The sequence below is a fragment of the Hibiscus syriacus genome, unplaced genomic scaffold (genome assembly GCF_006381635.1).
Source record: "Hibiscus syriacus cultivar Baekdansim isolate YM2019G1 unplaced genomic scaffold, ASM638163v2 tig00110013_pilon, whole genome shotgun sequence".
NCBI classification, from domain to species: Eukaryota; Viridiplantae; Streptophyta; class Magnoliopsida; order Malvales; family Malvaceae; genus Hibiscus; species Hibiscus syriacus.
This window is the reverse complement of record NW_024062563.1, coordinates 3109900-3181988: the sequence shown is the minus strand read 5'-3', so window position 1 is coordinate 3181988 and position 72089 is coordinate 3109900. Positions and strand designations below refer to the sequence as shown.

At 33.8% G+C, this 72089-nt stretch overlaps 2 protein-coding genes, 1 non-coding gene and 1 pseudogene across 3 annotated transcripts; 3 read left to right on the top strand and 1 right to left on the bottom strand.

The window, feature by feature from the left end:
• Nucleotides 1-108: 108 nt before the first annotated feature.
• LOC120212333 lies at nucleotides 109-1611 on the bottom strand (annotated as a pseudogene).
• Nucleotides 1612-18932: 17321 nt separating this feature from the next.
• Nucleotides 18933-20788, top strand: LOC120212543 (F-box protein SKIP2-like). The gene has a single exon (XM_039210817.1). The coding sequence runs from the start codon at nucleotides 19077-19079 to the stop codon at nucleotides 20715-20717; it is 1641 nt and encodes a 546-aa protein (XP_039066748.1). The 5' UTR covers nucleotides 18933-19076; the 3' UTR covers nucleotides 20718-20788.
• A 7962-nt stretch (nucleotides 20789-28750) lies between these two features.
• On the top strand, nucleotides 28751-60886 carry LOC120212542 (histone-lysine N-methyltransferase CLF-like). Its single transcript, XM_039210816.1, is given in 18 exon segments — nucleotides 28751-29029; nucleotides 29429-29530; nucleotides 29614-29930; nucleotides 30174-30234; nucleotides 30236-30336; nucleotides 30996-31080; nucleotides 31319-31468; nucleotides 31551-31598; nucleotides 31693-31764; nucleotides 31844-32538; nucleotides 32964-33117; nucleotides 47703-47926; nucleotides 48120-48251; nucleotides 59634-59730; nucleotides 59947-59994; nucleotides 60071-60199; nucleotides 60287-60364; nucleotides 60483-60886. Coding segments are annotated over 18 exon segments (2748 nt in total). The 5' UTR covers nucleotides 28751-28966; the 3' UTR covers nucleotides 60675-60886.
• Nucleotides 60887-62019: 1133 nt separating this feature from the next.
• Nucleotides 62020-62125, top strand: LOC120212623. The gene has a single exon (XR_005524722.1). It is a non-coding gene; the product is annotated as a small nucleolar RNA R71 (small nucleolar RNA).
• Nucleotides 62126-72089: the final 9964 nt, after the last annotated feature.

The window sequence follows — 72089 nt, the reverse complement described above, 5'->3', positions numbered from 1 at the left end:
ACATTAAGCTATGAAACACATTGATTGCAAATAAGAAAAATACATCCGCTAATGTGCAAAAGAACAAATTCTGAGTAACATGTTCGGTGCTACTAGTATTATGACAAGGAAAGATTAACGAGGGCTACTAAGCACATCGATGAACATACGATTTACCAAAGGTAGTCGCATTTTCTGATCCTTTGATCTACTTCTTTTGAACAGCAGCTGTGGTGATGACGTTGCAGTCCACAAATCACCCAAGTTACCCCAGTTAAACGATGCATCAAAAACACCATCAGTACTGCTTGATATTGATCCATGCTTGCGTTTTCCAACTTGTTCCGTTTGCTTTTGCCATCCAATAACTCGGAGATGAGCTCACAGCACACAGTTACTTCAGCCTGTTGAAAGAAAAGGCACAATTAACTAAAAGAAAATGAGTTCCAATGTACTCCATGCAAGGTAAATTGTTAACAAAATACGAACCTCTTTTGTCTTGAGTACTCGAATAATCTGTTTCATATATTCAAGGTAATGGCTTGGTTCAGTATCTTTAATGACATACAACATTGTTGCAGCAGCTAATATTGAAGGAACATAAAGCATGAACTTCGAATCTGGATCAAAATTGAATTGGAAAACCAATATCAGAGCTCAAGAAATGGTCAAACATTCTCAGTTTCCTTCTTGGAACAAGTAATCTGAAATATATATTTCACCTGCAATGAGAATGAGAAGTAGTTGTTCACAAACTGTGAAGGAATTTCCAATGCAATCCAAGCTCCTTGTTATGTGATCAAAGAAGGAAATTGGGGGTCAGTGGATTCATCCTCCATTGCAGAGTAGACAACACCAAAAGCTCCATTCTTTGTACAGTTTTTGAATCAAACACAAATTCTGCTTCCTCAACCTGAAAAAAAATCACAAAACCCCCCATCTTTTAGAACTCAAAAACTCAAATTTGTGAACAAAAAAATGGACTAGAATCAGACATTTTGACACATACTTGAAGATCTAAAAGAAGTGGCACTTGGAGTTCCTCGACCTTTCCCGCTAAAGACAAACAAGCAACAGCAGCTAATTGTCCCATCCATGGCTTGTCTTTTTGGAACTTAAAGCTTGAAATGAACCTATCAAAGTAATTCACTGCAAGAACTATGGTTAAAGCATTGAACCCATGGTGTGCTTTAACCTTGAAGATCCACTCCAAAGCTTCTTTACGAGCTGAAATCAAAGACTCATCTGAGTTAACATCAATGAAATAATGATGGGTTGTTTCTTTACACATTAAAGAGATTAACTCATCGTCTTCCAGAACAGATCATGTTCAATAAGAAACAAAGGTAAAAATGTCTCATTTTCAACTGTTTCAATTTCGCCACAAATTTGGCTTCCGTTTTCTTCACAACTGAGCCCCTCGAAAATCAACAATGGTGGAGTTTGAATCTGCTGAATCTCTTCTTCTTGCAGAGGCATAGCTTTTCAAAGATAAAGGAGATGAATTTTTGTTTCATTCCAACACCATACAAGACACAGCAAATCTAAATCTCATTATCTTCCCCTTTCTTTTCACTTGTTTCTGCAGTTTCTTCATACTATTGTAAGGGTTTTATCTGAGAAGCCTGTCAAGCTTGCCCCTTTCATCCCCTCCCAACTTCATTTTTCCTTCCTATATATTATCATTCTGTTTTTTTTTAAAAAAGAAAATCAGCTGAAAAATTAGATATCTCCTATATTTTTAGGGTAAGTTATTTAGTCATCCAATTATCACTTTTATTTTATTTTGATCATTTTTTAAAAGTTATCATTAATGTTATATTTTAGTTTTAATTTGATCACTTATGATTAAAAAAATAACGATGATGATGGCATGTCAATATTATAATATTACATCATCATTGAAAAAAAAAAAAATATCATGCTAGTAACTCTATTAATTTTTAACAGTAATTAACCAAAATAAAATCAAAATATAACGTAATATTAGTGATAATGTTCAAAAAATATAGTTGGATAACTAAATAGAAATCAAAATAATAGTTGAGTGACTAAATACATAGTTTATGCAAGTTTTTATAATTGTTTATATTTAATTTTAATTTTACTTTAATATTATAATTTTATTATATAATAACAATTTTTAGAGTTATTTTAGAAAGAAATGTATTTATATATTTTCAGTAATATATATAAAATGAATTGGCATCGGATACTCAATTTTCGGATGCTATACGAAAATTAATGTATCTACGAAAGCGTATAATGATTTTGCCAATTCTGTTACGTTCATCCCAAAACTGCTCTCACATCCGTAGTACTGGCCAACACGCGAATGATCATCCGGTCCACTGGCAGTTCCTGAGAGTAAAAACGACGCGCTGACTAGGGGGTAGGATTTTATCTTTTTAGATATTACGGAGGAATAAAACCGTTGACCGTCTAAAACAGGGATTTGTCTCGTTGGCTGTAATCTATCAACTTGGTCATATTTTGAAATTAATTCAATATATTTTAGCTTCCAATCATATAATTTTTTATATTGTAATATTAACAAATGATACACAGAAAATTATAATTTGATGATTTTTCATGTCAATTGCCTAATGACTAAATAGATTTAAAAAAATTGTTATTGTAATAATATCAATTCATTGTTGAAATTTAATCAATGATAAAACAAATAATATTTTACTTACTTTTTAAAGAAAATTTTAAAATATATCTTAATAAACATCAAAATTGTAATTCAATCTAAATGAAACGTATAGATATATAAATAAATATATATATATATATATATTAAATTAAAAAAATCAAAATAATAAAAAAATATTATAAGTATTGTTACTTGAAAAAATACCATGTGAAACTTAGTTTATTGTATACATATCGATATCAACAACTACAAAATTATATCAAACATGTTTCGTTGTTGATCCACCGATTTTCTTTTTTTATTTCCCTTATTTATTTTAAATCATCAAATTATAATTCAAAATGTGAAGTTATATGATTGGAGGATAATTTTCTATGTATTATTTGTTAATATTCAATATAAAAGATTTGAATTTATATGATTGGAGGATAAAATATATTGAATTAATTTCAAAATATGACCAATTTGATAGATTATGTAAGTAATATTGACTAAATGTGCAATTATACAAATTTTATTAGCTGACACGCCAATACTTCCGTTAATTGTTAACGACAAGTGGCTTGATTGAATGTATTTAAATAATTTAGTGACTTGATTGATAAACTTTCAAAAATGGTGGTCAAATGAAAAAGGCAATTATTAAGTGGTCACTGTTATAGTTTACCTAAAAAAGATAATAAAAAATAATATAATAAATATTAACTAATTTACCTTTAAATTTTTAACTAATTTATAATTATATGTTGAGAATTTAGAATTTTAAATTTTTATAAATTAAATTAATAGTGCTCATCGTTAGTGGTGTTCAACAGTGCTTGTCGAGCGTTGTAGAATTTTTCTAGTAATTATTATTAATTTTAAAAAATAAATGGTAATTCATAAAACAGTAAAATATTTATTATTACAGAAGTTGCAACTTATAATGTTAGAATTGTTTTGTTTTATTGTTACATAATAAAAACAGTTTGAAACAAATAATCTTAATGGTTGACAATTAAAAAAGGTGCAACCTACAATGATATACTTTTAAACATGTTTTGTCTTACTTTTGTATAATATAGAAGGTTCCAAACAAATAACGTAAACGGTTGATAATTAAAAAAGATGCTACCTATAAAGTTATACATATAAACATGTTTTTCCTTAGTTTTGCATAATAAAAATGGTTTCAAACATATAAACATATTTTTTTCTTACTTATAAACCCGTTTCTAGGGTTTTTTTTCATTTCATTTAGGGTTTTTGCATATTCGTTTTGATTTCTTTTTATTTAATCCTTCAAAGGATGTCATCATATTCCCCAAACTCAAAGGGAAGAAATTGTCCACAAAATTCTGCGATTATGGGAAGACAATTGTAATTCATACTTCCAGAAAAGGAGCAAGCAAAGGCCAACAGTTCTTTGGTTGCCCAAATTGGTTCTTGGTTAATTCTTCTTCATGGAATGATGAAATGTGACATTGCCCTGAATTTTTTATAATGGTTAATTCTTTGGTTGTATTTTTTAATGAATTTATTAAATGTGATGCAGGAAGATGGGTGTAGTTTCTTTTGTTGGGTTAATAAAGATGTTGTAGACAAATACAAGAAGGAAAATATTATCGAAGTTATGACAGAAAATGACATGTTAAAGGAGAATCGAGAGTTGAAGGTTGCTCAAGTATTGTTCAAATGTAAAAGAGATTGTTGTGTAAATGATGGTTCAACATTGTTGGAGCTCGAAGAGAAGTTAAGGAAGGCCAAGTGTGAAGCTTGTATGTACCAGTTTGTGATATTATGTTTATTGCTTTTGTTTTTGGTGTACTATTTTCCAGGATGTGTGTAATTGATATATTAGAATTGCCTAATAGTTGGATGGTTCTTAAATGTTTGAGTGTAGGTAAATTAAATTAAGGTAGTAGTGATATATTTCTCTTGTATTAGGATCAACTTTCATCTATGCATACTATGTTTCAAAATTTCATTATTCGTTAAACCAATCATCTGGTAAACTTGGGATTAATTTAAAAATGTATCGATACTGATCTAAGAAGTATTAATAATTTTTTAGGACAATGCATTACCTCAATAATTGAAATAAATTGTATCAGACTTATCATGAAACAGATCGATACCTATAAGTGAACTTAAATTGAAACAACTTATGTAATATACATGATTTTGCATCGTTCTCTTATTACGAGGAGATAAATTATTTAAGAAAGAAGTTTGAAATATAAAATATTGATACTTAATACTCTGTACATGAATATAATTTATCCAGACTTATACGCTTATAATCGACAATTGTTCTTGATTTTTGTGTACCATGTGCAACTTAAGTCTGATCTACGGTGAAACAAAATGAATGATGAGTGGAGGTGTGTCATTTGTCATATCAATGTCACCAACGACAAAACTTTGGCTGAAACCTTCCCTTGCATATTAAGAAAACAATAACACAACGACTGCAAGGCAAAAAACACTGAAGACGAAGAAACATTGCAAAAGATAAAGATGTATAATGATTTATGATTTATGAATGTATCCTTTTCTAATGGCATAATATATTGACACGAGTATGTATAACATTTGTGCTAGGTTTCGTGCCACTAGAGGAAGACCTCTTTATAAGAAGGTGTCACATTCATGCTACCAGAAGAGGATGGCTCGTGATAAGAAAGATGTGGCACACAATTGTAAGGCAAACATTGGCTTATGAATCAAGTTAGAACCACCTATTAAACTCCTTGGACTCAAGTTTATCATGCCACCAGAAGATGATACCTTATGGAATCCATACATAATAAGAAAGATCATAAGAGAAAATAGAGAAGCCAAAATTGAAGAGAAAATAGTTGTTAAGGAAAATTTAATTATGTTTGTTGTGAGAGAGGAAGGGAGGAAGAAAAATCGTATTTTATAGACTTTGGGTTACCCAGGAATCTATAGCCTTATAACTTAGCTAGTTTATATTACTTTTTCATAATGTATACGGTTTCAGCCTTTAACTTAACTAGTTGATAAAACAATAAGGTGCAACTTATAATGTTATCTAGGAAACCATGTTTGTTAGGAAACCATGTTTGTTTTACTTTTTCATAATATACATGGTTTCAACCTATAACTTAATTAGTTAACATAACAAAAAGGTGCAACATATAATGTTATCTAGGAAATCAGGTTTATTTTAAGTTTTTATAATATATATGGTTCTACCCTATAACTTAACCAGTTAACATAACACCAAGGCGCAACTGGTAACGTTAGTCAAGCAATCGAATTTTTTAATAGTTTATAATAATACAAGAGATCAGTTTGATCTTCTAAATATCAAAACTTAATGCACGGTGATCGATACTTTCCAATAATGTAGAAGTTTAAATTAAGTTTGAAGTTTAAAATATCGGTAATTATATGCGAAGTTCGATATTTTGGATTTAAGAATATTTTTTATATATACAGTATCGAAATATTTCATCATGAGGGTCAATACTTTTGTTTGAAAAATATTATTGACACCAGTTTGAAATTTTAAAAATCTATACATATGGTATTAGTTCTCAGGTGGTTTTCGTGAGAGACTTTTACATGCAAGCAAAAATTGATCACTTTTTAGCTTGCTTGTAAAACAACTCCGTTTTGAATCTGGACCCTTTATTTTTACTTCAATTTCATGGATGTTTAAATGGATTTTGACTGAAAGAGTAGTACTTTGATGAGCTAGGATTTCACCGTTCAATGGTTGAATAGGCTGTTTATTGATATTATTTCAGCCAATATGGATGGCCTTAAATTTTAAACCATGATGAGCATATTAGTTGGGTAGAGACTAAATGTGAAGCTCATAATTACAAAATGATATGATGCACAAATTTCTCATCAGTTTCTCTTATAGGTAATAAATCCCTTCTTTTTTCGATGTCATGTTCCTCGGTTTCCATTTGGCCCAAGCATTTTGATATGTGCATGGGCATGTTTATCCCTGCAAGCAAATTGGCATGTATATACTTCAATATGATGTGGTAGCGTAATGTAACAATGGTTCTTTCTTAAAATGACTTTCTCCATTGCATATATTTCTTGGAAAGAACATGATCTGAAAATGTTTGCGATATTTATCTAGTATTCTTGCTATTTCTGCTTTCATCTTTCGATTGGGTGTATTTCTTGCTTTCATGTCAGACTTTGCTTTTCTGTTCTAACAGATATCGAACTTCGTCTAGGTTCTTTTATATTTTATAAATAATTAATTTCGTATCCCTAAAATTTTATTATTTTATACTCTTAAATTTCTAGTATGTCTTTCAACAAATTCACACTCTAACCTATTGTAATTATATGATTATATAAGTGGGTGTATTTCTTGCTTTCATGTCAGACTTTGCTTTTCTGTTCTAACAGATATCGAACTTCGTCTAGTTTCTTTTATATTTTATAAATAATTTAATTTCGTATCCCTAAAATTTTATTATTTTATACTCTTAAATTTCTAGTATGTCTTTCAAAAAATTCACACACTAACCTATTGTAACTATATGATTATATAAGTTAATGTTGACATATTAATAGCTCGTATTATATAATCCGTGTATTGTTATAGGTTGTTATCATGTTTTATTTGATTTTCTTGTGTCATGTTCAAAGTTATCTAACCCATTGTTTATGTATATATAATAGGTTCATGATGCGTTTATAGGACAAAATCAACTTAAAGCTATGATGCAGATAATACAAAAAATCAACCACAGAGTCCACTATCTTAGGTGTAATTATTGTTTATTCTAGTTAACAATGTGAACATTATATTTTACGTTAATATAAATTTTGATTTATTATTTTGGATTTCAAGTTTCTTGTTATTGATTTCAAGTTTGTTTTCTGGATATCAAGTTAAGTGGATAATGTTACAGGTTAAATTTGGGTAACAAAAGAGTAGAAAACAACATTTGAAAAATTAGCTTTAATTCGCGGTGTTTATATAAAAAACGTCGCTAAATACATAGTCAATACCGTTGTGTTTGAAAAATGTCACTAAAGTTCTAGATCTTTTGCGGTGTTTATATAGAAAGCGTCACTATATACGTAGTCAATAACGACATTTTACATTCACAAACACCACTATATGACATAACATTTAGCGGTTTTTTTGGAACAAACGTCACTATATGTCAGAACATTTAGCGTCATTATCCTATGTATAGCATAATAATTCAGACTGATTATAAATATATTTTAGCCACAAGTAAGAGGAGGCTTCTTCCTCTTTTACACTCTTATCGCTCACAAATACATTGGTTATCCTTACATTCGACAACTATCTACCTAATTAAAAGATATAAATTTACAACGCCTAACAAATCAAATTTATTTCTATGAACAATTAAAATATTTATCGCATACGCTTAAAGTTTATAATAAATAGTAATTTGAACATCTAAAGTCACCCTAAAACCTAAACATACAACATTAAAATTTACATAATGTAGACAAATATCTAAATCAATACTCTAAATTTTGAACCCACCCCAACTTTGAGGATAGCCCAAGGGTGAAAAGAGCAGTGCTGTCCAGCAAAATCCCATTAGAAACTTTTAAAAACAAAACAATCTTCTTCTTTTTTCCCCTAACCAATTTTTGAGGATGTACAAGTTATATTTGTCGCAATATTCAGTTTCCACATAATAATGGTGCTCGTAACAAAATCGGTAGAAAAAATAATATTTTAGGTAGCGTTTTATCGGATATGTTAACAAAACTGATAAAACGCCCAATAATAATAAAACCGATAGAAATAATAATATTTTAAATACTTTTTACCTAAAATATTAAAAAACAATAACAAAATCAATATTATTTTTTTAACCGTATATTAAATTTATCGCATGTGATTCCTACTTTTTTTTTTTTTTACACCATATTATTTGAATGCCCAACAACTAACATCATTACAAACTCTTATGTAAGTTGTTCGCAATTTTGCATCTTTTGATTACAAGTCAACTTCTCTTTTTCTTGCTTTCTCCATCACTTCCCCCAAAGCTACATGCATGCTTGATGGCCCCCCTTTATGGATTTGGTGAGGTAGGGTCGGCTTTTAAATTCCATTTATTTTTAAGAATCTTCCTTTTTATTAGGGTTGAGGGGCAGGATTATTTGAATTTGAATCCCACACTTATTCTCATTTGTTAATGAGAATTTATGTAGAGTAAATAATTTATTATTATATTAATGGTTAGATAAAATAGATTTTAAATTGTTTATTAAAAATTATTTTTTCTCATATAAACAAATCAGATACCTACTTAACTAAAAAAACATTACAAACTTCACGAATCTTGTATTAAATCATTCAATTTCTTATTTTTTATCTTTATTTTCTGTCGTTGAATAAAACCCGAACATAGATGTGTTTCCCCTCATTCGAAAGGAGTTTGTCAAATGGAGACTCTAATTTTTAAGGATCCGTCAAAATTGAAGGTGATTTTTTTTATTTATGGTTTCTTCTTAATGCCTAATGAATGATAGTATCATGCAGGTTGAGTAAAAGTTAAAGAAGACAAGCGCCAGGCTTGAACAACAGTTAGCAATAGAGCAGATGACAAGGTTGAAGGCAAGTGGAGAGTTAAGACATGTTTGAAACCCATGGGAAGTTTTGAGGATTGGGATCGGGTGAAATGGAGGTTGAGTTCGGGTACGAGGGATTTTATAGGATGATTTAAATTTTTTAGGACCTAATAAGTGTCGACAACAACAGTGCCTGTAATGATCGATCGTAACAAGTGATGGTTGAAATATGAGTTGACATTTACATGATTTAAAAAATACTTAAAATTCACTTACACAATATAGAATTTTTTATTATTTTACACATATTTAGTACTGTTAGATGAATGAAAATAGATGATTGAGATTAACTTATATTTTTAGTGAATATCTTTTAATTTTCTAATGTTAATCTCAACTATCTATTTTAACTCATCCAACGATTTTAAATCTATGTAAAATTAAAACAACATTATGTAATAGGATTTCATATCTAAAAATAATAAAAGAAAATGAAGGTATTTTTATAGATTTACCCATTTATCTCACTTTTAACTAAAGAAGCTAGACATTTTGTTAAGCCCATTAGGATTAGGCAAGCAAAAGCACATAATATAGACTTAAAGCCCAATCAATCAACTTAGGAGGATAAACCTTAGCTCCTCAAAAGTCACTTCACACAGCTTTTTGATTATATTTTATAAACTTCAATCACATGTCATCGAAGAGTAATACATCCGAAATACAAGCTGGTGAGATTTGATGACCCATATTGTAACAAATTTAACGAGGGGACATATTAACTTATTTTTTATATATAAAATATTTTTACCTGTAGGTCAAAATTAAATACTCGCATAAATTCTTTTACATATAAAATAAATCCATTTCTATAGGGTGTAATTGTTAACGTGGTGGACCAAAAATTAATGTAATTATGTTGGAACTATGTATTACACTTGGGCAGGGGAACTTATGCTGTGCGACCTAAAAAGCGGTTAAAAACGGCGTGACTTATTAAATAAGTGATCGGTTAAAATTTAGAGCGGTTATGTTATATCATTTAACCAGAAATATTATTAAATACAATAATATATTAGGTAGCGCTTATATTGACCTATTTTCTAACTAAACAAGTATATTTAAACTGGTAACATTGTAAATTTACCTATTACATTATAATTATCGGTTTTGATATTTTTGGGATTAATACAATTTTAAATGTATCGACACTTTATGTGTGTACCTCGTTGTGCTTTCATTTTGGGGAAAAAGTATCGACACATATTTAAAGAGTGTCGATACATAATGTAAACCTATTTGCTAATTAACCAATATATTTTTACTGGTTACATTGTAAATTTGCCTGTTACATAATAATTATTGATTTCACTGTTTTTTGGATCGATACTTTTCATAAATGCATCGACACTTATGTGTGCACCAGTTTAAGTTCTTCAATCAACAGTTTCAATGACACAAAATCCTAACCAAAAAAATAAAACTAAAATTGACCTAACTTTATCCTATGGAGATAATAAGAGTATATTATAAGTTTGCGTTGAGAGATGTATGTTTCAGGGTTTTTATTATTTGAGAAACTGATAACATGGTGGGTTTCCCAATGTTATTCTTTTGTTACTGCAAAATTTTTGTTCTTTTCTTACTGGGTTTTGCTTAAAATATCCAGCTTTTTTGTATTAAAAAATGAAAATTCTGAAATAAAAATGACCACACAAGCACACTTTTTTACTATCGATTTTGTCATTTCGAGACCGATTTTGTCATATTTTTACTTGTTATATTGTTATGGATCGATACATTTTTCTAAAGTATCGACACTTTATTGGCGTTGTAACTTCTTTTCTTTTAAATTCCAAAAGTGTCGATACTTATAATAAAGTATCGACACTTTCAACATATCCGGTAACTCTTTACCGGTTTTGTCATTTCGAGACCGATTTTGTCATATTTTTACCTGTTATATTGTTATGGATCGATATATTTTTATTAAGTATCGACACTTTATTAGCACTATAACTTCTTCTTTTTTAAATTCCAAAAGTGTCGATACTTGTAATAAAGTATCGACACTATCAACATATCCGGTAGCGCTTTACCTGTTTTGTCATTTATTGTTAACTATTATGAGAATAGCAATGAATAACAAATAGGTTGTTATTTGGTTGTTAGGAAGGATATGCCAGCAAGGCATTCTGGTGTAACTGCTCCAGCCAAGAACATTCTAGCAGGTATTGTAAAATGCTATAAATGTGGTAATTGGAAATGAAGATGATGAGGCATTCTTTAAATCAAAGTTCAACATGGTATCAGTAGCCTTGAGGTCTGGAGAGTTTTGTTACAGTAGCTAATTCTTTGTTGGATTTTCTCGTCGTTTCTTTCTCGTGCCATGGCTGATAAGGAAACTTCATCGGCGGGACTTCAGAAAGTGTTCACCAACAAAAGACTTAGTGTAGTCTTGGATGAGCGTAACTTCTTGTTATGGAAGCAGCAAGTGCTTCTAGCTGTGAGGAGCCATAGACTCGAGAAGTTTCTTATCGGTACGGTCACTCCTCCACCGGAGACGGTGGTTTTAGAAGATGGGACTGTTGTTGAGAATGAAGCTTATGAAGTGTTTGTTGCCCAGGATAGTGCACTTGCTTCTTGGCTATTATCCACGATGTCACCCTCGATTCTACCGCACACGGTTGGCGCTGACACCGCTGCGCAAGTTTGGTCCACTGTTACCAAGTTCTTTGCAAGCAGTTCTACGACAACGATAATGATCCTGCATTATCGGTTGAAAGCTATAAAAAAAGGGGGAGCTGAGTATGCGTAACTTCATCACTCAGGTTAAAGAGTTGTGTGATGCTCTTGCGACTTGTGGAAGTCCGGTGTCCGAGTATGAACAAGTGGCGACGATCTTGAATGGATTGCCGTCCGAGTATCGTCCGTTTGTTGCTGTCATCACTGCCAGCAGGGAGCCGTTCACTCTAGATAGAGTAGTTTCAGTTTTGATTGATGCAGAAGTTCAACAACACGGTTTTGAGGGAGCTGACAGTTTCTCTATCAGTGCTAATATGGCAAAACTGACGGTGAATGATTCCTCAGGGTCGGAGTTGGTCAAAGCACCTGGGCAGAATCTGGGTTCCTGGTTTGTATCAGGGAGTCGTGGGTCGTGCTAAACCCCGGGTTCAATGCCAATTGTGTGGAAAAGTTGGCCATTTAGTGGACCGATGCTGGTATAGGTTTGACCAGAGCTTTCGTGGGATTTCTACTTTTCACAAGGCCATGGTACCGAATAATTCTCCATCTGCTAACGTGTGCACGGTTGCGTCTACTCATAGGTGTGGTTGTGTTCACCAAGGATCTTGGGATGGTACCGTTTCTACTATGATGGCTGAATGTGGTCAATATTCTAGCACTGGAGGTTCTGCGAGCTCTCGCCCGTCAGGAAAATGGGTTGTCGATTCCGGGGCTTCTCATCATGTAACCTCGGATGTGGCTAATGTTGTTGCGGGTGAAGAGTACACTGGCACGGGTAAGCTACTTGTGGGTAATGGTAATAGTTTATCGATATCTAAGGTCGGTCAATCTAGCTTGGTTACTTCTACTCGCTCTTTACGATTAAATGACTTGTTACTTGTTCCTAGTATATCCAAAAACTTGGTTTCCGTATCCAAACTTGCTCGTGATAATAAGGTATTTATTGAATTTCATGCTCATAGATGCGTGATTCCTGATGAGGACACGAAGGTGGTGTTGCTTGAAGGGCGAGAAAAAGATGGACTTTATGAGTTTAATTCTACTTTGTTTCATAATAATGTGCCGACTCAATGTAATGTTGTTCATGGCATAGTTGATTTTGGTTTATGGCATAAACGATTAGGCCACCCTTCCCGTGATACGTTACAACAAGTTTGTAAAGATTGTAATGTTGGTCTATCGTTGGTTAATGATGAAATTTGCACTGCTTGCCAAGTTGGGAAATCTCACTCTCTACCATTTTCTGCTTCTCAAACAGTATACAGAGAACAATTTCAGTTGGTTTATGTCGATCTTTGGGGACCACCTCATGTGGTCTCAAATGGATATCGATATTATATATCCTTTGTCGATGCTTATTCGAGGTTTACGTGGGTGTATCTGTTGAAGGAGAAGTCTCAAGCGTTGTATGCGTTTCGCTTGTTTCAACGCATGGTTTGTGTTCAGTTTGGCCGAGAGATTAAAGCAGTTCAAAGTGATTGGGGTGGTGAGTTTCGTCCATATACCAAGGCTCTTCAGGAGGATGGGGTACGGCACCGACTCACGTGTCCTCACACGTCTCAACAGAATGGTGTTGTTGAGAGAAAACATCGACATATCGTTGATACGGCACTAACGTTGCTTGCTCAAGCTTCATTACCCTTGAAATATTGGTCTTATGTCGTAACCACTGCGGTGTATCTCATTAATAGGCTACCTACGAAGGTTCTTCTCGGGACAACACCGTTTAATAAGTTGTTTGGTCGTCGCCCCAAGTATGAACACTTACGTGTCTTTGGTTGCAGATGTTTTCCATGCCTTCGTTCGTTTCAATCTCACAAATTTGAGTATCGATCACAAGCATATACTTTTCTTGGATATAGTGTTCAACATGAGGGTTATCTTTGTCTTGCACCTGGAGGTCGAATTTATATTTTTCGGCATTGCAGTTTGATGAGAGTGTTTTTCCTTTTGCAGGTCAAGCTACTGTTGTTCATCCATCTCCTACAAATAATTTACAACCGTCTGCCATTATTGATGTCGTTCATGGCATCGACAAGGTGCTAAATAATCAAGCAGTCTCATCGTGCTCAACGTTGCATCATTGTGAAAATGAATCATCTACTTCTCATACCAGTAGCTCATGTCATAGAGTGGACGAACCGATGAATTCTGCTGAGGTTGATGCTGAAGTTGCGTCCAGTGATAATGTGGATAGATCCGCGAGACACACAATCTCTCCTAGACAAACTGACGGTTCTGGTGATTTGCGTGTTCTTGAGCACTCCACTCTTGCTCCAGATTCGACTCTTCAAATATCTTCCCACAACAATAGTTCAAACATGGTTGTTTCATCTGATATTCCTGGTATTACTTCTCATCCCTCTTCTTCAAATGTTCATTCTATGGTTACGAGAAGTAAGGATGGGATCTTCAAACCCAAAGTCTTCTCGGTTCAATCCGTAATTGATGATGAAGAACCAGTTTCTATTGAACAAGCTTTACTGACCCCTGTGTGGAAAGATACTGTCATGGCTGAATATAATGCTCTAATTGGTAAGGGTACATGGCGGTTGGTGTCTCTACCTCCTGGTCGAACGACAATTGGATGTAAGTGGTTGTTCCGGATCAAGAAAAATGTTGATGGATCTGTTGCGAGGTATAAGGCTCGTTTAGTAGCGAAAGGATTCGCTCAAATTCCGGGACAAGATTTTAATGATACGTTCAGCCCAGTTATTAGACCTTCCACAGTAAAGATTGTTTTATCATTAGCTGTTATGAATGGTGGAAATTGCGACAAGTTGACGTGAATAATGCGTTTTCTTAATGGGGACTTACGAGAGGTGTTCATGGTGCAACCTCCCGGGTTTGAACAACTTGTGCTGATGGCAAACGACTTGTTTGCAAACTTGAAAAGGCGTTGTATGGGCTTAAACAAGCACCACGAAGTTGGTATGCGAAACTATATGTGATTTTCTTGGTCGAATTGGGTTTCATGGGACACAAGCTGATGCCTCCTTGTTCATTCGTTGCATAGGGAAGTCTTTCACCTATGTTCTCATTTATGTCGATGATATCATAGTTACGGGCAAGATGAGACTGACGTTGAAAGCGTTATATCGCAGTTTGAGTCAAGAATTCTCTCTAAAGATTTGGGGAGCTTAAACTATTTTTTGGACTTGAAGTTCAGCGGACGAATCATTCGCTTATTTTACGACAAAAGAAGTTTATTTTAGAATTGTTAGAACGTACTGGCATGCGTAATGCTCATCCAGTTCCAACACCGATGGTCGTATCTCCGAAGCTAAGTAAAGATGGAGGGAGTCCGTTACAAGATGTTCAACTATATAGGAGTGTTGTTGGAGCCCTTTTATATTTAAATCATACGCGACCCGACATTGCGTATAGTGTCAATCGTGTAGCTCAGTACATGCATGCGCCTTGTACTCAACATTGGGTGGCTGTGAAACGCATTTTGCGTTATTTGTGTGGGACACTTGATTATGGTCTAGTGTTTCAAAAGACAGGATTGGGTCTACACTTGGAAGCTTTTGCGGATGCCGATTGGGCAAGCAATGTTGATGATCGTCGTTCGATATATGGGTTTTGCGTTTTTCTTGGAGGTAATCTAGTGTATTGGGGTTCCAAGCGTCAACGGTCAATCTCTTGGTCGTCTATTGAGGCTGAATATCGTGCGTTAGCGGATGTTGTGGCTGATGTTGTTTGGATTCAAGCTTTGTTGACAGATATGGGAATTTCGCCATCAAGCACTCCCGTTATTTGGAGTGATAATACGAGTGTTATAGCGATGAGTGCCAATCCTGTTCTGCATTCTCGGTCGAAACATGTTGAATTAGACTTCCATTTCATTCGCGAGAAGGTTGCTGCCGATAAAGTTCGAGTTAATTACATTCCTTCTCGACATCAAAAAGCTGATGGATTCACCAAGTCTTTGTCTCATGCTTATTTCTCTTTGTTTTGCTGCAATCTTAAAATCAATTGTAAAGTTCTAGAGTCCATAGACAGTAGGGAGAATGTTAACTATTATGAGAATAGCAGTGAATAACAAATAGGTTGTTATTTGGTTGTTAGGAAGGATATGCCAGCAAGGCATTCTGGTGTAACTGCTCCAGCTAAGAACATTCTAGCAGGTATTGTAAAATGCTATAAATGTGGTAATTGGAAATGAAGATGATTAGGCATTCTTTAAATCAAAGTTCAACATTTATAGACCAGTTTTGTCATTTGTTTACCTATTATATTGTTATGGATCGATATATTTTTATAAAGTATTGACACTTTCAATATATCCGATAGAGGTTTACCTGTTTTGTCATTTATAGATCGGTTTTGTCATTTTTTACCTGTTATATTGTTATGGATCAATACATTTTTATATAGTATCGACACTTTCAATATATCTGGTAGTGCTTTACTTGTTTTGTCATTTATAGACCGATTTTGTCATTTTTTTACCTGTTATATTGTTATGGATCGATATATTTTTATAAAGTATCGACACTTTCAATATATCCGGTAGCGCTTTACCTGTTTTTCATTTATAGATCGGTTTTGTCATTTTTTTTACCTGTTATATTATTATGGATTAATATATTTTTATAAAGTATCGACACAAAACGACAAGCTAAGTTTGTCGGTTGTCAAATTTTTTAATATTTCTTCATGATTTCCACCTATTACATTATTATTACTCGATATTTCCGATAGCGCTAAATCAAATTTATCAAATATCTTTTAATATATCTAGTAACACCGTATATTAATAATATATTAATTTGTATTTCCTGAGACAACCCGGATAGTGAAAGTTCAAACGTTGAATCTCTAAGGTGGCCATAGGAGTTCACCGGTAAACGTGTTTGATGACTGTTTGAACAATATAGTTTCTAGACTTTGACCATGACTTGTAATTAATTTATTGTAATGTCCTACGAACAAATTGTCACAATCAACAAACTCTTTATAAAATAAGAATATATAATACATTATATAATTATATTTGAGGATTGAGTATAAATTTGAGTCCCAGGTACAAAAGCCTTTCTTTTTAACGTATTGGACCACGCTGTTTGACCATTGATTGCTTTTTTACCTCTGCTTTAGAATTCATTAGTAATAATTGTCGTAAATATACTTGCTTATATAAATAGTTTCTAGAGAGGGACAAAAAAGCAATCAATGGTCAAACAGCGTGGTCCAATACGTTAAAAAGAAAAATTAAGATAAAATTTAAAGGTACAAATTTAAATGGCAGAGGTGTACATGATTCGGCAGGCTGGATTATGATAGGTGACGAAATTAAGATAAAATTTAAAGGTACAAATTTAAATGGCAATAAATTGGAGATGATTCTTTAATTATTAAAATATTAATATAATTTTTTTAAAAAAAATAGAGGATTATAATTTAATTTACTTAAATTTAGAACTAATAACGATATAATTAATATTTAAACTAAAAAATAAATAATAATCTAAGAAAAATTTAACTAAAAAGTATGGACCGAAATTTATTAGTATTTATTTTATTGTGTGATCATTATGTTTATCACTATCATTTAATAAATTGATATCATACCATTCGCTTTGTTTATCTCAATTACAATAATGACATCATTCAATAATGAAATTCTACTATTATATCGCAACACTAAATATATGTTTTTTTGCCGTGGAAATTTGAAAATCTATACGGACTCTTCTAATATAATGAAAGGACAAAGAAAGGTTTTCATGTCATGCAATGTTTAATAATTTTGAAAATAAAGTTGTTATTTTCTTATTCATGTTAAATGATGACGTTAATGATAAATATGCTTAATTAAAACATATAAGAAAAGATTTGTGTTAAACAAGACAATCATGAGTATGGCAGTTTTGAGAAACATGACATGATTCAATTTCGTGAGTATAACGAATTTAAGAAGAAAAAGAGAGTTTAATTCATCACAAAGATTAACAACAAAAAAGATAGAATTGCCATTAATGTTCAGAATCATGTTGTGTATGATATTCCTTGTGGTGATAGAATCATGAACAAAACTGATACTTATGATGACCTTATCAATGTGAGGTTAAGGTATTTCGTACATCCAAATTTGGATAAGGTTTAAATTCAATTGCGAGTTGATAATCATTATTGAAGATTACCCTTTATGGGATTCAAGAAAGAGTTAAAGGACGTGTGTGATAGAATCATGAACAAAACTGATACTTATGATGACCTTATCAATGTGAGGTTAAGGTATTTCGTACATCCAAATTTGGATAAGGTTTAAATTCAATTGCGAGTTGATAATCATTATTGAAGATTACCCTTTATGGGGATTCAAGAAAGAGTTAAAGGACGTGTTCTTAATGTAAATCTATTAGTCAAGGTGAAGAATTAATCTTTTATTGAGTTTGAGTGTTTCATTGAATTTGAGATGTCTTAAATTTCTTACACTTTCAAAATTAGTGTTAATATGGGGATTATTAGAATTTAGCCGAAATTTGATCTAACTCAAATTAACTTAGAAAAGTAAAAAACCTCTTATAATTTAAAATAGGAAGACCTAGTTTAAGAAGATACACTTAATGTTGTTTTTATTAATGCTGTGTGGAAACGCTTGTGCCTTGCTAGTTTTGTTGTTTTAGCAGGCTTCACGGAGTTCATTTGGAACCCACGCTTCTTGTAAAATAGTCAACTTGTATTTACTTAGGGTAAAGAATTTTTGAAATTTTAGGAAGAAGGTGGATTTATAAAATTTTAGATTACAAAATAGATTTTCAATAGAGGATATGAGAACCAATCAGTGAAGATTATAATAATGGACTCGTTCAAACTTTACATGATGCAGCTGCCAGTTTTTGAGCTATCAATCGTAACAATTGAAAGTTAAATTGAAAAAGTAAGAAAAACGAGAAACAAAAATGACATGCGATGTAGTTTACCCTTAAAATAACGGGGACAAGCATACCCTTTGACGGGGCAAAATTCATGACCGTACATTTCAACCCTTGTTCTTTTTGCCTTATAATTTCTTATCTCGATGAACACTTTCCCGAAAACCTAAACTTTGGTTTTTCAGAGAAAACGGTCCAAAGAAAAGAGGTCATTCCGGGTTCCTTTCTCTACCAGTGGCGCGTATACTGCACCCGCCAGAATGGGCCAATCTCCTTCCGCCTCTTTAGACAGGGAAAACTCCTTCACCGATCTCTTTGGCTTTTCTTCTTCTTCTGGTTTTGTTTCCAGCGACGGATTTTCCGATGAGTTCGTGGCGAATAGGGATTACACCGCTGGGATTCCCGACGAGTGTTTAGCTTATGTTTTTCAATTCCTCGGTCCTGGCGATCGGAACCGTTGTTCGCTCGTCTGCAAGCGGTGGCTATGCGTTGACGGTTGGAGCCGCCTCCGTTTGTCTCTCAACGCCCAATCAGAGATCGTCTTCTCTTTGCCGTCTCTCTTTACGCGATTCGATTCCGTAACGAAACTCACTCTGCGCTGTAGCCGTAAATCGATCAGCTTAAAGGATGACGCTTTGGAGATGATCTCAATCCGTTGCCAAAACCTTGAACGGTTAAAGCTCCGCGGCTGCCGCGAAATCAGCGATGAAGGAATGTTGGCCCTTGCTAAGAATTCTAAGAATCTGAGGAAGCTTTCTTGCGGTTCTTGTATGTTCGGCGCCAAAGCTTTGAACGCCGTCCTTGATTACTGCACGAATTTAGAAGAGTTGTCGGTGAAAAGGCTCAGAGGAATCCATGGCGAAGCTGAGGCGATCGGGCCAGGCGCGGCGGCGGCTTCTTCACTGAAAACGATTTGCTTGAAAGAGCTTGTTAACGGTCAGTCCTTTGAACCACTTGTTGTTGGAGCTAAAAACCTTACATCTTTGAAAATCATTCATTGTTTAGGTGATTGGGACAGAGTCCTTCAATTAATTGGGAATCGAAATCGATACCAAAAAGAAAATCTCTATGTTAATAACAATGAAAGCAATGGTAACAGTAATCCTTTGATGGAAATTCACCTTGAGAGGCTTCAAGTAAGTGATATAGGCCTATCTGCTATTTCCAAATGCACCAAAATTGAGAATTTGCATATTGTGAAAACCCCGGAGTGTTCGAATTTTGGGCTTGTTTGTGTAGCTGAGCATTGTAAGTTATTAAAGAAGCTTCATGTTGATGGATGGAGGACTAATAGGATTGGAGATGAGGGTTTGGCTGCTGTAGCCAAACACTGTCCTAATTTAGAAGAACTCGTTTTGGTTGGTGTTAATGCCACTTATTTGAGCTTGGAAGCCATTGCTTCTAATTGTTCAAAACTCGAGAGATTAGCACTTTGTGGAAGCGAGACTATCGGTAATACTGAGATTGCATGCATTGCAGCAAAATGTAAGGCTCTAAAGAAACTTTGCATCAAGGGATGTCCTATATCGAATATCGCCATTGAAGCACTGGGCTCCGGTTGTCCCAGTTTGATGAAAATCAAGTTGAGGAAATGTAGAGGAGTGAGTTGCGAGGCCGGTGAATGGTTGCGTGATCAAAGGGGATCACTAGTGGTCAATATGGATGCTTGTGAGGTAGATGGTGGTTTCGAAGCTAGTGTCAGCAACAGTGGAATTCATGAAGTTGGGCTGGATTATCAGCAGACGGTTGGTCAAGTAACTGGTGCAGATGCTTCGACGAGCAGCAATGGCAGGTTAGCATTGTTAATGTCCAAGTTTGGGGTTTTTGCTAGTAGGAATTTAGTGGCATGCACATTTAGAAGATGGTCTAACGGCGACGATAGTTTCAATAGCAACTTGTGAATGATCTTTTAAAGAGTTGGAACAATACTCTTTTTCTCTGATCATATTGCGACCTTGTAAGTTTGTGAGATTATCATTTTTTTTAATGCATTAGTTGTATTGTATCTCCCCTTTCTTTTCTGAATTTGGAATTCTTTAACAGTGTGTATTGTATTTTATCCCCACTTTTAAATGCTACTTTGCCCCAAAAATAGTACTAATAAATAGGGAGTATGAAGTCAACTACCAATTGATGGCCACAAAGATGGAACGTTAGCTTCTTTAACAAGGTATTACAATGATTTTTTTTATTAATTTAGGGTGATTATAAGGTAATATATATTCAGAATTTTCTTAATCAATTGACAATGAACATATACACACGCTCTATAGATGCAATAGCTCGAACACGTGACCTTTGGTCGTTCTTATAACATCCTCCAGATTGGATGCATTTCATTCTTACCCAACTTTACCAAGACCTCAACAGCTAAAGAATGATGCAGTTTAATTATGCTAAATATTTATCAAATCCCTACAGAGTCTCTACTAATATAATTCCAGCGAGTTTAGTGCACATTGCACAAGTAGATAAAATGGTTTAATTTTGAGGAAAAATTATTTGATATAAGCCTGTTAAATTTAGGGTTGAGAGGTTTTATTTAGAGTTTAGAGATTTTATTTAAGGTTTAAGTTATAGAGGTCCAAGCTTAGAATGTATATTTTAGAGTTTAGAGTTTTAAGAATTAAGATTGTGTAGCCTGCGTATTAAATAATAACCCCAGGTTTAAAAATATCAAAAGTCTGTTTATTTCAAAATTTAAAATATAGTCATTATATTTTATTTTTAATTAATCATCCATATTATTATTTTTTATTTGAAAATTTTAGTAACTCTCATAATTTCTATTTAATTTTAGTGTCATTTGGCGGTTATAGGTATAGAAAATTCGAAATTTTCTTTTTATTTATCTTTAAAAGTAAAATTTTCATTAAGTATGAATGTAGTTGTTTTAGAGTGATGAACCTTTAGGTAACATTCTGGCATTAACCATTGAACGTAAAAATGTTACTTTATGTGCGCTATAATCAAATACGTATGGCTTAAATCTTACATACTTTACACGTGTTTGGTGATAATAAATAATATTATTCTTTTTAAATGTTTTGAGTTTGAACAATTATATTTACAAGATGTGTGATCATTGTCAAATGATTAAGAAAATTACAAATAATACTATCACCTTAAACTATTAAAATAATAAATAAATCATGTTACATGAAATTGCTATAATTAATTATATAGTGATTTGAATGTAAAAAATTTATAATTATCAAATCTGTATACTAGCTCTTGAAACTTTACAAAACTACTATATTAAAGAAAAAGCATAGGATATGTAGGACATTTTACAATGATCTAATAACCTTTTTTTTCTATAGCAACTTCATCAAAGGAATGTATTAGGGTTTGTTTGTTTCACACGAAATATTTTCCTCACTTTTTGGTGTTCGCTTCACGAAAAATAAATTGGTCTATGTAAAACGTTTTTTGGTCAACATATTCTCTTTGTATTTGTTGGAAAATAACTTATGGTCTCACTTTCTGTAAGTTCTTTTTCTTAACTTTTCAATTCAAAGCATAAATATTCAAAATAATATTATTTTATGTATTTAATGTTGATATAATATTTTAATACCATTTTAATAAAAAATATTAATTATTAAAAAATATTAATTAATATTTTTAATATTATAATAATATACTCAATTATATTATTATAATACATGATATTATATTCTTATTTTAATAATATATTATAAAGTATAAATAAATTTATATTATTTATGAATTTCATAAAAGAGATGTTTTTATTAATAATGAATAATATATTTCATTTATTTAATATTAATATAATAATCTAGTAATATTTTAATAAAAATACTTCAAATGTTTTTATTAATAATTTAAAAATATAATATAATATTTTTATTTCAATAGAATATTTTAATTTTAATATTTTTATTTATAAATTTATAAAAATAATATTTTAATAATAATATTGACATATAATATTGAATAAATTAGTATAATATTTAAATAATAATAATATTAAATTTTTATAATAAATAATATTTTTATTATATTTAACATTTATAATAAATAATTTTTTAAAAAAAATTATCAACTAACGGAAAATGGTTGTAAAACGTTTGTATAAATAATTTTATAAAAAACATTTTCCAAAAAATAATTTCAGTTAAACAAACAAATCCTTAGTGACTAATTATATACGTACCTTTTATTAATGTTAACTTTAGAGAAGAAATTAATGATTATATTAGTGACGAATTCTATATGTATACGCAAGTGCTAATTAAACTGTAAGTTCCAATTAAGCCCAGTAATTGTCTTTGGCTATCAGTAATAGTCCCTCTAGCTCAGTCGTTGTCTTCTTTTTTTAGAGAGGAAACAAGGCAAGGTCATCAATGGACTAGACATTTAGCGACCTTCTTTCATTAAACTATCTCAATCACCACCAATTGCCTTTTCCACGAATGCTTCTAAAACATATTTCCAGCGATAACTTTTTAATTGTGTCACTATGTAGAGGTGTGTTACACACGTCGTCGCTAGAAATTATACGTATCAACCAATCATGCAATCGAATTTCTCAAGTTTTACCTCAATTGTTTTCGTTATAAAATTTTGCTTTATTTAAATCCTTTGGTAAGAAAATAAATAAATACGTACATTATTTTGTTAATGTTTCATTAGTTTTATTAATTAAAAATTAATATATTTTTAGATATTTAAAAATTAAACTCGTAAATTTAAAAAAAAATTCAAACCTTCCAAATTATATTAATCTTGTTAGAATGTCAAGGATATAATTTCCAATTAGGGCTGTAAATGAGACGAGACAGATCGCGAGCTACTCGAGATTGACTCGATCAAAGCTCGATAAATACTCGGATCGAATGGACTCGACTCGAGCTCGAGCTCGACTCGAGTTCTTAACGAGCCGAAACGAGCTACTCGATATTCGACTCGAAAAGCTCGTGAGCAGCTCGAAAATATAATATATTAAGATTTTAATTTTTTAGAAATAAATTATTAATAATATTAATATTTATGTATTGATTTTTTATAAAAAAATACAGTAAGATTTCTTGTATTTAAGGTTCATGTTCGAGTTTGAGTTTGAGGCTTCAATCGAGTTAAGTTTAATAATTTTTTTTTTCATTTCGAGCCTTTTCGAGCTGCTCACGAGCTTCAATTTATGATTTCGAGTTCGAGTCGAGCTTGAAAATTTTAAGCTCGCGAGTTTTCGAGTCGAGTCGATCTTCATTTCAAAGTTTTCGAGTCGAGTCGAGCTCAGCAATACTCGAGCTCGACTCGGCTCGTTTACACCCCTATTCCCAATATGTTAAAAAATCAGTAGAATTAACGGCACATTGGCAGAAAGATTGAAATAAAATGATACTATAATTTAAGTATTGATGTAAAATATTTTAAAAAATTAAAATTAATTTAGAATACAATTATAGTTTAGAAACTGATATAAAATATTTTAAAATTAAAAAAATAATTTAAAATATAATTATAATTTGAGAATATCATATATAATTGCAATTACATATATAAAAGTTTGATAATGACTTCAAAAGTTTGCTGATATGATGCATATAATAAAAGAAATTTATATTATACTTTTTATTTTCTTTATTAATTTTATCAAATAATTTAATATGATATTTCGTTATGCAACTTACACATGTAGTATAAATAAAATAAAAAATAATGTAGCACTAAATTTATATTTACACCGATGTAAGTGGAAAAAAATATAGCACTTAACACATACTTATATCGGTGTAAGTATGTACGTCTCCAAATATTTTGATACCTAAAAACAAAAATATAATTATATTGACGTAAATATGTTTATGTATTTTAAAAGAAATAAAGAAATAAATATTAAATTACTTTTGTTAAAATATATAAAATTTATAAATAATAAAAAATAATATTTTTATAAACTCTCATGCAAATATTTGAACATTAATATTGAGAATTTAACTTGTTAACAAAGAAAATACATCTCAAGGACAATTTAATAAAATATACATTTTTTTATCTTATATTCTTTCAACCAAATATAGTGATCTTATGTTTATGTCAAACAAATCAAACAAGATAATACAATATTCTTAATAACGTGTTAAGTAACGTAACATTATGATAATTTCATTTCTAATGATAATCTTCTATTTCGTGAACCAAATGACCTTCTAGAGATCTTTGATTAAAGTAATTACATCTACGAGTATGTATACGTCATTAATGGTTAATAAATATTTTAATCAGATACTACTTTATTATCACACAAGATTATTTCAAAAAGTTGCTAGTAATGAATTGTTTTTATTTTGTTATATATTATTAATATATAGATTTTTAAAATATATATATATATATATATATATATATATTGATAAATAATTCCATTCTATCTTATGTAAAAATTAACTTTGATAAAAAAATTGTATATTTTTTTAGAAAATGATTTACGATCTGATTTTTTGAAAAATGTATTTTTTTTTTCCGTTTTTTTGGTGTTTGTTTCACAGAAAACAAGTTTGTTAATATAAAACATTTTGTTGGTCAATAAAATTCTTTTTGTATTTTCTGAAAAATAACTTGTTGTCTGATTTTTTGCATGAGTAACTAAATTTCAATATATATTTGAAAGTTCAATAATTAAATTAAATTTTTTAGAGTTTAGTAACTATAATAGTTAGGAATAGTCAAGATGTCTAATCCCGACGGATTCTGATTTTATCCGATTCTATAAGGGCAATTTTTGTTTTGTTTTGAAATTTTGGGTTTGGGGTGGAGTAGGTTATGAGGTATATAATTTCGGGACGGACGGCACTGGTCTAAGGTGAAAAAAATTCGACCCCACTCTACCCAATATATATTATTAATTTATCTTTATATATATAATATTTAAAATTTAAAATTTTATTTTTATATTATTTAATTATATTATTTAATTATTAAAAATAAAAATTATTATAAAATATTTTATTTTAATAATTTAAAATATAATAAATAATTATAAAATATATTATTTTAAAATATTAATATATTCAAGTCGGATTGGGTCGAGTAGGAGTCAGGGCATAAAAAATGTTAAAATTTATCAGGGCATGATAGGTCGTGTTAGGTAATATACTTTTGGATAGAGTTCGGGCGGCCAAAAACCCGATGAGTCCGTCTTATACCATCCCTTAATATAGTTGAATTATGAATGATATAATTTATTCTAAAGATAAATAAAATCTGACGTGATGTCTTATAATTAATTTATTTTAAATTATCTTTATTTTTTTAAATAAAATAAATAATGTCTTTTTAGTAATTTAGAAAGATTATAATATAATTTTTTTCATAACTATTGATAATATATGTATACTGTTCAAACACATAATTGTTTGAACATAAAATTTCTAAAAGAGTCATTTTATTTAATAATTGATACTATTTGATAAATTTAAAATTTAACCAAATATTCAATTGATAAGTTTAAAATGAATAATTTCTATAAACGTTAGATACTCTAATAATCCACAGAAAAGAACTTTAAACACTGAAGTTGAAAAACGAGTCATTATTGACGGCAAATGATCCATAAGCCACTATTGATATAAAGACCTGCACAAGCAGAAACAAGATCCCTTAATTCAATCCACCCACCTCTCCCCTTCATAGCTTTAGCTAACTCTTAAACCCAGCCGCTTGATTCATTTACTTTCAGCTTTTTGTACAGAGAGAGAAAGAAAGAGCTTTTTAGCTTCTTGTACAGAGAGAGAAAGAAAGAGCTTTTTAGCTCTCTCTCTCTCTCATCAATTGTTATTCTTTCTTCTTCTTCTTTGGCTATTGAGAGAAGATGGTGATCATGATTGTTTTTTGTTCTTGAATTATGTATTGTTTTGGTTGACTGAATCCAACGACGGAGATGACAAACGAGTCGGATCCATGTCGAATTCGAGTTCATCAGGTGTAGTGATCGAGGATGGATCCGAAGAAGAAAAGGGGGAGAGAGTTAAAACTACTTTGAACAAGAAACAAAACATGATTTTTGGTTTTATCGTGAAGAAGAGTCCATGGAAAGCGCCGGTAACCCGGCAGTTGTTACCTCTCGAAGAAGCAGACCCGGAAATGGGGAGCGCCACTTCGGGCGGAACCGAACCGGGGTTCCCTCGGGCTCACTGGGTGTTTGTCAAATTCTGTCAATCGGAGTCCCATATCTCAGACGAAAAATCCGTTGAATCTTCACGCCCGATGAAGAAAAGCCGGCGAGGACCGACAGAAATGCAAGAAAATGAAGAAAATAGTGAACCGACAGAAGATCATACGCAAACAAAGTAGGGAAAATGATCTAAAAAATATTGGAAATATGAATGGTCACACCATTTTATTATTTTTGTCCAACCAAAATCAATCAGCAGACATGGGCTATAAATGCGAGGGGACTTGTCATCTTCATCATTGCTTTCTGAAAGAAATTTATATAAATCTATCAAGTGGCCCGGTAAATATGTGAGACAATCACATTAACTGGTCGTTTGATTTTTTTTATCGGTGTTTGACATTATTATTAATGGAAAATCACATAGGAATAACCCGATTCATCAAATTACTCAAAAGAATTCATACACTTGACTCTTACCAGCCATGGGAGTGCATGATGGGTTATCGGATGAGCCGAATATCATTGCCAACACTGATATGTAATATTTTTGATCGGCATTCGACTGTTGTTTCCAGTTCCGAAAACCTTAATCACTGCCAACGCTACGTATCAGATGATGGTGCTGACATTTGAACAAACAGGTCAGTTTGCAATAAACCGGGTTCCGTTTTGCCAAAAGTTCTCTATTGAACCAAGGGCATCAGAGTTCTACTTCTCAGAGAAGATTGATTACTTGAAGCACAAAGTGCAACCCTCATTTGTGAAAGAACGTAGAGCGATCAAAGTAAGCGCTACAAGCTTTCTTTAGCTACATTTCTCGAACGTTCATACGCCACTTGGTATTGGAAGTTATGGGCTATCTCTCATCTACAACTAATAATTTCATTCGATTCGGTTGCAGAGACATTACGAAAAGTTCAAGATTCGAATTAACGCTTTAGTTGCAAAAGCTCATCAAACACCTCAAGAAAAATGGACAATGCAAGATGAAACTCCTTGGCCTGGAAACAACGCGAGTGATCACCTTGGCATGATTCAGGATTTCTTAATAAAATCATATGTAATTTAAAATTATAATATATTTTTATTTAAAACATGTTTTTGTTCCTATGTAACTTTATAAATTTATCATTTTTCAAATTTTAGAAGTTCATTTTTTTAATATAAAATCCTACCTCAGTCCCTAGATATAACGATACCCGTGACATTAAAGGAAATGAACTTCCTCAACTGATTTTATATCTTTAGAGAGAAGCTATCCGAATACAAACACCACAAAAAAAGCCATTAAAAATTTAGACAATGATCTTTGGCCCATCTCATAACCCATCCATGCACTGCATATGTGGTTCAACTCCAATTTTCTTTATATTTTTTCATAAATAACCACATCAAAAGTTTTAAAATAAATGAACAGTCAGTCAACATAATAATTTTGTAATCAAATAATGTTATATCAATTAATTTAACGTGTCACATCAATAATTTATCTTTCTAATAATGTTTGATAATAAGGAGTTGACGAAATTGTTTCTTTTAAAATATTAGTAAAAATGTTTGCTCAGAGAAAAACTTGAAAATAAAAGTATCTTATTTTTCATCCTTTTTTAAATAGTTCCGGCAAACTAGGAAAAATGGGGAAAAATTCCAATCGAATGATCGATATAGCTTTTGCTAGGATCTACAGTACGTAATTCAAACCGGAGTGCCACGTTTCTTTCCCACCAAAATTTTATTTTATCTTTTGTCCAAGTAAAATTATTTAAAAACTCTCAAGAAAAAGAGGAAATTAAAATAGAAAAATAGAACCCCACGAGACTACGGGAGAGGGAAAGAGATTTATTACAATTAGGGTTTGAAGCTCGACCCGCCAAATCTTCTCCGCCAAAAAGACCTAGTTTTTCTTGTTTTGCTCCTCCTTTTCCGGCATTGTCTTCTTACGAATCGGATCCCGATCCGGATCTTCCAACCTACCTTTTCGGACTCTAACCGATTCTCTTTCCGACTATGGCAGCGGAACATTCGCCTTCTTCCTCGGCGGATAGATCGGAACCTCCTAAGGATTCCTCGGTAACGCTCGCACTTTTCGATTCGCTTTCTCTCTCTGACACTCGTCAAACGAATATTTTATTTTAGTTATGATTCTCATTTGAACTTTAAAATTCTTGTCTCGATTTTGGAATTATTTGATTGTAGAAGCTGGCAGCATTTTGTTAAGTTTGGCTTATCTTATGGATTATTACGTCATTAAAATTTAGCGTACAATTGACAAGTTTATAAGCTGAACATGTGACTAAGCTGGATTTATTTTAGTCTTCGATTTTGAGGTCAAATTGTTCTTGTTTTCCTTTTGTGTTGTTAATTTTGAAATTACTTGTTCAACATTTTGTTGGTGCATATAACATATTTCTGTCATGAATTTTGTATACATGATAATAAGCTTGGATTGCGTTTTTCACTTTTACACAGATGACACAAGTTGAAGAAAAAACCGTGAGTTCTAAGGAGATATTATCAGTAATTGATTCATTAAAGAAGCAAATTTCAGCTGATCGATCTCTTTCTGTAAAGGTGAATTCCTGGGTTGTCTGATTATTTGGCAGCTTAAATGAAGGTTATACATACTAATCTATTTCAGTTCATTTTATTTCCAGAAAAGGTTGGAAGAAAACGGGAAAAAAATAGGTGGTATAACAAGCCATCTTTATAAATTGTCAAATGAACGAAGAAGCAATTGGTTTGGTGATGCCGATAGTGCTTCTGATCTATTGACAAAGAGGCAAAAAGATGCTATTGGCATGCAAAATGGCATTGACGTAAGTAATGGGGATAAAGATGGTTATAGCTATCAAGAACCTTCTACAGCAGTTCTTATGGGGTCTAGCATTCCTGTTAAGAATGCTGTTCGTCCTATTAGGCTTACAGAAGTGAAAAAGCCGCCACCTTATACGACATGGATATTTCTAGACAGGTTTGTGAGGTTAACTAGAAATTTTCTAATTTTCTTATATCATCTTATGCTCTTTCTTTATTTATATATAGAGTGCTAGTCGAAAATAGATGTTTCAATCATGTTTCTAGGATAACTATTGTGTTTATCCAATTTAGAAAATTGATTTGAAAAGTTGAAGGATATGTTATTGAGTAATATAATACCCCCCCTTTTAAATTTCGATGGGAAAGGATAAACTAAATTCATTTCTTTTTTCTGTAGAAATCAAAGAATGACAGAGGATCAATCAGTGGTGGGTCGAAGGAGAATATACTATGATCAAAAATGGTGGTGAAGCACTTATCTGCAGTGACAGTGAGGAGGAAATAATGGAGGAAGATGAAGAAAAAAAAGATTTTGTTGAATCTGAAGACTTCATTCTCCGGTTGGTATATTCATATTATCTATTGTGATCATCATGTTTATGTTCTCTTTATTTTCATTTTTCTATCTTGAACTGTATTTTGCTGCTTTTACTATCTGTTCTAGCATGCACTCTCTGCAATAATTAGAATTTTAAAATAGATTGGTAATTGTGGGATGCATTATATAAGTATTCCCCCCAAAAAAATGGATAAGACATCAATTATTTTGAAAGCAAAATTAGGGATGAACTTTTCTACTATTTAGTTTACTTAGATTTGTGAATGTTCTGCTGCTTTAGGGGTTCTTTTTATCTTTTGAATGTTTGGCATTTTAATTGTTTGTTAACTATTTTTGGTGGAAACAAGCTTACTCCCATTTTTCTGATTGGAAAAAATATGCTTACTTAGTTATGCTACTTTGAATCAAATTATGTTATCCTTAAAATGGTTGCAGAATTGTTGTTAATTTACTTCATAACCCTATAAGCTATCTTTGCATGATGTTTCACAACGTGCTTTATGAAATTTAATTCATATTGCACTACAGGTTCGTGTATCTTCTTGTTCTATTATTATTCATATCAACTTATGGACCAGTAATACTATAACGTATCTTACAAAGATTGATGTCTGAACTCCATCTTACTATTGCTAATGCTTCATGCTATAAAATTGCCAGAATGACTATCAAGGAAGTTGGTTTGTCTGATCGGGTGCTGGAATCACTAGCACAATGTTTGTCTAGAAGTCCTGCTGAAGTCAAGGTATGTGGGTTGGAAACTGTAGTGTTGGCCTTTGATTTTTTATTTTTAAGTAGTAGCGACCTTTTTCCATTCATTTTTGGATGCTGAAATTCATCTTTGATGGGATAGTTTTTCTCTCTTTTTCTTTTTTGATAAAACTGGGTTATACTCATTCATAGTGCAAACTTAGGTCCAGCTGTTCCCCATTTTCTTTCTGCTGGCTTTACAGATATGAAACACCATCAAACATTTTATACAGGCAAGATACGAAACTCTTATGAAGGCGGAGAAGGATGTTGGACCCTCTAAGAATAGGGATACTGAAACACAAAATTGGAATTCCTTTCTTGATAAGGATCTTGAAGCAGCACTTGATTCTTTTGACAATTTATTTTGTAGACGGTGCCTTGTAAGCATTTTTCTTGTTCTTGATCATATTCTGTGCTGTTTTGTAGTCTTTAATTTTATCCACTTTTTCTTGTATTTGGCAGGTCTTTGATTGCAGATTACATGGATGTTCTCAGGACCTAATCTTTCCTGTGAATTGTTCATGCTATTCTAAATTTATATAATTGTCAGAATATGTTGCTACACTCCTAGATTCTTATGTTCTCTGGACATTATAATTTTCAGGCTGATAGACAAAATCCTTGGAACCATCCAGATGAAGAGAATGCACCTTGTGGCCCGCATTGCTATCGTTTGGTATATATTTTGCTGACCTCTTATCACTTTCTCTATTGAATTCCTTATACTTATATATGATTGATTTTTTTAATGCTAGGTGCTTAAGTCAGAAAGAAATGGCACAGTTAGGTCTCCAATGAATCCCGAAGACAAGTCAAATTCTTCATCTGATGGTGTTGCAGCAAAAATATCATCTAGTAAGAAATCTGCTAGGAGGAAGGCAAAGTCGAGCCAAAGTGAAAGTGCTTCATCCAATGCTAGAAATCTTTCAGAAAGTAGCGACTCTGAGATTAGACCTGGGCATGAAGAATCCTCCCTTATCCCTCAGTTATCACCTTCTAAAAATAAAATTGCCGGAAAATCTGGCATTCTTAAGAGAAATAGCAAGCGAGTTGCTGAACGTGTTTTAATTTGCATGCGCAAGAGGCAGAAGAAGATGGCAGCTTCTGAATCTGATTCACTTGTGAGTGGATGTGTTTCAGCTACAGATATGAAACACAGGTCTAGTCCATTAAAGCAAAATGAAGATGCAGCGTCTTCTTCTCATAAGGATGTAAAATCTTCAAACATAGTAAGGTCTAGGAAGAAAGACTGGCGGTTAAAAGGAGTGCAAGGAGTTCCCTCTAGTGAGACTATTAATGATCTTGCTTTCACTAGTAGCAATGATTGCCCAAGAAAAGAAGAGTTTGTGGATGAAAATTTAAGTAAACAAGAACTAAGTGATGTAAAATCATGGAAAGCTATTGAAAAAGGTCTTTTTGAGAAAGGTGTGGAGATTTTTGGCAGGAACAGGTTAGTTTAATGACTTTACTACTTTGCATTTTAATGAACTGCTTTTGACACTGACTAGATAGAATCTGCATTGCATTTAAGTGAATAAATTCTACGAAATCTGCTGCCTGCTTATTATTAATTATCCGCTAAAGAATCCACTACCATCAATTTTGTTCCTGCGGATTTCCATCTTACTAATTTCTGCATCTTGCTACAAGTGTTTTTTAAAAGTTGCGGTTATGATGTTCATTTTCATCCCCCATTTTCTCAAAATTCAGACAATAATCCAGATTCACACACTAAGTTACTTTATTTAGTTTGTGGATCACCCTCTCTCTTTGCAATTAACATCATCTTTTTGCATTTTGTTTGCAGTAAGAGCTTCTGGGTTTCCTTCCTGTAAATTGATTGTGTCTACTTATACTTTACTCTTTGTCATCCAGCTGTTTGATTGCCAGAAATCTTTTAAACGGTTTGAAGACATGTTGGGAGGTTTTCCAATACATGACCGGCTCTGACAATAAACTGGCTTGCCATGCAGCAGATAGTGTTCTATCTCTTGAAGGCTGTTCTAAATATGACCTTAATGGAGTTATGGTTAGTAATTTTATTTATCTTTAGAGATTTTTACATGAGAATCTTTTTTCTTGTAAGCTTCAAATAATGAGAGAATCATTTTTTTTTCTCTTTTAGTATTGACATCAATTGTATAGGTATATATACAAGTGTAGAGTCCCTATACTAGTTAGCACAAAATTCTATTTTAATTAGTACTTTAATACCTAAGATTTAGCCTATAAATTAGTAACACTCCCCCTCAAGCTAGAGCATAGATATTAATCATACCCAACTTTTTACATAGATAATCAATTTGAACCCTGTTAAGAGCCTTCGTGAATATATCATCCAATTGTTTTCCAGTTTTCACATAACTTGCAGTAATCAAATCATGCTCGATATTTTCACTAATGAAATGACAATCAACTTTAATATGCTTCATTCGTTCATGAAAGACTGAATTAGAAGTGATGTGAACTGCAACTTGATTATAACACCATAGCTTTTTAAGTATTGAGACTTAAATCCCATATGACTTCACGTACAGACTGGGCCATAGCTCTATATTCAGCTTTCGTGCTTGGTCGTGAGACTACATTCTATTTCTTACTCTTTTACAAAACTAAATTTCCCCCAACAAAACACAATATTCTAAAGTAGATTTCCTATCTTCCTTTTTTTTTGATAAGAATTTCAGGCCTCATTAAAAACCCCCTTCTTGATTAATGGATCTTTTAGAAAAGCTCCTTAATCAGCGGAAGGTGGAAAAGAGTGCCTTAGGATTTTATTAATCAAAGACAAAGTACATAAAATACAGCCATAAGACAAACTAACAAAACCTAAAAAATTACAAAACGTAGAAAGCAAAACCCCAATGTAACCAGACCTCCCTTAAACAACACCAAAACTGACTCAGCCCCAACAACCTCAATAGACCACCAACCCTACTGAAAAACCTCTAAGGCAACCTTCATTCATCATCCAATCCCCTGTTTAGCTAAAGTATCAGCCTCACAATTGCAGCTCCTCGGGATATGTCTAATAATGATCTCCCTCTCCAAGATTAGAGATGACATATATTGACTCAACATACTCATCAAATAAGTAATATCTAGGACGTGTTACAATAAGATAATTCAACTTTCCCACAAGTCTTATTTACTTAAGATCTGCAAACAAGTCTTATTTCTTTGCTGGAAAACAATGGGACAGAGGTATCAACCACTCTTTTATTACGTTGACTTCTAAGAGAGTGGGTCCTGATTGCATTGATGATTTTCGTCCCATTAGTTTAGTTGGGGTTTTTTATAAAATCATTTCGAAGATGTTAGCTAGAAGACTTAGAGGGTGCGTGGAGTTTTTAATTGGGTCTTCACAGTTCGCCTTTATCCCGGGAAGACAAATTTTAGATTGTTCCTTTATGGCTAATGAGGGGATTGATTATTGGAGGAGAAAAGGGTTAGCCCGTTTTGCTTTCAAAGTTGATTTTAGGAAAGTGTATGATTTGGTTGATTGGTCTTTGCTTGTAAAGGTCATGGAGCTAATGGGGTTTGGTGAAAAATGGGTTTCTTGGATTCAAATGTGTATTTGAACTGCTTCGGTTTCGGTTTTGGTTAACGGTTCTCCAACGGAAGAATTCAAGATATCTAAAGGTCTTTGTCAAGGGTGTTCCTTATCATCCTTGTTGTTTAACCTGGTGGGAGAGCTTCTTAGCCGGCTGTTATCAAAAGCTGTTAATTTGGGTTTGTTTGCTGGTTTTACCATAGGGAAACAAGGACATGCTTTTAATCTTTCCCATTTACAATTTGTTGATGATCTTTTGATTTTTTGTGGGGCTTCGGTTAATCAATTGAAGAATGTTAGGAGGGTTTTGGTGATTTATGAATTATTATCGGGTCTCGAGATAAATTTGGTTAAAAGTAAGATTTATGGGATTAATGTGGAGGAGGGGGTGTTAAAAGAATGGGCTGATTCTATTGGCTGTTCGGTTGGTTCTTTCCTATCTAATTATCTGGGAATTCCTCTTGGAGCTAGGAGGAATTCGGCAACTTTGTGGGAACCAGTGCTGAGGAGATTTCAATCAAAACTGACTGGATGGAAAGCTGCGTCACTTTCGTTGGCTGGTAGAACAGTGCTTGTTAAGTCGGTGCTGAGTTCTCTTCCTATTTATTTTTTGTCCATATTTAGAATTCCTGCATCGGTATTGAAATTTTTAAATTCTATTATGGCAAGATTTTTGTGGGGAGGGTCAGGTGAGAGGAAAAAGATGCATTGGTGAAGTGGTCTTCTTTGTGTTCGCCTAAGAGTTGTGGAGGGATGGGGATCCTTAATCTACAGTTGGTGAATAGAGCTTTATTAGGTAAGTGGGTGTCGCAACCGTCTTTCGGTTGGGCCCCGGAATTGGGCTTCGACTTAGATTAAATGGATTGGAGTCGCCACCGATCTTTTATTTTAAAACAAATAGGTAGACCAAATACCTTATTTCTTACCTGATCTGCGTTTTACCAGAGACATGTCGGATTCGGGAGTCGGTTACAGTCAAGGAAGGGTTAGCACCCTTGAACTGGCCTTTCGGTACTATGTAATTTCCAGTTGTTTTAAATTAAGAAAATTGTAAGTTTAAATTAAAAGGTAAAATTTGGCCTTGATTACTTACCTCTGATTGTTTTAAAAAACACCTTTGAAAAGTCAAGAAACACGTTAGATAAAAAAAAGATAAAACACAACAAAAATGAAGATGTACATAGTATTAAATAAAAATAATAATAGAAAAATAAGAAATATATATAGAAACATATAGAACAAAATATAATAACAAAAAATATACGTAGTAACTAAATAATAATAATACATCTCTGCTTATACATATAAATAATGACATAATATATATATATATAAGAAAAAATATAATATAATATAAATAATTCGAAACAAATAGAGAAATATTGTAAATGAAAAGTATACTTAAATATATATATATATATATACTAAATAATATTAATAAAATAAATAAAGGTAAGAAAAGAAAAAATATATACATGTGTAAATAAACACTAGGAAGACAAAATAAATAAAAAAGAATATATATACATGAGAAAATAATAATAATAAAATAATAGTAAACATAAAAAAATGTGTATATAATAACGTGAAAGTAAATAAATATAACTAAAAATATATAAATAAAATGAGGGAAAAAAGTTGGATTTCAAAAGTGACTAAAATCGAAAGAATCGAAACGTGAAGGTCCAATTTTGAAGAGAAAACATTGATTTTGGGGGGCAATTAAATACTTTAAAAAACAGAGGGGACCAAGAGTGAGATTACCCCTTTTTCACACCCATTCCGAAAATCAAAGTATTTTCTCAAGAAAAGAAGCCGGGGCTAGATCTATAAAAATAGATCCCGAAAAATGCCCCTGTTCATCGGCAAAAAAAAAAAAAAAATCGTTTTCTTTGGTGTTTTTCGAATACAAAATGTAACAAGACAAGCATGCAAGCAAACTCGAAAAAGATACTATTTACCTTGTATTTCTCTTCGAAAATTTGCAGGAAAAAAAAACTCTAATTTCACTCTAAGATTGCTCGTAATTTTTGCTTGTATTTTGTATCACAATCCGTGTCTTACAAATGGGGAGGATTACATGTATTTATAGTGAAAAAAAACTAACTATTCTTAGAATCCTATCAACAATAGAATCCTAATGTAACTAGACTCCTTGCCCGGTTGTTGCACGTTTGTTGGTGTAGTTGTTGATTTAAAAGATATGGTGGTGGAAGAGTCCCCTTAGGAGAGAAACTCTTGCTAGTTATATCTTTTAAGAAAATAGGTGTCTACAGCTGCCCCTCTTTGTCCTTTTTCGTGGAACGAAAAATATGACAAAGATAAAAAGACACAAATTTTCGTTCAGTGGAGTCGAAGAATAACTCCATGTCGAATTGAGTTGCGGATGGCTCCTCCGTCGCGAAGTCGAATCCATCTTGAAATGATTTGTCAATATGAAATGACCCCCTTGTCGTGCGATTGAGTCAAAACTGGAAAATTCTGAGCCTGAAATCCTTCGTCATGAAGTTGAAATCGAACTCAGAGTACTGGAAGTAGCTCATGGATTGTCTTCTAGCCAAAGATACTTCGTTGTGAAGCTGAAACTCGTCTTGAAGACTTTGGTGTTGTGGTGTTACAGATGAAGTTGTGTCCATCTGTTCGTGAATTTGAAATCGTATAGGGCCCCTTCGTCGTGAAGTTGAAATCCGATGCAGGTCCTGCTGTTCCGAGTCCAATATCTTCTGTCGTGAAGTTGAAGTTGGTTCTAGAACTCGGAAATTGTTTTGTTGACAGTCAGCCGTCCCTTCGTTGTGAAGTTGAACTTGTGCTGTCTCGAGTCCAATGCCCTTCAATGTGAAGTTGAAATTGGCTCCGAAATTGGGAAATTGTTTGTTGACAACCAGCTGTCCCTTCGTTGTGAAGTTGAACTTGTGTTGTCTTGAGTCCAATATCCTTCGTTGTGAAGTTGAAATTGGCTCTAGCTAAAACCTGAAAAAGTTATGTATATATGTGATGAGATGGATGCAATGCTCTTAGGTATACCTAAAATGCATATGCAACATATGTTATTTTTTGGGCTCAGGAGAGAAATCTCAATCTCCGGTTGCTTCTCTGGAATCTTAGTTCTGGAATCTTCAAGTTATGATCCTGATCTCGAATTCTTCAAATGTTCAAATCTGATGTGCACATTCTATTTTTTGATTTGAGAAATGCTTCTCGACCATCCCAAGTATGTGCCTGAGCTGAGTGTAACGGTTTAAATGATGCTTCAAGAGAAATTGTCTTAAAAAAGACAGAATTCGTTTCAAGGGAAACGATCTTAAAGATATATGTTGTTTCATGAGAAACAGCCTCAAGGGAGACAAAATTTTGTTTTAAGGGAAATAAACTCAAAGATTTTGTGTTTCAAGAGAAACTGTATCAAGGGAGACGAAATTTGTTTCAAGGGAAACAATCTCAAAGGTTTTGTGTTTCAAGAGAAACATTTTCAAAAGTTTTCATACAATTTATTTCAAGGGAAATGCTTTCAATGTTTATGTTTCAAGAGAAACTGTCTCAAGTGAGACAAAATTTTGTTCCAAGAGAGATGTTTTCAATGTTTATGTTTCAAGAGAAACTGTCTCAATGGAGACAAAATTTTTATTTCAAGAGAGACAAAATTCATTTCAAGAGAAATGTTTTCAATGTTTATGTTTAAAGAGAAACTGTCTCAAGTGAGACAAAACTTTTTGTTTCGAGGGAAACTATCTCAGCGAGATAAATTGTTTTAAGAAAAACAATCTTGAGGGAAATAAATATTCTTTCGAGTAAAACAGTCTTAAGTGAGACAAACTCTGGTTCTAAAAAAAACAATCTCAGTGAGATAATAATGCATTAAATGAGACTTTCTTAAGCAAGACAATCCCATCTTCTCCTGAAAGATCTGTAAAATGTATCGGGATGTAACTATCATGATGATGGATGTTTGATGTATGCCAAGATGAAATTTATTTACTGTTGAATTTGCCCTCAAGAGGAAAAAATTCAAGGTTTTTATTGCTCATGATGATGAATGCAAAGATGCAAATTTTATACATCATGTATGTACATGTTGATGTATATGTTGAGATGTGAGGGGAATGGTTTGCGTGTGTAGTCTCATTCTATCTTGACTCAGTTTGTCTTCATTTCCACCAGGGTGTACTCTTGCAGACTCAAGACAAATTTCCTTCCCCTATTAAATTTTGCCCAAAAATGGTTTCCTTTGCCTCATTTTCGATCTTGAGCTTCGGAGCGATTATTTGTGAATTCCAAGATTGCTTCCAGAGAACTTATCTTGTTTGAAAATGCTTTTCTTCTTTCGAATTTCAAAATTTTGAAAAAATTCAAAAGGAACTTTTTGAAAATGTTACCTCTTCTAGGTTTCACAATTGAAGCAAATCATAAAACATGAGTTCATTGGATATCAAAAGAATTAAACACTCTTTTAATCTTTGATAGCTGCAAATCTTTGACAAATTTCAAGATCGAAAAGTTGGTTTAGAGGTGGGTTTGTTTCATCGATTTGGTTATCGTGAAGATCATGGCATGCCCCTTTTTCTTGATTTGGTATTTTGATCGGAGGCGAACAAAATGACAACTAGCATAATCAATGACTAGACCTTTCAGAACACTTCTGTTTCAGTTCTCTGAAATCTTCCATTTGTTCAAGTTTCGTAAGCTCTTCTAACAAAGGTAGTGCATAAATATCGATCTAAAAATGAAATTCTTGAGTGCTCGTGTGAATTTGACTATAACAGGTGTTTCTCAACTCTCTTAGTCTATTATTACCGAAAATTTCTTTTTTAGATAAATTTGATTTATTTTACCATTGTCTGGCTAGCCGAATCCATAAAGCCGGGGCGTTCAACCAATTGCTTTAGAGGGACAACTTATTATTATAATCATTTTTATCAGGTTTAACTAAAGGGTTCATCTCATCACAAAGTCTTTGGCCTGACAAAAGCAGGAGCAAACACCGAATTGCCAAGTGTCCGAGCAATGTCATGGTTTGAATGTAATCTATTCATAAAGCCAGGGCTTTCGAGTTTCCTCTATAACCAATTGCCTTAGTGGAATAGCTCAGCTTTACGGATTTAATTTCTTAAGATTGTCAAGAAGAACCTGTTATAGTCTAGGTGTTTTTTGAAAGTCAAGGGATCTCATCTTTAGAGTTCAATTTTCAAACAACTGACCTAAACTAGATTTGCTTACTCGACTATTACATCTATGAAGATCATTATCATCACTGAACATCATAAACAAAGGTATAACCAATTAGTTTTGCAATCTCATGTGTTAGTTGCCCCATTCTTCGCTCTTAATACATGTCTGAATGCCAGACCTGGATGGACTCTTCATGAGAAGAAAACTTAGCTTGGTAAGAGAAAAACATGTAATCTGATGTATTTTAAATTAGGACCAAGGGGTCTCTTTGTTTTGCAGGGTTCAATCTTGTCATTTGTCAAAGATTTACAACCTCAATTGTTAAACAGTTTTTAATTAAGGTGATATTCAAGGAATTCAAGATTAAAATTTGCTCATTTCCTAAGAGGGGAGCATTTTGTTTAAACGTCAAGTGACTTAAAAATGTTTACGCATAAGAAGTACGAAAGAAAAACAAGTTCAAACAAGATGATATGCTTGATAATGCAACAAAATTCCTAATGGATGCCCCATATGACTCTCGATCAGAATGCCCCATTACATATTGAAAGTGAAAGCCCCTGAATCGATCAGATCTTGGACCTTATGTTTCAATGCCCCACAATTCTCAGTGGTGTGCCCTGAGCTCCCAATATGATAGTTGCATACGGCGTTAATATCATGGCCTTCAGGATATGGGGCCTCTCTAGGTTTGGATTGGACCGGGGTCACAAGATTTTTCTCAACTAGCGTTGGGAGTAACTCCTCATACGTCATTGGGATTGGACTGATGCAAATCTTTTCTTGCCTTGGTTCCTTCTGAATTCGTTTAGAAGTACCGGATGGTACAACAGCAGTGGAGACCGTAACACCTTTGTTGGCGTTGTAGGTGCTAACATTGTTGATATTCTTCATGGGAGGCTTCTTACTGGAGTCATCTCCCTCAATTTTTTCTTGTTTTATAGCTAGCTCGATCATCTCTCCAGCCATAACTAGATCTGAGAAACTTCCCGATGTGATTGCCACTAGGTGCTCGAAGTAAGGCGCTTTCAGGGTTTGTACGAATAGCTTCCTAGCTTCCTTTTCATCCAAGGGTGGATGAACTTGCACAGCCAGATCCCTCCATCGTTGTGCGTATTGTCGAAAACTTTCATTGTGCTTTTTCTCCAGGCTTTGTAGTATAACCCGGTCTGGTCTCATATCGTCGATATGCTTGTATTGTTCTAAGAAAGACTTGGCTAAGTCTTTCCATGTCTTGATATGAGTTCGGCTGAGCTGGTTGTACCACCGGATGGCTAAACCGGACAGGCTCTCCTGGAAACAGTGGATCAGGACTTGGTCATTCCCTACATATTCTGTCATCTTCCGACAGAACATAGTGATATGGGCTGAAGGGCAGCTGTTCCCGTCGAACTTCTCAAACTCAGGATCTTTAAACTTTGGTGGAAGCACCAAATCTGGAACCAGGCTCAGCTCCATTGCATCCACTCCATAATAATCATGGTCCCCTTGGACTATCTTCATTTGATCTTCTAACATCTTGATCTTCTTTTCCATCTTCTTTGTCTTATCATCCTCGTCAAAATCTGGGATGTGATAGTCTTCCGGATGAGTGTTGGTCGCGGAAGCTTGTATATTTGCACCAGATATGGCTTTCCCTTTGATAGCATATGAGTCCCCTTGTAATCCGGATAAGATTTAAGGTGAGACAACCATTTGTGAGATAGGTGGTATAGTTACCCCTTCCAGTGAACTTGCCCCAGGGGGCTAGTTACCCCTTTTTCACACCCATTCCGAAAATCAAAGTATTTTCTCAAGAAAAGAAGCCTTGGGGGCTAGATCTATAAAAATAGATCCCGAAAAATGCCCCTGTTCATCGGCAAAAAAAAAAAAAAATCGTTTTCTTTGGTGTTTTTCGAATACAAAATGTAACAAGACACAAGCATGCAAGCATAAACTCGAAAAAGATACTATATTTACCTTGTATTTCTCTTTGAAAATTTGCAGGAAAAAAAAAACTCTAATTTCACTCTAAGATTGCTCGTAATTTCTGCTTGTATTTCGTATCACAATCCGTGTCTTACAAATGGGGAGGATTACATGTATTTATAGTGAAAAAAAAACTAACTATTCTTAGAATCCTATCAACAATAGAATCCTAATGTAACTAGAGTCCTTGCCCGGTTGTTGCACGTTTGTTGGTGTAGTTGTTGATTTAAAAGATATGGTGGTGGAAGAGTCCCCTTAGGAGAGAAACTCTTGCTAGTTATATCTTTTAAGAAAATAGGTGTCTACAGTGGGTTTGGAAATTTTCTTCTAAAATGGACTCAGGATGGAAACAGTTGATGTGTTGTAAATATAATATGGATTGTAATGATATTTTTATGAAGGAGATTCCAACCAAAGTTTCTTGGTTATGGAAGAATGTTGGCCAAAGTTGGATGAAAAAGGATGAGCTTGGTGAGGCTGCTCGAAATAAGATGGTTTTGAAAGTTGGGGATGGGAAATCCTTTTCATTTTGGCATGATGTTTGGATCAATAGGGTGTCCTTAAAGGTTAGGTTTCCAATACTATATGCTTTATTAGTTAAAAAAGAGGGGGAAATTTTAGATTTTGGTTATTTTAGCTCTGCAAAGTGGATATGAGATATCAAATGGAGAAGGAATTTGACAGATTGGGAAGTTAATGTGTGGATTGAATTTATGACTTTATTGGATTCTGTCAATGTTGATCAGAATCGTGTGGATTGTTTATTATGGAAAGGATAGCTATGAAGTGAGAGTTAGTGAAGAGGAAGGTTCCAGGTATAGTGGATACGGTTTTCTCTTTATGTGGCTTGTTTCCTGAATCAGTATCACATTTATTTTTTACCTGTAATGTTTCCTGGCTGTTGTGGTGTAGATTTTTAAGATTTTGGAATGTTCAATCTTCTTTGCATTTTGCCCCTGATGTTTTTCTGCAAGCTTGGTGGGGGTATGAATTCTGAAATCTGGAAAGTTATTCTTGTTGCCGTTTTGTGGTCTATCTGGAAGTATATAAATAGGTTAGTGTTTGAGGGTGGGTTATTGGATCAGATTAACCTGTTTTTCCTTGATATAGATTGGTGGCATGGTTCTTTGCAAGATACAATGAGTTTTCGGGGTTGTTTGATTGCCTTATGGGGGATCCTTCTGTGGTGGATAGGTGTGGCAGACAGGGGAGTATGGTGTTATCTAGGGCTCTGTGGGTTCCGCCTCCTGAAGGCCTTTTTAAATTAAATGTGGATGGTGCTGTCACGGATGATTGGATGAAAGGGGGTAGTGGAGGGATTATTAAAGATTCAGGGGGTTATATGTTGACTTCTTTCTCTGAGGCAATCGGGAAGGGGCCTCCTACAGCTGTTGAGATGTTGGCTATTAAAAAGGGTTTGAATCTTTTCTGAGTCTCAATGGAGTTGCAAAAGTAGACTTATTGTTGAGTCTAATTGTCTTGTGGTGGTTAATTGGATTAAGAATTTGGGGTTTGCCCGAATCAATTGTGTTTACCGTTGAATGAAATATTAGAGATTTACAGGGATAAAGCTGTGGTGATCAGACATATTTCTAGGGCGGCTAATTGGGAGGCGGATAAGTTGGCAAAAGAAGGCATTGGATGAGTGGGGTTGTGTGTAGGACTTATGTGTTAGATATGGGGGGTTTTGTATTGTCTGGTTTATTGTGGATGTAAGGTGTTGATGTTTTCTAAGTTGTAATGTTCGTTGGTTCAATAAAATTATGAGACACCCTTTTCCTCCTTCCAATGTTCTACGAAACTTTCATATTTCGTTGAGTAAGAAAGGGTTTTTTAATGAGATCTCTCTGTTCTATAAAAAAAATTCACCTTCTTTGGTTAATTGTAACTTTGGAACAATTGGAGCATTGCATGGTTTAACGCCCAATTTTTTTGGCCCCGTCAATAAATCAAGCACATACTTTTGAGGTAGGAAGATTCCTTATAGAACTGATTTTTGGTATGGAATTGTGTATGGAGAAAAGACTTAAAAGACAAAATTCTTATTGAATCACTACTAGTGATTACAATATGATCCACCTATACAATTAATAGAATAATGTCGCTTTTAGTCTGTTTATAGAAAACAAAATGATCTGACTTGCTCTTCTACATCTCAAACTTCTCAATAGTCTAACTAAATTTCGCAAACCAAGTCCAAAGACCTTTTCAAGCCATATAGTGATTTTTGTAGGCAACATACTTTCCCATACTCCATCTGAGCAATAAAACTAGGTGGTTGCTCCATATATACTTCCTCTTGAAGATCATCTTGAAGGAAAACATGCTTTATGTCGAACTGATGCATAGGTCAGTCAAAGGTTGATGCAAGGGAGAGAATACAACCTGATAGAAGTAAATTTAACATGAGAAAAAGTATCATGATAGTCTACTCCATAAGTTTGACAGCTTTCAACTGAGAAGTGGAATCATCATGGTTAATTTTGACAGTAAACACTGTTTACATCCAATAGCTTGTTGACCAATAAGTAAGGAAACTAAACTCCAAGAATCATCAACATCTAGAGCATCCATTTCCTCAATTGTAGCTGTACGTCGTCTAGGATGAGTTAATGTCTCACGAACAATTTTAGGTATAGAAGCAATATCTAGGGATGTAAGAAAGAATAAGAAGAGGAAGACAAACAATTATAGTCAACAATGGAGGATATGGGAGGTTGAACAAATGTAGAGAATGCAATGTTAAAAAGGGGGCAAGGTGCACTAAGGCGATAGTGGTTTTATAGCCAAGGCACAAGGCACACGCCTTACTGAAGTGACGCACACATTTTAAAAATAAAAGATATACATGTTTTTTTCAGTTGTATAATCAAACAAAAAGAACAGTCATGCAATAAAAATACCAAAGAGTAGTCATTATCAACATTTTATGTATTAAACATCACTTTTGTTCCATCAACCATTGAACCTTGAGAACCCAATCAAACCCCCCTTCCTTGGTCCACAATTCCACATAAGAAACTGAAACAATAAATAAAAGTTTAGTTTCGCACCTCTCAACAAACGTATCTTTCTCCTTGTTAACACCACCTACAACCTAAATCCCTTCTCAATCCACCATAATCCTCCATTTTCGTATGTCTAAACTGTGTTTCCAAGATTCTTTCTTTCTCATGGGTTCTGATTTAACCATGTGCTAAATGTGCTTCTCAAGAACCTGTTACTATGCAACAAAACACACTGAATCCTATTTTTCCTCCCTCAATTTTCAATTTGTGCATGCATGGTCTTTTTAAGACCAAAAATGGCCTCTAATGATCCCCCTTTGTTTCTCTCTTTCAAACTTCAAGACAAACAATAATTATATAAGGTAAAACACCCCTTTTTTATTTGTATTTCACTCCAAATTTTCATACATCTCCTATGAAACTCTCTTTCTAATCACCCCCACCATATTTTACTCTTTTCTTCATTGATATTTCGTTTTTACTTCTTTTTTGTTGTTGATATATAAATTAGTGCGTAAAACATAATAGAAAAGGACAAAAAATCAAAAAAACTAAAAAGGCGGCGCCTTTCTGCGCCTAGTGTATCTTAGGCATGCCTTATTGCACTTCATTGAAAGCGCCTTGCCTAGACCCAATTAGGCACTTCACCTTTGCTTCACCTCGCCTTAGCGCCTATGCATGCCTCAGTTGTGCCTTTTAAACACTGAGAGAATGGTAGACCCAAATTTGAGACAACATGATAAATTAATAAATCATCATCCCCTGACTCAGAATCTGAATTGAAAACTAATGAGATTTGTTCCTAAAAGATCAAAATGACACACATGATACCTACCAAGGCTTGAACAATGATAATTGACACCTTTTTGAAGGTCAAAATACCCCCAAAAAATACACTTTGAACCTTGGATCAGGCTTTGTAATTTGAAGAACGAATATCTCAAACAAAACAAGTATAATAGAATATCTTTGATGCAATAGGAAAAAAAATTTATTTGGAAAGAGAGTATGGAAAGGGAGGGACAAAGCCAAAATTAAATATTGACAGGGGCCAAAATATTAGACTATTTAAGAAAAATATAAAGATATTAGGTATTTAAACTCGAAATTCAGCATGAACCAAGCGACCTTAGTGATTAAGGGATTGTTGTTATACTTGAGGTCTGAGTTCAAGCACGTATGTAGGGGTATGAGCATTCATTATCAAATAGTTGAAAGTCTTTGTACAAATATTATCTTGTATTCACCCTAAATTAAAAAAAAAAAACTCAAAACTCAAAAGATAACTTCTAATTTGTCTAATATTTAAACTTACAATGATTTAAATTGTAATTAGACCAAAAATTTGAGAACACATACTTATCATTCTTTAGTTCGACCTCTACTTGATTAAATATTTAATAAATTTTTATATTTTTTAAATTTAAATATTTATTTTTACATGAACCAAAATTATATCGAATAAATAAATTTTATCAGGGGCCGGGGCCCCCTTGGGCCCTCAGGAAGCTCCGTCCCTGTGGAAAGAGGTATTACTGGACAAAACATAGAAAGCGAGGAGTGACCCAAATAACAATGTTTTTTAAAATGAGTAACGATACTGATACAGGTAGTATATTATGGTTTTTGGGTATCAAGAACGTAGAAACCATCAGACTCATGTCTCTTACCTATAATCTTCTTCGTTATGAGATCCTGAATCAAGCAATAAGTAGGAAAAACATGAGACAACAATAAAGGGGTGAGGTAAACTTAGAACAAATGATAAATGAAGGGGTGAGGTAAGATTAGCGGTTCCAGACCCATCAGCTAAAGTAACAAAAGTGATGAATTTATGTGACTGAAAATTAGAAAGTAAACTGGGATTAATTGTCTTGTGAATTATAGCGCAATAAACGAAAACAAGACTTGTATTGGGTTTATTTGACTCAACAAAAGCGGAAATAGTATCAGTTGGCTATTTCATGGCTTCTTGAAGTGGAATCAATTTATAGTCAAATTACGCACTATAGAGTCAAGCCTGTTATAAGCCAAGTACCACACCAAAATTGATATCGACCCAAAAGCAGGTAAGCAAATAGCAACTGAGGCGAGTCAACACTTGAGCCTAAAATTGAATTTTTAATTTTTTAAGAACCGGAATGTAGAAAACCCAGCATGTAAACAAGAAGCCTCGCACTGAACAACAAATAGTGCAGCCTCAGTCCTCAACTTTTCCCCCCGATGCAGCCCTTTCAAGTGTTTAGTACCCGAAGGGTGTGGCCAGAAACAAAAGTCGACATCAGAGGAAGAAAACAGCACCGGAAAACCCTCCAACGCGCACTCATGTGCCGGTGCATGGAGAACCGATGAGATCTTCTAGCGGTGCATGTGACTTGCATGTGGATTCTAATGATCAACTTTGGGTTCTGATCGATCAACACATCATGGATCTCCCTGAGCTGCCAGTGTCGAAAGATTAACCTCCAAGTCTGCCATTTGAGATTCAGAAGTAGCTTCCCCACCCAACATCCCAGACTCTGTTTGTGACAGAGACCATATACTAGGTATCATAGTATTGTAGAAACCGAGTGTTTGTGACTTAGATCAATATGATTTTAAGTGTTAATTCTCTCATTTTGACTAGAGTTACAAGTCTCCTTTAAGTAGACTAAATACATAGAGTTACAGTATAAGTAAAATTACTCTTGATAGAATACTATCATGTTAAGAGATAAGAGTTATAGGATATCTAAACTACTTAGTTATTTACAGAAAATCTAACTCTATTTACCGTCTACAATCTACAAGTATTATATTTTAATTAGTATTCTAATACCTACAATTTGTTTTATAAATTAGTACCATTTCTAAACTATATAATTCTACGTTTTTTTGTCACATATTTCCAATTATCTTCTTTTCTTTTAATTCCTCTAGGGAAATAATGAAGTAAGACGGAGATCAAGATTCCTACGTAGAAGGGGTAGAGTCCGTCGTTTGAAATATACCTGGAAATCAGCAGCTTATCACTCAATCAGGAAAAGGATTACTGAGAGGAAAGATCAGCCATGCCGGCAGTATAATCCATGCAGTTGCCAAACAGCTTGCGGAAAGCAATGTTCTTGCCTTTTAAATGGAACATGCTGTGAAAAATACTGCGGGTGAGCTATTATTTTTCAAACTGAAGTGTCCTAAAATATGTCATCAATTCATTCCTGTCCTTGTCAGTTTTTGATTCTTTGGAAGTCTTGGATCTTGTCATCTTGATGTAGATTAATGGTTATGAACGTTCATTAATGATGTCCTGATGTTGATGCATTTATTCTGTGTACTAATATTTGCTTGTTCATATAGATGTCCTAAGAGTTGCAAGAATCGATTTAGAGGTTGTCATTGTGCTAAAAGTCAATGCCGAAGCCGTCAGTGTCCATGTTTTGCTGCAGACAGGGAATGTGATCCGGATGTTTGTAGAAATTGTTGGGTCAGGTGAGCTACGACTTTGATTTTTCCTTTTTTTCTTGTGCCGGGGTGGGGGGTCTGTGACTTAGTAGCCTTTAATTGGATGCACAACTGCACCTAAAACTATAATAAAGTAGCATTTAAAAAAGATACTGGTTTTATTAGGCACCCTTGGTGTTAATTGTATATGTTGCATCTTCTGTCCTGAGAAAGGTTTAACTTTGCCTGTGATATAAGCTTCATCTGTTATGCCACTCGTGTAGTTGTGTTTGGGATATGCCTTCGCGAATCCCCATGTTATTTATTCTTGTGTTTTATGATTTATTTGCAATTAATTCATTATTACCATCTCTTAAAAAAATCATGTTTAAGAGTGCATTAAGCCCTCAACCTTTTAGAAAAAAATCAATTAAGCCCTTGAAGTGTTTTGGCACTCGATTGAATCCCAAAACCGAGAAATTAAATCAATTAAGCCCTCGAACTTTTATCTGTGATTTTTATTTTTTGTTTTCAAATTTGAAGTTATTACTCATGGTTTTTATATTGCTTCTTGCATCTGATTGTAGTTTACCAAGAAAGCTAGAGAGTACCAAGAAAGCTAGAGAATATTGAAGAGATAATTCTCCTTGCAATTATATTGAAATTATGATGAGTACAAGTCTATTTATATACAATTCATGGATGAAATTATGATGAGTACAAGTCTATTTATATACAATTCATGGAGTAGTTTTTCTACTAGAACTATATTACCTTGTAGAGTTTTATTCTAATACAATATGCTAATAATTAGGATTAGAATTAGAGTTAATCTTAACTACTAGGTAATTCTATACAATTGTACAACTAACACTACCTTCAAGCTGGGAGTAAATGTTGAAAAGACCCAGCTTGGAGAAAATTGGTTTTAGAAGCGCCTTGTTGAGGATATCCGCCCATTGATTTTAGGTAGGGACATAGTTGAGTTTTACTAGTCCACTATTTAACTTTTCCGAGATGAAATGTCTATCGATCTCCACATGCTTCGTTTGATCACGATGAATTGGATTCTTCACAATATTTTTTGTTGACTTATTGTTGCTTTGAAGTTCAAAACAATTGTTTTCACATAAACCCAATTCAGTTAACAGTCTTTGTAGCCAAATTCCCTCACAAATGCCGTGTGCCATTGCTCTATATTTTGCTTCTGCATTGCTTCAAGAGACCACCGCTTGCTTTTTACTTCTCCCCGTGACAAGGTTTCCCCAAACAAATGAACAATAACCGGTTGTAGATCTTCTATTCGTTAGTTCTCTTGCCCAGCTCGAATCAGAGAAGATTCACTGTTCTATCTTTACTTTTCCTGAAAATCAATCCATGTCCCGGTGTCATTTTCAAGTATCTCAGAATTTGGTTCACGACCTCTAAATGTTCTTCTCTTGGATCGTTCACTTATTGACTCACAATAATTACAGAAAAGGCTATATCAAGCCTGGTGAGTGATAAGTAGACGAGTTTACCTACTATCCTTTGGTACTGTTCTTTATTTATTGGGCTCCCAATTCTTCTCTTCTTAACTTAAGATTTGCCTCCATGGGTGTTTTGGTTGATTTACATCCCTTCATTTATGTTTCTGATAATAGATCAAGAGTGTACTTCCTTTGATTTATCATTATCCTTTCTTTCGATCTCGCAACCTCCATCCTAAGAAATATCGCAAATTTTCCAAGTCTTTCGTCTCCAATTCTCTTGCTAGTAGCTTCTTTAATCTTTCTATCTCCACTGTGTGATCACCCGTTATGATGATATCATCCACATAGACTATCTAAATAGCCTTTTTGTTTGAAGCTGTTTTGATAAACAATGTATGATCTGATTGCTTTGCTTGTATCCGTCATGAATGATTACATTCGTGAATCTATTAAACCACACTCTTGGAGATTGTTTAAGTCCATATAAAGACTTTAGTAGTCGACATGCTTTTTCTGTACAACTCTTCACACCTGGTGGGATTTGCATATACACTTCATCTTCTAAGTTGCCGTTTAAAAAAACATTCTTAATGTCTAGTTGATGAAGTACCCAGCCCTCATTGACTGCCAGAGATAATAGCACTCTCATAGTGTTTAATTTTGCCGCAGGAGCAAACGTTTCTTGATAATCAATTCCTTGATACCGAGTAAACCCTTTAGCCATTAATCTTGCCTTGTGTTGTTCAATGCTACATTCGCCTTGTATTTTACCGTGAACACTCATTTGCAACCAACATGTTTCTTGTCTTTTGGGAAATCAACTATGACCCATGTGTTATTGTTTTTCAGTGTGATCAATTCTTCTACCGCCTTTTTTCACATAGGGTTCTTCAAAGCTTCTTCCATCATGTCTGGAATGATAATGTTTTCTATATTTGCTGTAAAATTCTTGAAACAAGGTGTTAGTTTTCCATATCTAACAAATTTATTAATAGTATGACTCCCTTCCTCTGAGCAATCGGCAAATCACTGTTATTAATCAAGGCATTTAATTCATTAGAGGGACTTGGGTTACCTTCTTAATCTCTGGAGGGATTCGAGCTTTGTTCCAGTTCATGAGAGTATTCATGATGTGTAGGAGACACTTGGGTTGAGGTTCAGAGGTAGGTTCAGATACTAGTTTTTGTCTTATCTTGTAGAGCAGTAATTTAGTATTTTCAGCTTGAGGCGAAGTGAGTTGGTTTGGTGATGCTAGTTGGGATGGAGTCGGTAATTTTTCAGTTTCCATTGGGTTTGGCGACAACAATGTCGGATGTTCAAGAGGGAGCGTGATTGTTTGGTCCAAGGGTGGTTGATCTGGTGGTGTGGTAGGTTGGTTTAAATGTGGCCGGTTTAATGTTGCTGTTTGGTTCACATAAGATGGTTGAAGTAACTAAAATTCGTTATAAGATTCCCCTGGAATTATAGTCTTAAGGAAAAAAGGAGTTTTCTCAAAGAAGGTGACATCCATTGTAACAAAAAATTTCCAAGTTTGAGGGCAGTAACATCGAAAACCCTTGAATAGAAGAATAACCAAGAAACACAAACTTAAACGCTCGAGGATCTAACATGGATCAAGAAAGGACATTATTATGTATAAAGACGGTACACCCAATGACTCGGAGTGGCAAAGATGAAGCCATAGGTTTAAAGTTAAGAAATAATTAAAGGAATACCTCCCGTGGACTCTGAAAGTTCAAGGGTTTATTGGTTAGACCATTGATCAAGTATGTGGCAGTTAAAAGAACATTCATAGAGAACAAGAGAGATCGGGTGACTTTTAGAAGATGCCTATTTTTCCGCTCAGTTACCCCATTTTGTAGAGGAGAGTTAACGCATGAATTGATATAAACAATCCATTTTTATTTAAAGAAAGAACCCAAAAACTTGGCAAAATACTCACTGCCATTAGTAGGTTTGTCGTGTAGTTTCCAACGAGTGACCCTCACATGGCCAACCTTCTTACAGTAATCACACCATGGTCGCCCCTTTTTAGGGCGAGAGTTGTTCTGAGAGAGTGATTAATGCAGATCCTTTAATGGATACAGAATCCGAAAGCATTAGTGTGCGTCGACTTTCTTCTCGTCTGACTTCAGAGAAAGCTTCCCTAATCAAAGGAATAGGTATCGTTTGCGGAGCAAGTAAAAAAATGGGTGAGAGAAAAGCAGAGAAAGAAAAGTTGAAAGGCAAGATAGATTCCGGTGAGGTTTGGAAGGTGTTTGTTGACAATCTAAGTAGGAGAGTATCTAGACGTGTGCTAAGGGGAATTTTTTCGGCTCAGGGAGCAGTGGAGAGAGTTTTTATCCCAAAAGAAACTAGAAATCCTAAATATAGATTTTCGACTTTTGCATTTGTTCAGTTTGAGCGGGAATCTGGTTTAAAGCGAGCAATAGATATGTTAAATGGATCATTGATAGATGGGAGAAGGATTTCAGTTGGAGTTGCAAAATACAATGATGTTCGTCCAAAGATAGCAGGGAAGATCAGTCTAGTAATTCCGGTCCCAGATTCGACTGCAGCAGGACATTCAAAGTTGAAAGCGACAGATTTTACCAGCAGGAATATTAGGGATGAAAGATCGTATAAAGATGTTTTATTGTCTGTAAGTATGAGAAATAATGCAATGGGGTATTCAGAGCTTCATTCTGAAGGGAGTCACAGGGAGAAAGCAAGGAAGAATGTTCTGGAAATGCATATTCCGTCTAAGAGCTCGAGTTGGGTCAAAAGTTCTTTAACGGGGATTGTTAAGCTTTCCTTGGATTTTAAGTCAGTTAAGGAGTTCTTTGATAATGAAGGTTTTGAAGTTCAGATTGTTGGCTGGGGTTATGCCAGGAATTCCTGTGTTATCTCTTTTAAATCCCACGAAGATATGATGGAAGCATGGACAAAGAAGAAAGATGTGATAAGCTTGTGGTTTGAAAGATTGACTCCTTTATTGAACGAGGATGGAGTTCCTATGGCTTTTTGCCAGGTTGAAATATTCAGGATTCCTCTGTTATGCTGGAACGAATCCTTAGAACGAATAGCTAGGAGATGGGGAAATATGGTGGAAATTCATGATTCCACCAAGAACAGGGAAGATCTCACTTCTGCGAGGATTCTTATGAGTTGTTAGCCCGTTTGATGTGCCAAAATTTATTACTCTTGGATCTTATGGGAGATCGTTCAGAGTTATCATCAAGATTGGATTGGTTTATGATGATTCAAAGCCTTTTTTCAAAAATTCTCCGGTGGTCGGAGCAGTTAGAGGAAATTGTGGTGAGCTGAGGTTTGAGGACGAGGAAGATAGGGATATGTCAGAATTTGAGGAGAGTTCTGTCAAATCAGCAGAGAAATGCAGACAAAAGGTTGACTTTTGGATAGATGAGGAAATTTTTTCTGGTTTTGCAGAAACTGAAGGGAAAACACATTCTCCAAGATTTACCAAACAGTATTAGAAAAGAATTGTCAGGTTCACAAAACGTTGGGAATAACAGAGGAGAGTTTGCAGGTTTGGGTATTAGGAATTCAAATATTTCGGCTAATGGATCACAGGCCCAATCAGATGATTATGAGCTGTCTGGACTGGATTGTTATAAAATAATTCCTTTTGGGCCAGCTTACACAATTAACAAGTTGGGTAAACTGGTTGAAAATAGAAAATAGCAGAGGAGAGCAGTGATATGAAACAGTTAAAAGGGTCTAGTAAAAAGTATGATTCATTTGGTAGTGAAGACAGTGAGGCTAAAGAAACTAAGTCATTGATGTTAGTTTCTAATTCAGAATTATTAAAAGGCCATTCCAGAGGTCGGTCGTTGACAGTGCATAGAAGCTCGCATTCTTCCAAGAGTGCCTATAGAGAAGAGGAGAATGCTATGTTATAGTAGAGTTTACAGAAGAAGTAGGGAGAGGAATTACTGGCATGGGAATGAACAGAAGGGAAATATTGTCAATGAGGTTGTTTCAGATTCAAAAATGGTTGAAGATCAATTTTGCTCATCTTTTCTCAGATTTCTAATACAACAGGGCTTAATTTACTAGATTGTGAGGATCCAAATTCAGTCCTGGAACCTGGTGGTGGAGGTTTAGATGGAGAGTCTGTAGGATGTGATTTGGATAAACAACCTTTTCTCCAATTCCCGCTTGACAAGTAGAAGAGTTAAAAGATTATTATTTAGGGAAGCTATAGATCAAGTCAGTATTTCTACAGCAGCTTCTTTAGTCTTCTCAGACATCTTAGATGAAGCAATTGCTACATGGCAAGTTAGTCAGATTTTGGGGGTTTCCTTCAAGCAGGGGAAGTAAGCTTTTTTGGAAAAAATAATTAACTTAGAGAAAGGCTGTAATATGGCTAATTGAGAGTCATATCGGGGTTTTGAGATTGTTCTGATATTATTCATGAAGGAAAACTTAGCCATAATTACATGGAATATAAGGGGTTTGGGTAAAAAGGAAAAATAGAGAGCGTTGCAGAGATTAGTTGCAAACTCTCATCCTTCTTTTCTTTGGCTACAAGAAACCAAAGCAGAGAAGATACAAATGTCTTTTCTAAGAAGAAACAGGTTAAATGGTTTTCAAGGGGTTGTTGAATCGCCAGCTATTGGTTCTTCAGGGGGGTTATTATGTTGCTGGGATGATAAAGTTTTTGAGAGGGAAGGTCATTGAATAAACAGAAGATTCATTGCGGTTACAGGAAAATTCAGATTTAATCAATTCAGAAGCGTCCTTATTAATGTGTATGGGCTTTCTGTGGAGGAGGAAAAAGAAAGCTTCTTTGAAGAACTTAGTCAGTTCATTTCGGGACAGAATCTGCCGGTTTGTGTTGGAGGGGATTTCAATGTTTACTTGTTTGAAGATGGGCAGAGCTCAGAATAGAGTCTCAATGAGGATTTTCTCTCACTTTATTCAGTCTGTAGGATTAATCAATCTGCCTATGGAGGGGGAAGGTTCACTTGGAGTAATAACCAAGATTATCTCACTTTTGCTAGATTAGATAGATTCTTGGTGGATGGACAATTCTTGGCTTCTTTTCCTGAGATTATTCAGTCTCTTATTCATAAGTCCATCTCAGATCACAATGCCTTATTGTTACAAAATGGTGGTTTTAATTGGGGAAATATGCCTTTTAGACTCTTCAATTATGTGATGGAGGAAGATGGTTTGTCAAACAATTACAGATTGCAAGAAGCGCAAGAGAAAATCGAGAATTCTTAGTATTTTGAAGAACTCTAAATTAGCCATCAAACAATGGGCAGGGAAGAAAAACAAGTTTTCGGGAGCTGCAATTTCTGATTTAGAAAACAAAATTCAAAAGCTTGAGGAGGTAGCACACCAAAGGCATGACAGTTCGATTAAGGAGATTGTTGATGAGTTAAAGGCGTGTAGAAGAGAATTGTGGAGACTTCATAGAATTGAGGAGCAAATTTGACATCAAAAGTCTAGACAAAGGTGGGTGAATGATGGAGATCGAAACACGAGATACTTTCATACTTGTGCATCGGTGAGGAGAAAACAAAATGCATTGACTGTTTTAAAAGTGAATGGGAATTTTACACGAGACCCAGATGTTATTAAAGCTGCTGTAAAAAATCACTTTTTTAAAATTTTCAACGAGAGGTCTATATTGGAGGTTGAAGATATAGGGTTGACTTTTCCTAGTATCTCTTCTGAACAAAAAGGTCTTTTAGAGAAGGTTTTTTCTGAGGAGGAAGTGTGGGAGACTTTAAAGTCTTGTGATAGTAACAAAGCTCCGGGACCGGACAGATTGAATTTGGGTTTCTTCGAAAGGTTTTGGCTTGTGCTAAAGGATAACATTATGGATTTTTTTCACAAATTCTCTTTGGGGAAAGAATGGGAGCATGGTATTAACCATACCTTTATCACCCTTATTCCTAAAGGGACTAACAATGGGTGCCTTGATGATTTTAGACCCATAAGCTTAGTGGGAGGAGATTACAAAATTTTAACCAAGTGTCTTTCAGGGAGGCTTAGAAGTTGTATAGGAGATATCATAAGCCCTACTCAATTTGCTTTCATACCCGGTTGACAGATTTTGGATTGTTCTCTAATTGCAAACGAGGGTATAGATTATTGGAGAAAGAAAGGGCTAAATGGCTGTGTATTTAAAGTTGATTTCAAAAAGGCTTACGATATTGTTGATTGGCCTATTTTGTTCAAGGTAATGGAAAAAATGGGATTCAACTCTACTTGGATTAGTTGGATTAGGAGGTGTGTTACTCGATTTCGGTGTTGGTTAATAGGGTTCCAACGGAGGAGTTTCCAATAGCAAAGGGGCTAAGACAGAGTTGTTCACTCTCTCCCTTATTATTTAATCTAGTAGGGGAATTATTGAATTTACTAATCCTAAGGGCGGTTTCAGAGGGATTATTTTCTGGTTTGAAAGTTGGTAAGGAGGAAGGGTCTTTCAATATTACACACTTACAATTTGCGGATGATTTAATCATGTTTTGTGGGGCTTCGAAGATGCAAATTATGAATGTGAAGAGAGTGCTTAGAGTGTTTGAGGTTATGTCAGGGTTGCACCTAAATCTCAAGAAGAGCAGACTGTTCGGAGTAAACATATCTTTAGAGGAGGTTCAAACTTGGGCAGATTCCATTGGCTGTGCAGTGGGTAGTTTTCCCTCTAATTATCTAGGCTTGCCTCTAGGTGCAACAAAGAATTCCTCAGTTATTTGGGAACTAGTGGTGCAGAATTTTCATTCAAAATTAGCAGGTTGGAAGGCAGCGACTTTATCACTAGCTGGAAGAATGGTTTTGATTAAATCCGTCTTATGCTCACTGTGCCCACATATTTTATGTCAATGTTTAAAATTCCATCTTCAATTCTTAAGGCCCTCAATTCTTTTATGTCTAATTTTCTATGGAGAGGTGGCAATGGTAAGAAGAAAATTCATTGGGTTAAATGGGCTGAAGTGTGTAAACCTAAGAATGAGGGACGGTTGGGAGTACGTAATCTGAATTTCATGAACAGAGCTTTGCTAGGGAAATGGTCCTGGAGATTTGCAAACGAGAGGAATTCTGTTTGGAGGAGATTTATTTGTTCTAAATATAGTTTTGATTCCTCTAGGTTATTGTTTGACAGTAAACTCCCAGCTTGTACTTCTTGGCAGTGGAAATCAGTGGTTAATAATTATTTCAAGCAAGATCCATTTGGTTCTAATTTTCGTTCCTTATGTATCTTTCAAGTTGGCAATAGAAGGCACATTCAATTTTGGCAGGACGTTTGGGCAACAAATTATCCGTTACAGGTCCTTTTTCCAAGATTGTTCTTGATTGCTACTAATAAATCAGGAAAACTATGTGAGTTTGGAGATTTTCATCCATCAGGCTGGATTTGGGATGTTCAAGTTAGAAGAAATTTAAATGAGTGGGAGATGGAACATTGGTGTAACTTGATGAGTACTATTTCTTTTGTTTCTTTGTCTAAGGAATCTAGTGATGGCTTGATTTGGAAAGGCAGTGGGGATGGTATGTTTTCAGTCGGTTCTTGTGTTAAGAAGTGTGTTACTGGTTCTGAAGAGGTTCAATTCTGGATGAAGGTTGTTTGAAGAGGATTACTACCACCAAGAGTTGAAACATTATTGTGGCAAATTGTACAACAAAAGCTTGCTGTTAAAACAGAATTGGCAAGAAGAGGAGTTCAAGGAATTGATGATGTTTTATGTCCTCTTTGTAAAAAGTTTGAAGATTCTTCCTCACATTAATTCTTTTCTTGTTCGGTTGTGTGGGCATTATGGAATAAATTTTTAAAATTGTGGAGTTTTAGTTCTCTTCTTCATGAAGATGCTAAAACTTTTCTATTAGGCTGGGAAGAGTTGAAGCCAAATTCTGCTATATGGTCATTCATTCCTGGGGTTGTTATTTGGACCATTTGGAAAACCAGAAATTTTATCGTTTTTGAAGGGGAAAGTTGGATCAGATTGAATTATTCTTTTTAACAAGAGTCAGGCTTGCATCTTGGTTCCTAGCTAAGTATAAGGATATCTCTATTCCTAAAGACTCGTTAATTTCGGAACCTTCATTAGGGGATTTTCATTCGTCCTACAACTTCCTGAAGTCTTCTTATTCCCTGGTGTCCTCCTATAGGCTTCATTAAACTGAATGTGGATGCTGCCACTAGTAGTGATTGGAAGAAAAGTGGATGGGAGGCATTTTAAGGGATCATCTTGGTGCAATATTAGGAACTTTTCAGGAGTCAGAGGGTCCGGGTCCTCCAACTTTGAAGGATCTCGAGGCTATTCAAAGGGGACTTGTTTTCGTCTCATTTATCCAAGGGAGGGAAAAATTTGGATTGATTGTAGAGAGTGACACCATGATTGCAGTGGACTGGATTATTAAAGCTGATTCTTGTCCAACTGTGTATGCTTTTATTGTTAAAGATATAGTTGTAAAACTTAGGTTTTGTGGGGGAATTGTTAGATGGGTTGCAAGGACAGCTAATATGGAAGCTGATGCCTTAGCAAAGGCTGGTATAGGCTGAATTTTATGTATTTTGATTTTTCGAGTGGCTACTTGTAAGGGTTATTGGGTTTTCTTTCTCTAGGTTGTAATTCCTATTTTATTTAATAAAGTTCTAAGGCACTCTTTTCCATCTTTCGCTGATTAAGGAGTTTTCACATAAACTCCATTAATCAAGAAGGTGGTTTTTAATGAGGCCTTCAAATCTTATCAAAAAAATCAAAGGAAGAGGTTTAAGACCTAAAATTCTTCCTCGAACTTCGTCAAGATCTTGATGTAACCCGGATAAGAATTGGAATATTTGACCTTTTTCCACGATTTGTTTAAACAATCGAGCATCATTCACACATCTCCATGCATGAGATTTGAATAAATCCAGTTGTGGGTGACATTCATATTGTCCTGCTTCAGATTAGCAAGCTGACATTCAATCTCGAACAAGGCAGCTGAATTTTCCAGATTGGAATAAGTAGCCTTGGCAGCGCTCCATGTTTCAGCAGCTGTTTCATAGAGCACAAAATTTTCGCTTACTTCTAGGGTCATGGAGTTGATGAGACATGACATAACCATAGTATTTTCACTAAGCCAATTTGAGTATCCGGGATCATCGATAGCGGGTATTGGTGTGGACTCCGAAAGAAGATACCGCTTGCGACGACTGATGATGTAGAGGCGAACCGATCGAGACCAAGGAATGTAATTGTCACCATTTAACCGGCGACAAGTAATAGAGGCAGAAAAATTCTCGGCAAAAATCGGATGAGGATAGGGAGAGAGAACCTCCGAGATGTCATCCGAGGAGCTAGCAGCGGTCATGATTGACATTGGCTGGGTGGAGATGCGAATCGAGGGCTTGGGCGAGAACCAAGTTCGATCGAACACCAGAAAAAATTGTCACTACAAGATAGCGACAAAGAGGGCTGTGATTGTCGCGAATTAGTAGGGAACACTTCTGTAAGCGACGATTGGAGGAGCATCGAGGAGAGCAGCGCTGGCGCTGTGAGGAGATCAGCTCTAAATACTGTGATGAAGAGGACTGCGCTGCGATGAGGGTCGCACGTGCTGTGCGGCGATGATGCCGATCTGCGATGAGGATTGCGCTGCAAGCAGAGTCGCGCTGCGAGAAGGTTGCTCGCAGGAGAGTTACCAATTGGTGGCGAGAGCAAATTGTTGAGGGTCGACGCCAGCAACTGATACCATGTAGTTTACCGAGAAAGATAAAGAATACAAAGAAAGCTAGAGAATATTGAAGAGATAACTCTCCTTGAAATTATGATGAGTACAAGTCTATTTATATACAATTCATGGAGTAGTTTTCCTACTAGAACTATACTACCTTGTAGAGTTTTATTCTAATACAATATGCTAATAATTAGGATTAGAATTAGAGTTAATCTTAACTACTAGGTAAGTCTATACAATCGTAGAACTAACACTGATCCTTTGAAATTGACTTCTGCAGTTGTGGTGATGGCACTGGTAGTCTCGGGGTTCCTCCACAAAGAGGTGACAATTATGAATGCAGAAATATGAAGCTTCTTCTAAAACAACAACAAAGGGTAATGGTGTTTTCTATTCTGCATTTAATTGAGCTCGTATGTATGGGTGTCTAAATATGCTTCAAACTATATTTAAGAAACACTTTATCGAGCACCACTCCCTGGTTTTGAATAACATAATTCGTGTGCTGTAGAGTAATTCTAACTGACACCAGGAGATTATGATAGTGAATATTCGTATCTTTGTGCTGATAAGGCTTTTTGATGCATGTACAGGTCTTGCTTGGAAGATCAGATGTATCTGGATGGGGAGCTTTCCTGAAGGTAACTTAAGAACTCATCTGTTTGATTGTGCTGTTTCTGTTTTCAACTTAGTGCTCAAGTTTTGCCCATCCTTCAGAATAATGTCGGGAAGCATGAGTACCTTGGTGAGTACACTGGGGAGCTGATTTCCCATAAGGAAGCAGATAAGCGTGGGAAGATATATGACCGAGAAAATTCTTCATTTCTCTTCAATCTGAATGATCAGGCATGGCCTTTCATCTTTCTTTTGGAAGATTTATCTTCTCTTTTTATGTTCCTAGAAAATTTTGATACCATGATTGTCATTTTTCAGTTTGTTCTTGATGCATACCGAAAGGGTGACAAATTGAAGTTCGCCAACCATTCTCCTGAACCTAATTGTTACGCCAAGGTACACCTTAGATGCCTTTGCACTTGAGAAAGACTGTTTTATTGATATCATTGGAGTTCCACATGGTTGTTTTTGCCATTTTTCATTTCATTCTCGAGCTGATCCACCTGTCTCCCAGGTCATTATGGTTGCAGGTGATCACCGTGTGGGTATATTTGCCAAAGAACGAATTAATGCAGGAGAGGAACTATTCTATGACTACCGTTACGAGCCAGACAGAGCTCCTGCCTGGGCTAGAAAACCTGAGGCGTCTGGGTCCAAAAAAGAGGACGGTGCTCCTTCGAGCGGACGAGCTAAGAAACTCGCCTAACCTTACTATTTTCTTACATCCTATGAATTTTTTTTGCCATTCTTTCACAGGTGAAACTTAGAAAGATCATTCTCATTTGGCATTGATAGACGATGGGAAAAATGAATATTGTTGGGGATGCCATTATTGTTATCTCCACGGACTCATTTGATTTTTGCGCTCTAATTCATGCTTTATTTCAGACTTAAAGACTGTTGCGTTCACGTACATTGTAAAAAAAAAAAACTCTCCATTTAACATTTTAAATTTCAATGAATTACATATGGTCTCATCATCAAACTTTTCTTGAAATCGACAGAAGTCCTTTTTAACCTCATACATGAATCAAATTATTTTCATATCTTGAATGTCATTTAATTTGATAGACGAAAGGGATCTTTCTGTTCGACTAAGTCATTTTATTTGAACCAACAGGGGTTCATTTATTTGAATGTAATTAGAATTATCTTATATTTGACTAAATTTTATCATACATACGCTTAATTATTTTGATGTCAACATGAGATTTTAAGTAGCATTGTTTTTAGGTAATGGTTATCACCTCTACAATGTTTATCCTAAATTATCCACTCACTAGAAATCATAAATCCAAACATCTTTTCGATAAATATTTTAATTGGGGTGAAATCATTAAAAGCTTAATTGATTTTTATACTTAGAAAAACATCAAGATGCAATAGTTTTCAACGAGAAGGACAAGATGTTTTTAGCTTTCCTCGTTGAGAACCCATTGAATCTTGGTATTTTTCTGATGACGGAGATTCTCTTCTTGCCATTCCTCTTCATATCGTAAAAGGTTAATTCATGCTCTAAAACTGATTCTTCCTATATTTTATTTACTCAAGCAAAATGTTTAACTCTTATAATTGAGAAAAATAGAATACTTTTCGCTTATTTAGAGCAATCAATCGTTTCTTTTGGGACGAAAATTTGATTATTTGAATGCGCATTTCAATGGTTGTTCCAATATTAAGGGGATCTGTTTGGATGGTTTTTCATTAGTCGAGCTTCACAATCTTATTTTACAACCTTGGAGGGAACAATGGAAGATGATTACCCGACTTAATCATTTCTTCATATTGCTTTTTCTTTTCTGTTTCATCTCTAACATTCACCCAACAACTTTTCAGATGCTCTATAACAACTCTCTTCAACTGGCGAAGCTGGAAATTACTTTTAACTTCGTCAGATGGAAAGGCACTCGGTAACTCCTTACCACTTCGAAGAGTTTCAACATTACAGTGCTCCAATTAACATTAATGGATTTAGGGTTTAGGGTTTACACCGTTCAGATGAAAATGCTCATTATGCCCCTATGATTAGTCGCATTAACGACCACTCTATTATCTGATGGCGCGAACATTTGTTTCACTGTCCTTGAACCATTCACATGCCTCATGTAGAATTTTATCATCATATTATTGGAAATTGATAACGTCATTTCTTTGCTTGATTGTTATAATTGGTACATGACGAACGTAAGAATTTATGACAGGGTACGAATTTAAGAAGTTATATTAAAAATTGTAGCGAGTGAGAAGTTATAAAATTTTAGGAAATGTGAAATTAGATAATCAATAGAAAATACAAAAGAAAAACTTAAAATATAAGTGAGTTTAAAACTTCTAGGGTCGCACCCCCTCAATCCATCCCTGGCTGGAGGACGAACTTCTCTACAATATGATCCCAGTTGGTTAGAGAATCATCAACTAGCTCTTCTAACCAATCTGCAGCTCACCCAAATAAAGAGAGTGAATGCAACTTATGGAGGGAAAATACTGAATTTAATCCCTTCTAGAGCCGTCTCAGGTATTTTCGGGACTATGAGCGAAACTAAAATATAGACTTATAATTGTATAAAGAACAATAAATTATACGGTTAAATTATAAAAGTAAAAAAGTATGATTAAAAAATATTAGGGACCTCAATTATAAAGGTAAAAATGAGATTAAAAAATGAGGGGTCCTAATTTTAAAGGTAAAAAGTGAGATTGAAAAAGTTAAGGGCCTAAATTATATAAGTAAAAAATAGGATTGAAAAAGTTAGGGGCCTTAATTATAAAGGTAAAAAGTGAGACTAAAAAACTAGGGGTATCGATTATAAAGTTAGAAAACGAGATTGAAAAAATTAGGTGCATCAATTATAAAGGTAGATAAATGAGATTAAAAACAATTAGGAGCTCAATTATAAAGCTAGAAAGTGAGATTGAAAACCTTAAGATCATAAATTATAAATGTAAAAAGTGATATTGAAAAAATTAAGAGCCTCAATTATAAAGATAAAAAAGTAGGATTACAAAAATTAGAGACATCAATTATAAAGATAAAAAATAAAATTTTAAAAACTAAAAGACTCAATTATAAAAATAAAAAAATATAATGGAAAAACTTTGGACCCTAATGAGGACCCGATTGGTTGCTCAGAGTGCATCCCTAATAACCGACCCTGATCCCTTCAACTTGAGGTGAAGCATAATCTTTTATAGATCTAGGGACAACAAGAAGTTGTGTATTATGTCATGGGAGTAGAGATCTGCCTAATGATTCATGTAGCTTTAGACGATCAAATTTGAGTCGATCGTCTAAGTCCATTTTCATTAATGGCTAAGGTAAATATCCACATACTACAAATCTTCTAAGACAACTATATTAATTTATAATAAATCACATCAATTAGCAGATTACATTCTTTAGATATGATATTGCACTAGTTAAGAAAATAATCCTCGGAATATTCTTTGGTAAAATGTCACTATCCTTTTCATTAAGACATCGGACTTTTTAGTATCTTCCAAATATCAGGTCAAGTAGTTTAAGCAAACCTAAAACTCAATATAAAACTTCTCTACCAAATAATTGAACACATGACTGAGATCTAAATTCAAGGCCGTGACAATTTGCATTAGTGTTAGAAGAAACATTTTCATTGTTACCATATATGATTGATTCTTCATATTCAACCTCTAAATTCATATGAGGGTAAACTATTAAAATGATCACTTCCATTTCATTTTTGATTATTGATTTTTCTAAAGAAAATCATTTTAATTACACACTCCATGATGCAAAAAATATGTAGGAGGAGAGCGAAAATGATGAAAAAATAAAGAAAAATTGAAACCCACATCACGATTAATTTTTAACCGGTCGGTAATTAAAATTGAAACAAAATATAGAATCATGTACGCTTTTACGAAAAAAATATAATTAGATGAGTACCAAATGGATAATTTCATTTGTTTACATGAACATGTACAAGTCCTGTGGTTGGCCTGCCTTGTTCCACAGTCAGTTTTGAACTTTCAGGTGGAAACAAGCATAAGTTTGAGATGTTCACACTGTCCATGAAATCTATATGAATCGAAGTGGAAGTAGTTCTGAAACTACCAACTCTAATCCATATGAGACTATACAAAACAGGGTTTGGTAAAGTGAACATGTCTTAGCTTACGACTCTCAAAACATTAGCCCAACACTTGTTTCGCAACCAATAGTTTATTAAGTCTACAACAAGGTGTGTGTGCATTTTAAATGACTAAGAAAGATTATATATCGATATAACCCCTCTATACTATTAAAAAAAGAGCAAATATACAAATGATTTCCTAATTATAGGGTATTGTTTTGTTGAGTCATTTGATTATTAAAAATTATAAAATGATCCATCGACTATACAATATTGTTATATTGAGTCCCCCGACTATTAAACGATACAAAATTGTCACTCAACTATTCACATGTTTCAAATTCTTCATTTTCCGTTAAAAAGTTGTTGATCGTCTGAGCTGGATGTTAACCTGTTGATTGGGATATGATAAAATTTGATCTCAAAACTCTTTGTTTACATATGTCATCAAGTCAATGTTTAAAACATTAAGTCATCAAATCAATGTTTAAAACATTAAGCTATCGAGCCAGTGCTTGAAAGCAACTATAGTGTCAATAAACATCATTAAAATATGAATAGTTGAACAATTATTTTGTAAGTTTTAATAGTTGGGGACTCAACAAAACAACCACTATAGTTGGAGGACCATTTTGTAGCTTTTAATAGTTGGAGACTCAACAAAGCAATGCCCTATTGTCAGGAGACCGTTTGAATAATTTACCCTATAAATTATAGGGTTAAAAAGTATTTTAGTTTTGAAGTTGTATTCTACCATCTTTTAATATTCGAAGAGTTTTTTATTCAATTTGAATAAAATATTTAAAATATAGAGAAACTTAATTTTAAATTTTATGATTTTTAATAAAATTGTGAACTTTATGAATTTTCCTTTAATATCTTGGATTTCGAAAAATTCATTTCCAACGTTAGGTTTTATGAAGCTCGATCGATCAGTCGAAATATGTCAAGAGATGGTGAATTGACTTTTTGAAGTTTAGGGAGTAAGGAGTATAAAGATAGGAAAATTTGCACAATGATTTATAGTTGTTGAATTCCCTCAATGAAGTCTATATCCACTACCTAAGCTCACCACTTAGGATTTTCCAACAAATCCATTAATTTGTTATTTCTTTTTCAAGGATAAAGAGATAACATTTACAAACTCTCTAGCTTTTCAAAGGCTTAGCTAGAACCAAAACCCCTTTACAAAGGAAAAGAATTGTAAATAAGAAAATCTCTAAAAAGGAATGTGTTTGCAAATTAAAGCTCACAAAAACACAAATATTTACAAGAGAAAGAAAATAAAGAATGAAAAACTTTTCTATTGCGTTTGAATGCTTGAATATGTGTTGTGTAACATTCTTCAAGTGTATTGAACTTGTTTTTATATGTTGGAATGAGTTACTAGCTGTTTCTAGTCGTTCGGGAAGGTTTGGAGCAGTTGAAAGACTTTCTGCACACAAAATTTTGAAACTCTAGGAGAGTTTCGATCTTCGAAAGAGTCGTTGGAAAAATATGACTGTTAGAGCCAAAGTATCGAAACTTTAGGAAAAGTTTCGAAACTCTTGAGATAGTTTAGAAACTCTTGAAAAATATCGAAACTTTTTGGAAAACTGTCTTGGAAAGTTTCGAAACTCTTGTAGAAATTTCGAAACTTCTGGTCAAAATATTCATATTAAGGTTTTGATTGAACTTTGAATTATTTTTGAAAACTTTATGACATTTTCAATGTTTTCTTTACCAATAAGATGGTGACAAAGAAAAGAAAACAAACACTGTTGTTGGGGGACTAGGCGCGCAGTTGCTAAACTAGTGTCATTGATCTAGCAAAATTTATCAACAATTATATTTAACTTATACTAAATGATAATCATAAAATAAATGAATTTAAATGACTTAGAATTCGAAATGAGACTTTAAGCAAAACAAACATTTATTTAACCACTAAATCAAGTGATGTGGAAATTTTAAAAATTATTATAAAAATATCACGTCAATATTGTCGTTAAGTTTTAACGAGTGATCAAAATGAAACATAAACAAAACGTTATATATGATTTTGAAAAAATAAAGTTAGGTGTCCAAAATGGAACAGAAATGATAATAAATGTACTAAACATGTAATTTTCCCTAATATATATTATATGTCACATTACATATTTATATATATATATATATATATATATAGAGAGAGAGAGAGAGAGAGAGAGAGAGAGATAAAGAAAGATATATAGGTTCATTCTAGTGGGGACTGCGTACTAACTCATCTGAGCTCATGCAAAAAGCAACCCTCAAACTCAAAAGTTTGATGAAATTTTGATTGGGAGATCCTCTTTCAGATTTAATTATAAAATTTTGAAGGATGAAAAATATAATTTTACTTTTATAATAAGTTAAAAAGCTATTATTATAAAATTATCTCTTTTTATTATTATTTTGGGGCCAATTCCACTGCCAAGCCGCCCTCGTATACCTTGGAACTGTCGCACTAAGCTTAGAAGTCTGACGTTGAAACTTTGAAAGTTGAATTCCAACGTTCATCGCAATTCGTAAGTGTTATTTAGTATCATACGGTGTTCATTTTATAAAATCAACATCGCCTTTCAGTTCTTCCTTAAAAAAACAAAATTCTAACCAAATACATGCATTTTCCAACTGTTTTCGTATACACAAATCGTTATATAGAACGAGAAAGTTGTCAACTTGAATTATTATTATTATTTATATAAAGTAAGTTGTACTTGTACAGTTCCAGAATAGGAAAGGTGTTACAGCAGATAAAATTTCAATTCCTTCTATCAAAATTATGGTGAAAGTACCATGTGGATATCTTTATTATAGTCTATAGAGATTCTACGATCATTTTTATTCAAACTCTTCATTTGATAGAATCAATATCGCCTTCAACTTTTCTTAAAAGAATAATTATGAAAAGATAAATATTAACCAAATACATGTTTTCCCCACTATTTTTATAGATAAATAATGGTTGAAACGCGTAAAATTGTGTTTCAACTCAACTCAACTCAATGTCATTACTCAACTCATATATGTCTCGAGTTTCTTATTCCACTCTATAATTATTTTATGGCTTAATTATATGTTTGACCCTTGAAATTGTATTCTTTTTGTACTAGTCCTTAAACATTTTTTGATCTTATATTAACCCTTAACTTGTAACTCTGCTGTTCCAGTAGTGGAGTCTTATTCTAACATTGCAGTAGAATGATGTTACATCATGTTATAGGAATAAATGGATTATGTCGGACGTTATCGGTAATTTGACAGCCTTTAGCCGGTGATTTTGATGATAAAGAGATCAAGAGATTTATTTATTGACTCTTTATGTAAGTTGGTATAAGACATAGGATCATGATTGTTGTCTGTAAATCGACAAATTGGATAAATAAGAAATTTTGGGAACTCATCAAGGTGCTGGACTTGTTGTGGAATGTGCAAAATGTGGGTTTTGTACATGTAGTTTGAGAGGCAAACGAATTTAATTTTTTTTAATATTCATTAAATAATTTAAAGAAATAAAAAATAAAAACGTAAACTCGTCGCGTCGAGATAACGAGTTTAGTGGGATGTTTGAAAAGACTAGTTGTTCATGTCCGTTGGGTTTGGTGTTATAAATATGAATTTGGGTGTTTTGTTAAGAAAAAAAATGAGAGAAATTCAAATATTTTGAAATTTTTCGAAAAATGTATGCCCACGATGAAATGTTACGTCTCGATGTTGTCCGTTTTTCTTCCCTCGATCTCAATATTGAAGAAGAACGGAGTGTTCGTCAACGGGGAATAACTCTTAGAGATTCACATTAGTGGATTATTATATATTTGCAACAATTCGCGTTGTCTCCAACGACATTTCTGCATCGTTTTAAGGTAAACCCGACATTGAGTATGGCTTTGATTGAACGTTGGAGGCCGGAGACACATACTTTCCATTTTTTGAGTGGTAAAGTGACAATTACGTTAGAAGATGTCACTTACCAACTCGGTGTTCCAGTTAATGATGTGGCAGTAGTGAGGCATAACAGTTTCGACCAATTCGAAATTGTTCATCAAGTTTTGGGAAAGATGCCACCACCAGAGGTCTTCGATGGCTACTGGATACGAATCACTTGGTTGGAGTCCAAATTTCAAGTGACATACAACTCTACTGAGGCTGAGGTATTTTTGCAGCATGAGCGTATTTGCTCTAATTAATTGGAGGGATATTGTTACCGGATAAATATGGTAATTTGGTGCACATTCAGTATCTTCCAATATTAGAGAATTTTACTGAGTGTCGCAACACTAGTTGAGGCTCGACGATTTTGGCTTTTTTATACCAGGAACTTTACAAGGCTACAATTGTCGAAGGGGTCAAAAGCGGATGTAGCAGGTACTAGTTTCCTTTTTGACGCCAATTACAATAGTCTAAGTTGAGTTTCCCCTCGCTGTATAGTAAAATTTTAAATTTGTTTTTTTTTAGAATTTTTAATTTTATTTTTTTATATTATTTAGATGGCGACATAAAATTACTGAGACCAAGTTGTCGGGTGCAACTAAAAATGATATACGAATAAAAATCGATATCGCCATTCGACATGCGGTAAATATTAAAATTTGGGATTACTATAATTTAATTAATTTTTTCACTTTATTTATACTAACTTTTATTATTAATGTTTACAGTTTTCTTGTATCTAGTATTATGGCAATGAGATCTACCGGTTACTGCCATCGGAATTTTTTGAAGGCTCGGAGTTGTGGTGTGCCATTACGCCTTTGATGCACTTTGCTATTGTTGAGATTCAAGTCGTAGATAGAGTGTTGCGATAATTTGGATCTCATAAACCTATTCCTACATAAATATTTGATGTGGACGCGCTCCATAGAATTGATACACGTGGAAAACATAAAGACAATTGACCGAGGAAACATGCTGTCTACATTGACCAATGTAATCAATGTCATTTATTGGTCTCTATGTGTTACGAGATTATACCCACCGACCTTGATTTCGACATTTCTCTTTACCTTCGAAATTATGAAACAAATGAGAAACCATATTTAACGACATCGAAAGAGAGAGAATAATGGAAATAAGGGAAGACCAAATTCACAAAGGTCAAGAAATTATCATCATCTTCGTCTTCTGCTTCTGCTTATGCTTTTTCCGACTATTTTACATCTCATACCAGTTTTGGTTTTTATCCTCTATATCATGCTTCAACAGAGACTAAGTCGAATTAGATTGGAGGTTCATGGGATGCAATGCAAAGCACTCAAGCATCTTCGACCGAATATGTGGGTGAAGGTGAATGAGAATATATTATATATGGTCAACAACATAGCAAAGTTGAGTCAATGATGGCAATTATGTCGTCAAATACCATAAGTCTATCACCATATTTCAAAGGTGCATCTCAAAGTGGAGTGACGTTCAATACACCTTTTTTCAAGAAAAAAATGAAGATGAAGACAAAGACGATCAAGGCAAACAATCCCGACGTACTCGACAAGCCTCGTGCCATTATCAATCGACCACTCCTCGACATTGCCAATAACTAAGAAAATATAAATAAATTTTAATATGCATTGTATTAGTTTGTAATATAATTCTTATGTATTTATTTAATTTTTAATATTATTTTTTAATTAATATTTGTAAATTATATCAGACGAAACTCATCACGTAGGTGTGACGAGTTTCAACGGTTAATTTTTAAATTTCAAAAGTTGTCTGTTGCACAACATATTTTTTTTTTAATTTCAAGGCAAATTCATCGCCTCGACGTGACAAAATTTGCATTTTTTTTAATTTTTAAATTATTTAATATAAAAATAAACTCTCAATAAACTTATCATCTTGACGTTACGATTTTCAGTGAAAATATTAAAATATTAGTTCACATAGAGTCCACATACCTGAGACCAATAAAATATATTTAGGTAAACTCCTCACCTTAACATGACGAGTTTACTCTTTACCATAACAAATACCGTAGATTTTAAATGGTCTATTAGGTCAATTAATTTAACCAAAAAAACAGTTTTAAAATATAAATCGGATTAACATTATTCTAATCCTTTTTATTAAAATAATAATCTTTTGATAAAAAAAATCAAGTGAAAATATTTTTTAAAAGATTGTGTTTACGTGACAAGTTTTTTCAAACGCTTTGTAGCAAATGTTATTTCTCATGCACATCATTTAAGATTAAAGTGAAAGAAATATAAAGAATACATAAAAAAGTATATGAATTTATTCAGAAAAATTTGACGCATGCACTGTCTATCAAGGAACATGTATTTGCACATGAACTAATCAACTAGACACCAATAATGATACGCATGTATAAATTTAATCTTTAATCATTTAATGATATATATATACATATTTAAGTTGGGCCGTTCGAAGGGTTGCCGAGCAGGGATATTCTTGGGTGTTCGGTCCCAATTTCAGATGTAGATCCTCGGCAATCCAAGTCTTTTTCCGACAATCTAAGGCCCCGTGTGAGTTTGGTTTCTGAGCAGGTGCCGATCAATAGGTTTATTAGGAAACAGCAGAAATTTGGCTCGTTTCTGGATATTCAAGACAAGATTCTTTCAAAGTGAGAAAGTTAAAAGAGATCAAGCATTAAAGAGATTAAAATTGCTGAAATCAGATCTAAATTCCTCTAAATTATCTGGTAGTTTGCTTTTAGATTCTGATTTGAAGAGAAGACGAGCTGTGTTAGTTGAAAAGGAGTGACATGGTCATTTTGGGGTCGTCGTGAATTGTTTTTTGAGGTTGGTGCTAGTCTGCTTGGGTTTGTGTGAAGTTCAGGGCTGATTTCTTTGAGTTTATCTGCTGATTTTATTTCCATAGGGTATTTTAGGCTGTTATTGTGGGTTAATATATGTTGGGTTGAGTGTGTTGATTGTCAAGGTCTTTTGTAACTCATTCAGAAAGGAGTGTGTTGAGTGGGTTGAGTTTATCCCCTTTTTTCAAAAAAAAAAATATACATATTTAAGAAAATGTATTTAAATATTTTAAAAATTTATATAAAAACAATGTGAAATTTTGAAAATATCATAATAAAAAAATTATTGATTTTAAAATATTATTATTAAATTTTATTGGATCCATTTAAGTACAACAATCAAAGAAAATTTTAAATACTTAGATTTGAATATTTCATAAGGAAACGACCATCTTTGACTGGTGCAAATCTAATTAAATTTAAAAACAACCTTTTTAAAATCAACAAATTTATGATGTGATATAATTTTTTTTTAAATATTTAAATATAATCTTATAAACACATATCGATTAAGCGATAGAAAACAAGATCCTACACACATTATCACAACCATTCACCGATTAATGTTCATGTATAAATAATAATATTTTATATAAAATTTAGAATCAAATTTATATTATTTAAAATTAACGAATTTAGTAAATTTTAAACATTTTTACTAATATATTACGTGAACAGCTCAGTTATCAAAATAAAATAAAATAAAGTAAAAATGAAAATGATTAGAATGTGATTTTGTTTTAAAATCAGTGACTAAAATAAGAAGGATAAAAACAAAAGATACTATAAGTATAGTTTACCCTTAAATTTTCTACAATCTAATTACTCTAACAAAAGCTGGCAACTCATAATCAAGCACCAACATATGGGAATATTACAAAAGTCTCGAGTAACACACGAATGTGTCGAAACGATTTTTTCTTAAAGGTGAAAAAAGTGAGATTTTGAAAACCACATTAATTCTTAATTATCTCTTTTTAATTTAAAAACAAATACGATTTAAAAGACCTCTCGTTTCGAAAATTTTGAATTTCCTTTACGATCAAAAAATACGGTTCGAAGAGTCACCACCGATCGTTGATTAGGGTGTGATTGGGCACCCAAAATGTTTTATTATTTTAATTAAAACAACAAATTGATGTCTGCGTTATCAAAAAATGGGTTCGGGAGTCGATTACGTGTGGGGAAGGATTAACACCCCCACAACGCCCTAAATCGGTACCTTATCGAT

Bases quoted from the DNA above. Each gene is read 5' to 3' on its own strand.
- LOC120212543 (XM_039210817.1), top strand. From the start codon at position 19,077: ATGGGCCAATCTCCTTCCGCCTCTTTAGACAGGGAAAACTCCTTCACC.